Source organism: Amborella trichopoda, chromosome 3 (genome assembly GCF_054954075.1).
Source record: "Amborella trichopoda isolate Santa Cruz 75 chromosome 3, AtrichopodaSantaCruz75HAP2 v2.0, whole genome shotgun sequence".
Lineage (NCBI taxonomy): Eukaryota > Viridiplantae > Streptophyta > Magnoliopsida > Amborellales > Amborellaceae > Amborella > Amborella trichopoda.
In genome coordinates this window covers 1,415,591-1,487,679 of record NC_142338.1, presented here as the reverse complement: position 1 = coordinate 1,487,679, position 72,089 = coordinate 1,415,591, and the positions used below count along the sequence as shown (strand labels likewise).

Genomic DNA, 72,089 nt, shown 5'->3' with positions numbered 1-72,089 from the left:
CTTTACTTTTTACTTTTTAGAATAAAACCAATTTCTTTCTGATATTTTGGTTCACTGATATATTATTATTCCCCAACTTGCTAGTTATGATTGTTATTAGATGGTGGTGAAATTATGAATTATGAGTGCAGCAAAAATGGACGGTGTTGTAGTATGTAGTAGTGTACACCATTCAGCCTACTACTAATGTTGTTTAATTCGCTTCGGAGTCTTCTTTGGTTAGGTGAGAAAAATGAAGCAATTCGGTGTTTCGGTCGATTTGAGGAAAGTTTTCGGATTTTTTTTAATTTAGTATATATATATATGTATATATAATGAGTAATGATCCAATGAGACCCTCCCACACCCATGTGTGTAGGACCGCAAAGGATCCCAAAGTCAAATCTCACACCCATGTGATAACTTTTTTAGAGATTTGTGCCAAAATTAATGGTAATCTTTTGAGATCATACACATGGGTGTAGGAGGATCTCATAGGATCATTACTCATATATAATATATACAAATAATGGAAATTGGGGAAAGTTTTGGGATTTTTTTAAATTTAGTATAAATAAATTAGATATTTTTATATATATATAATAAGTAATGATCCTATGAGACCCTCTTACACCCATGTGTGTAGGACGTCAAAGTCAAGTCCCACACCCATGTGATAACTTTTATAGAGATCTATATCAAATTTAATGGTGTCAGAGGGTCTCATAAGATAATTACTCATATATAATATATACAAATAATGGAAAAATAATAATTTAAAATTTAAAATGGAAAAAATTTAAAAAATTTAAAAATGTATAATATATACAAATAATGAAAAAAAAATTTAAAAATTTGAAATGGAAAAAATTTAAAGTTAATTTTTTTTTTGCTTAAAAATGGAAAAAAATTTAAAATGTATAAAATATACAAATAATGGAAAAAATGTTTAAAAAGAAAAATAGAAAAAAACTTAAAGTTCATTTTTTTTTGCTGGCTGACGTAAAGTAAACCCGAAGCGGTTTGAATATGACTTTCGGCTTCTCTTCGGTTTTTACCGAATCAAAGTTAGGTGAAGTCGATAACATTGCTACAAGTAAACCCGAAGCGGTTTGAATATATGACTTTCGCTTCTCTTCGGTTTCCCGAATCAAAGTTAGGTGAAATTGATAACATTGCTACCACCCCCACCCACTTTCACAGCCCTCATCACACTTACCTTATCAAGGTTACATTTTTACACCTTTATTCACGCTTACATCATGAATAACATCTTTAACTCGTGCCATAGAGTTAATAAGTCACACCTTTAACTCTATGTTGCTTTTATGTTTCTCTCTCTTGCTTATACAAGGGCAAGTTCGTCTACAAAAATGGAATAGTCTATAATGTAATTTTTTTCGATTAATAAATTTTTATAATTTACAAAAATAAAAGTACATATAATTGAGTTTTAATTACATATAATTACAAAAATAAATTCCATATAACAAGTTGTTTAGACAATTATGAAGCATACATGGAACAATTCAATGACTTGTCGAGACAATTCAATGATCGGCACCAACACGATGAAGAGGATGAACAGCTGTGTTTTATTTCGATATTAGGTTGTATTTTATTTTGTGTATGTGTCATTTTAGACCATATATTTATATTCATGTTGATTATTATATTATTTTTTTTCGATCTATAGTGAATAGTTAATAGACATCCAGATAAAAACATGTCTTAGTATTCACATATTTTTACAAAATAATGAAAGTACATAATGCACAGCTCCCAATTTTTTTTAGAAACTCAAAAAACACTAGTTTTAGAGAATTTTAGTGATATTTTGACCCAATCCACCCGATTCTCCAATCCAAATTGTTGATACACCAATCCGACACTTTGGGGAGGCCGTTCCGGGTTTTTAAACCTTGGATAAAAGATTTTAATGGTATAGTTTGGAAGGAAGGCTGTGAGATGAGCTTTTATTGCATGAAATAGGGAACACAAATTTGGGATTGATAACAAATTATGATTTTTTTTCACTAAAAAAACAAAGAACTGTTTTTTTTCCAAAGAAAGTTAGGAACTTTGCTAACTATTCAGAAGCATACAATGGATTATCGTAAAAATAATAGTTTACAAGCGAAAAAATTAAAGGAGATTATTGTTTATCATAACATATAGATTTGGTGTAAAAAATAATAGTTTATAAGGTTGCAACCTTAAACAATCCAATTAAGGTGCACCTCCAAAGTTTATCATAATATATAGTTTTGGTGTAATTTTTTTTTAGGATTATCGGAAAATCTATTTGTACATCTAATTATAAAACTTTAAACTCCAAAAACGGTTAACATCAAGTAGATCTACAAACATATGAAAATCTTGAATATGTATGGTCTAGCTAATGCGTAGCAAGATGCGCTATTTATGGGACTCAAAATATTTTTACTTTCATATTCATATATTTCGATATCGAGATGATCAATTAGAGGGTTTGCAACATTAAAACAACCTTTTCCTATGGATTTTTTACGTGCATCTTTAATTCTACATTTTAAGGTTGCAACCTTATATAAACTATTTCCTATAACTAAATATATGGTTATATTTATTTAATATTATTAAAATATTATATATTCAATATTATTTAAATAATAACAATGTTCGGGTCGGGTCCATATGGACCGAATCCAAACCCGAATGGTGTACAGGTCCAATATTTGGACTGGGACCCAAACCAGTGAGTCAAATTTTTGGACCAATACCCAAATCTGGATCGAGTTCAAGTCCATTACCACCCCTACAACAAGACTTGGATTTCCCTGTAAGCTACCATCAAAAGTCAACTCAAAAAAAAAAAAAAAAAACAAAAGAAAAGAAAGAAGCTATGAGGGTGGTGGTTTTCAAACAAACTACTCCTAGTCTTCTTTTAGGGAGACCCAATTTTGGATTCATGCACATAAGTTATAGAGCAAAAATAAGACTCATGTACATTAGTGATACCCATTTTTAGATTCATGCACATATGTTTATTCTTAGAGAACAAAAATAAGATTCATGCGCATTAGTTTTAAGATGAGGAAATAAGTAATGGGAAAGCAAAAATAGTAAAAAGGAGCAATAATGCAATGCAAAACAATGGCACACAAAAAAAAAAAATGAAGAAATAGAGAGAAGGAAGCCCTAAGAGAGAGAGAGAGTTTTTTTTCTTTAATTAGAAGAGAGAGTGAGAGTTTTATTTAAATAGAAATCCACTTGGCCTTTGCGTGTAAAAACAACTATTTCCCAAATTACAATTCATAGTGTTCACACAACCTGTCATCACTGCTTTTTTTTCCTTAATTTTAAATCCAAACACTCCCACTGCTCCCTCTCTCTCTCTAGAAACTCAACCCACTTGCTCCATTTCTCTCTCTACAAATTCATTCCACTTGCTCCCTCTCTCTCTCTCTCTACATCTTGCATTTCATTTCCTGCCACAACTAGAGATCTACCATCTCTCTCCATTATCTCTCTTCTCTCTCCAGATTTTCTCTCTCTAGCTTGTTGATAAAGCTAGTGGTGTTCCATGCAGCCCTATGAGTGCTACACAAGCTAGTGTAAAAAAATAAAAAATAAAAAAATACAAATTTATTGGTAAATAATTAATCAATTGAGATTATTTTTTTGAAGTCCATTTTATTTTTGGGCGGTCTTCTTTGACTAATACGTCTATAGTTCATTGAATTCAATAAAAATAAATTTAACCATGTAATGAATCCATTGAAAACACAAAAATAAATTATTCGTACATGGCCCATTACCAACATAGCGTGTCGGCTCTCATGGTAATTTAATTATTTTTTACTTCTACCAAATTTGGTGATAATTTGTGGGAATGTTAATTATAAGAACTTTAATTTTTATTTTTTATTAGTAAAAAAAGTCACAATTATTTGGATTGAAAGATGTTAAATCATCAGTTGGTTTGGGGTAGTTATTATTATTTTGTATAAAAATTGCAAAAAAAACTTTGAACATAATTAAAGATATATTGCACAACTCTAGCCACCCAATTTTACATTTGATCGTTAACGGTGATTTTAACCTTTTTGTATTTGCTATTGTATAACATTTTTTCCAAATTTACATTATTTTTGTTTTGGTTGTATTTTTAAATTGCAATTTCCATTGTTTTTTTCCTTTTGAAATTAGAAGATTAGGCGATAATAATATTTACTTTTAACACAAAAAGTTCACCGTCACATTTACTGTACTGTTAAATAGGGAATCGAACAATTCATATATTTTATTGACAGACTTAAAATTAAGAAGGTCGGCACTCTATGTGCCAACCCAACCTAAGCTTCAGGCCGTGTCGATCTAGGGATATTTTGAGAAAAACAAAAAAAAGTGAAAAAATTGACATGCATGTAAATTTTGAAAAGTAGGGGACATATTTAAGGAACTCCAAATAAATGTTTTAAAAGGTTTTCCAAAAAATATAAATTAAATAAAAAGTTCAAGATTTTAAGCAAGTTTTAAGAACTCCAAATGTCAAATTAATAAAACTATTCTTTGATGTGTTTATACACCAGTAAGTCGGACTCTAGAGGGACTCAAACCGGGTGGGTTCAAGTTCGTCTCATTTTCCAAGTCCAGCACCCTGTTTCTTGACCATTCGCCTGTGCTATATATATTGCTATGGGAGTATATAATTTTCTAAGTCTATAATTTCACTTAAGGATCACTACATGATTATTTTTTAAATAATAAATTAAAATTTAATTTTTTTTGTACTTATATCTTGGCTTTTAAAAATGGAAAATTGTTTCATGCAAAGTGGACCGCATGATTACATATGCGGTCCAAAAAGTGTAAAGCATCCACCTTAAAGATATGCGAATAGGTGTTTCGTCTAAAAACAATGGAAATTAACTGTCCAAATATTTTCTTACTAGAATTATTATTTTTAATTTTTAAATTTATTTATTTATTCATATTCATGATCCCCATGGTAGAGATTACATGACCTTAAAAATTAAATCTCAAAATCCATCTCAAAAATAAATTTATTAATAGACCCACATTTCTACATGTCCGAGGCTTGGCTGCATAGAAACCGGGTCTATTAAAATTAGACGGGTCAATATTCAATCTTCAGATATATTTTTTACAAAATAGAAATTTTTTTAATTATTTTCTAATTATATTAGTATATAGATTGAAATGGTTACCTTCTAAAATTTGAGGTCCCAAAATTACTCTTATGTTGAAATTTATCAAAGAGAGTAAATTAACAGTATACTCCTGCTAAAGAACAAAATCTTTTGCTTTCAACAGAGTAAGCGGCGCTAAAAAAAAGTATGGGTATTTATGTAATTTATCTCGAGTTGTTGTACAGCTGGCTCGCAGTTTGGGGAAAAACCGCGGTGCTTTTCGCGTGATCGTGAAGGCGACAAAAAGCAATGAAAGGATCGGACGGGTTAAATAGCGTCACGTTTGAATCTGACGACATCTAGAGCTTGTGAGCCCCACGATTGCACGTGAATAATCGATGACGAGTACGGGACCCATAGAATTAAGAAGGATAACGAGGGTCTTTGCCGACACAGTTTGTTGAGATTTTGAAAGAGATATGAACACCTATCTTTTTGTTATTCCCACCCAAAACATGGGTACAGCTTGTGTTTCAAAAACCAGATTGGCTTCCGGATTAATCATCGGGGACACAGGCCTCCAGATCACTGATCTAGACCTGATCGGCCTGATTTCCAATATCAAATCATTTGAAATGTTTTAATTTTTCGGAACGCAATATATCATCGGGCCAGATCACTTATCTTGACCCGATCAGGCTGATTTCCAATATGCAATCATTCGAAAGACATTTTAATTTTCCCCCAACACAATATAAGATTGAGATGCGGTAAAAGCTTTTTGTTGACTGCCAACGTCACACAACTCTCATTTTTCATTCGGGCTTGGAGTTTGAAACAAATAAATAAACATACATTAATAAATGAATATTATATATATATATATATATACTCGCCAGTTCGATGGTAGCAAGTCAACTCACTCTGCCCAATTCTTAGGGGGTTAACCTGAACCAGAACAACTCTTTGTTCCAAATAAGAACTAGCCTGATACCCACCCGTTCTTGTTCCATATCAATGCTTTTTATTGGGTGAAGTTCGTGCCCACCTTATACCTAATAAGTAAAGTGCACCTCTAAATTTTGGTGGATGATTTAAACTTTATAATGGCTAAAAAATATATATTTAATCTTAATTATGAAATTTAAAATTTCAAAAATACTGTAGATCTAGCACATTTATAAATACGTGAAAATATGTAGTCTACAAAGATGTATTAATTTTAAGACTTGATATTCTTTATTTTTTTCTTATACACATCTTGATAGAGTTTATCATTTGGAAGATTTTCTAACTTCAAAACACCCTTTCCACTAGATTTTTAAGGTACATGTTACTTCTACAATATAAAGTTCAACTTTATATAAACTTTTTTCACTTTTAAACCACCGCATTGAAGATTAAAACCCCGTCAATATTCAATATCCACACTTTGTATGGGTGTAAGCAGCAAAATCATGGGCAATAAATGTGAAGATGTTTAGATTTTTTACCGAACCAAGAGGGTCAGCATTCTATCTTGTATTTGTTCCTCTTTTTTTTTTTTTTTTTTTAAGTGAATCAGTGGGGAGAGGGCCCTTACCCTGTGTAAGAATTCCTCCTAGGACGTATTTTTTCTTTCTTCTTTTTTTTCTATTTTTTGGGTGAATCAATGGGGTGAGGGCCCCTACCCTTTGTAAGAATTGATCTTAGGACGTAGCGTTGCAAATTGTCAAGTGCTAACTAATCAACAGAGATATCTTTTCCTATCTTGTATTTGTTCGAACACAAACTGCAAATTAGGTGGAGTGATAATTGTTCATTAAATTCATCCAATTGTATTTGTTTGTTGTTCAACTTAGCCATTTAATAAATAATTATACATGGTTTTGAAATTCGGTTTTCAATGTTGTATAAGATATAAACCAATTTTCAACGGCTATCATTTCGTGTGCTTTTTTTGGTATTGTATATAACTCTGCCTATTAGAGAGGGAGAGAGAGTTAATCTCTAGACTTAAGCCTAATCTAATCCGGATTCGACAAACTTATTAAGGTATTGGATGGGCCATACCCAAGGCACACACACATGGGGTCCATGGTTCTAGAACCTATTCCACCAAGTCTAATATTTGGGTCTAGATTTAGACTCATGAGGGGTTGACTAAAACATATTACACTTGTAAGAGATAAAGTTAATATGCGCCTAAATAGAGCCATCAATTTTGGAGATACCAATAAAAAAATATATCTGCCAATCACGGTAGGGAGAGAGAAACGATCCACGGCATAAATAAATAAACAAAGGCACCACTATTCAACAAATAGAGAGATATAAGTGTCGGTTTATCCGGGAGTGGTGTCCAACTGAGTTTAGGGCAAAATTTTGGTAAAGTTAAAAGGGTTGCTTTAACCACCCAAACCATCTCCTTCTCCATTTGGGGTCTCTCCCACATTTGTTCGATGCATCCACACCAAAATTGGAATCCAATGCTTCTTAAGTATTTTTTTAAAACATTATATTTTTCTTAAAAACTTATTTATTTTCTATTGATTTCCTTGCATGTACAAGCAATTCACTTCTCTCCTAATATGGCTTCATGCTACTTTCCTTTTTTAACAATTTTTTTTCATTTTTGATTTATTATTTTATAATTATTCAAGGTGAGGTTTGTATAAAGTTGTAACCTTAAAAAACCAAAGCAAAGTGCACCTCTAAACTTCATCATAAGATACAATTTTGGGGTCACAAAATTTTTAGAATAGCCAGAAAATATATTTTCATCTCTAATTATAAAAATTTTAAACTCAAAAAAATGATTAAAATTAAACAGATTTATAAACATGTGAAAATTTTGATAATGGACGGTCCAGATAATATGTTGCAATATGTACTATTTTTTTACTTGAAATACATTTTTTTTCTCATATCCATACATCTTAAAGTCGCGATTATCAATTACATTCTTTTCCAATGTTAACATAGGCTTTTCCGATGGAGTTTTAAGTTCCTTAATTATATAATTTAAGGCAAATTGTTATAACTTTTTTAAAATTAGTTAGACTAAGATAGAATATATAGAATGCAAATTTTGTAATAATAGGAATAGGGACGATGAAGTAGTTAAGATTGACGGCCATAAAGTACCAAAAAGAGCACACTTTCGATTTCTTTAGTCGATAATCGAAGAAAATTGAGAGATTGGAGAAGATGTCGTACATAGAGTTAGAGATGGATGAGCGAAGTGAAGATATGCAACTGAAATTTTATGTGATCGTCACATACCAATGAAGTTGAATGGCAAGATCTATATGACATATGTAATACTAGATTTGCTTTATGGGGAAAGATGTAAGGCAATCAAAAAATATTATACGCATAAAATGAATATAGCGGATATGATGATGTCGAGATGTATGAGTGGCAAGACAATAAGAGATAGAATTCAAAATGAGTACATTTGAAAAAAATTAGGTGTGGTATCAATAGGCGATAAGATAAGAGAGAGTAGACTTAAGTGGGATAGCCATGTATGGTGCAGATCCAGTATAACACCTGTTAGTAGATGTGGATTTGTTCAAGTGGAAGGCTAAAAAAGGACAAGGAATAGGCCCAAAAAGGATATGGTCGGAAGTCGTGAGAAATGATATGGAGACTTATTGCTTTGTTAAGAGTATGACCCTTAATAGAGCAAAATGGTGGACGAGGATTTGTATAGCAAATCCAATTCGTTAAAAAAAGGCTTCGACGTTAATGAACTTTTTTTTATAAACTTTGTCCTTTTATAATTGAGGTATTTGAGTTTTCTTTGTTTTGCATATGTACCTCTTTTCTTGTTGCATTTGTTATGTTTTTGTGAATTTATTAAAGGCTCTATTTTGCCAATTTTGATCTTTCCTTTCTACTGTACTTTGTATTTGTGACAAATTTTAATAAAAGTCTATTCATACAACTTGCTTAACTTCCTTGTCGAATAAAAATGCCTTTGCTTTTTTAGGTTTAGCTTTAACATACACATTGAATAAAGGTCGAGTTCACATACATTTTTTATTCAATTTTGGGAGTAGTTAATTCAAGGGTGCTTTTACCACGCTAATATTTTTTACTCTATAGGTCAAATAACCCACTCCAGATTTTTGTTGGTATAAAATTTTGGGATGCATTTTAGAATTATATAATGATAAGATTTTGAGTATCGAAATGCATGTAACTGACGATGATGGCCTGGTCAGTCAATATTTTGAGAAGAACAGGTTGAGTATTTGGTTGGCTTTCAAATCAGCGAGGGGTCTGATCAGCCAAAATTAATTTGACTATTGATCGCTAGTTGAATTGGTTAACAGATTTCAATAACATAAATAAAAGTAAATCTAGTGTCACATTTTTATGCAGTAAAACCAATGAAAGGAAATCACACTCATAACAATTATATATGAAATCAAGCTACTGAGAGTCTACCTTTAATGTGTTGTTTTTGTACCAAAAGTAGCATAAATATAAAACAATGACGTGGTATATAAGTTAAAAGGAAGTGACACTATATATATATATATATATATATATATATATATATATATATATATATATATATATATATATATATATATATATATATATATATATATATATATATATATGGGAAAATATAATATTAGTCCATTAGCTCATATGAACATATGAGTCCAACGTCCCATATTAAATATGGGCCAATCTGACGATCATGAATGTCCGGTTGTGTTTGAATTTTAGTTTTTTTTCTACAAATCCAAGTCACTTAAAATTTTAGGCGCGTGTTCACAATAAATAGATGAATCTTTAAAAAATATTAAAAAAAAATACATTTAATAAATTGATCAAAATACCCCCAAAAAGTATCAGAGGTATTTTGGTCATTTTATTTTTTACGAATAATAGTTTTTATATTTTTATTAGGTGCACCTTGATGAGAAAAACATATACCTAAAATTTTAAGCGATTTGGGTATGTAAAAATAAATAAATAAATAAATAATTCAAACACTACTGGACATCCGTGATCATTAGATCGGCCTATATTCAATCTGGGCCGTTGGACTCATATGTTCATATGAGCTAGTTGGCTAATCTCATCTTTTCCCTATATATATATATATATATATATATATATATATATATATATATCTATAAGTTTTATTTCTCAAAAAGAGGTTACATAATAGGCACTATACGTATTTAAAAAAGGGTGCGGTTTCTTTTATTTTCAAAAAGAGCTTACATAATAGGCACTGTATGTATTTAAAATCAAAGAGATCTATAAACATATGAAAATCTTGAAAATTGATGGTATAGATAATGTGTTGCAAGATGCACTAGTTATGAGATTCAAACTTTTTTATTTTTATATTCATACAACTCGATGACATGACGAAATTATCAATTAATGGGTTTTTCAATATTAAACCAATATTTTTGATCGATTTTTGAGATGCATATGTAATTCTACATTTTAAAGTTGCAACCTTATATAAAGTTTTTCCTTTTAAAAAATTAACGGGCCTAAGATTGAAATGAAAACCGTGCAACTTTTGATTCATCACATACGAAGTTGATAATACTCATTGGTCATCGTAAAGTAATCGCAAGTAAATCTTTGTGAAACATATTTGTTGAGTAAGTTATATCTTCTCAAAAGTTGACCTGGCAATTGTTTTTCCGAAATTTGAAAAGTGTATTCGATAGTTTTTCAATAAAAATATTATAATCACTTTTATTTGTCAAATGAAATCAAGTGCTGAAAATGTCTTATTCATTATTACTAAAAACTCTTAAAAGTTTTTGTGAGACTTGTGGGAAATAAGTGATACACTCGGAACAACTAAATTTTACTTATGACAACTAAAAATAATTGTGACCATAAATAATATCATGACATGCAGTCCCTTACTCAATAACAAGAGCGCTCTCTTTATGGTCATAAAATTCATGGACCAACCATTCTATGCTACAGTTGGGGCTGGCCGTGGGCCGGACACCTGGCCTTGTCCAATGGTCCCGACCCTAAAAAAGCAAGGCCTGGGCTACAAACTATGGCACATGGGCTTGGGTTGGGCAAGTGCCGGCTCAACGCTCTCTTCTTTCTCATTTTTTCTTTTATTTTTTTTCATTAAACAGGGTTAGGGCTTGCCCTATGGGGGTAGTGGCCAGGTTAGGGGCAAGGCTGGGCCGGGCTAGCCTTAGCTACAGTAGAGTCCGGATGACTATGATTGGACGATCATGATGACTCATGTTGCGAGGTATTTATGCTATATTTTTGGTGTATGATTTTTTATGTATGCCTAGATTCAACTATATTACCTCAAAAAAAATTAATTATAAAATGTTTATAAAAATAAAAAATAGTGTTCATTCACAGAGCATCTGAAGTGCCTACATTGAATCTGAGCCATATGGTGTAGTTATAGCTTAGACAATTGCTCATTTATTTTCTTTTTTTTATATTACAAATTAAATTAAAAAATTTCTAGAAAGGCAATGAATATACACATTGCAAATTAAATAAATAAAAATCTAGAAAGTGGAGGATATCATTGAAAATTAAACTTAAGAAAAAATATCTAGACTAGGGGTAGAAATAAAGAGATAACTATGGGTTAGAAATAAAGAGATAACTATGGGTTAAAATTTAAACTTAAAAGAGATAAATGGAGAGCAACTTTTAGATAAGGTGTTAAAGAGTGACGAGATGTAGTTTGAATACCGGAAATATATGTAAAAATCTTAAAATATATTTTTATATTTAATTATAAAATTTAAATCTTAAAAAATAGTGTAGATCAAGTAGATCTATGAAAATTTGAAAATCGACGGTAAAAAAATACCTTACAAGATACACTATTCCCTATAATTGAAATCCATTTATTTATGATGTCAATGCATCTTTATGCGGAGATGATGAATTTGAGGATATTTGAGGATCAAAACAACCTTTTCTAATGAAATTTTTGAGATGGGCTCTAATTTGATTGTTTACTCCGTATAATTTGATACTATTAAAAGAGACAGTTATCTTAAGGAGAGATTAGAGGAAAGATAAATTTTCCTAATATGAAAGGATAAACTAAGTTTTGGGATTAAAAGAGACGCAGATTTATCAGGACAGATTAAGCGGAGAGGGAGAAAAATCGTGGAGTAGAGAGAGATTTAATCTTAGAACGAGGAGAGAGAAACTGTGTAGATTTTCTCGTGGATCGTATCTTTTTTAGAGAGACGTTTTAAAACAGAAACAAAGTTTTGAGAGAGAAGTTTCCTTCTTCTAAACCGTGTCTACAGAAGTTTTCTTCTATTTTTGTTTGTTTAGAGAGAGAAAGTAAAGAAAAGAATTCGGGAAAGGGTTAAAGTTTTCCATAATTAGTAGCCGCGGGAGGGTTTAAAAGTGATCGAGAGGAATTCAAAGAGAGGAGAGAGAGAGAGAGAGAGAGAGAGAGAGGGACTTCTAGAGAGCGAGGGGGACATATCTCCTGTGAAGATCTGATTTATCCATATCTTAAGTAATTGGGAGTCCTCTCTCTCACCATAAATCGTTTTTAGGGTTTTTTCGCGCTTTCTCGGAGTTCAATGCCCTGTGTTTTCTTCAGCTTTCAGGGATCTCTGGTTTACGGTGAGTGTTCTGCCTTTCCCGTTGATCTGCTTCTCGATCCAGCATTATAATGTTCTCTGGTTTTGAGAATTGAGTTTTTTCTTTCTCTAAGCTTATGGGTTGATTCTTATGACGAAGATCTGGTTCTGTGCTGGCATTGTGTATTCTCGCGAGCTTGGATGTTTATGGTTTATTCTCTCTCTCTAAGGATGTTTATGGTTTATTTTTTCTCTCTATGGTTGTGTAGTGATTGCTTGATGGTTTTCGAGGTCTGGTTTTTGTGTGATCTGTTATTGAATTGGTTGTTACATGGTGGTTGCCATTGTTATGTACTGATCTCTTGAATTATTTATGTGATAAGAAGAAAGAACAATGTCTATTGAATTGTTTCCATTTTAGACTCTCTCTCTAGCTGGCTTTACTTTTTGCTCTGTTTTTTGCTTTAATTGAATTGTTTAATCATGCAATTGTCTGGAAAATAGCCCCCCGTTCCCCGCTTTTCTCTCTTTCTGTATCGGTCTCTTTCTCTTTCCTCTGGATTTGGTCTTATATTCCTGTTTTTTTTTTCCTCTGAGTTTTTGTGATGATCTAGTCGTCCTCTCTCTCTCTTCTCTGGTTCCTTTGTTTTTCTTCTTCTTCTTTGGGTTTCATTGAATTGTGTAATCATGTGGCTATTGTTTGGGAAATAGGTATCTCTCTGTGGTACTCTACTGCTGCTCTCTGGTTGTTTTCATCTGCTCCAAGTTTCTGTGCTGATCTAGGCATCCTTTCTCTCCGACTTTGTTTTTTGTTTTTGTTCTTCTTCATATTTTTTGTTTGGTTTTCTGAAACTGTTTAATTGTGTGGCATCTTCTGGAAATAGTTCTCTCATTCTCTCTCTCTCCCCTCTCCTCTCCACTAGGCTCTTTAAATATGTATATTATCTATACCCTAGTTTCTTTGGTTTTTAATTGATGTTCATTAGTTTTTGGTTGTTTTCATCTTCTCTGCTGAACAGTTGACGCAGATCTGTTGTAATGACTGCTATGATGAATGGTTGCAATGAGTGTTTAGAAGGGAGTAAGGTACAACTGGATGGTAAAGGAGACTTGAATTCCTTGCATGAAGTACCCATAGAGGCGAAAGATGATCCCAATGCTTCTTTGGTTCATGTTCATGAAGTAAATAACACTAAGGAGAAAGAGGATCACGAAAGTTCTTATGTTCATGTTAATGGAGTAAGCAATGGTGCAATAGATGCTTATGCTTGTGTAATTACGGAGGAGAGAGACAAGGATTACCTTGTTCCAGATTGTGAGGTTGTAAAGAGTAAGAATGATTTGATTGAGAATGATGGGCACGAGGAAGTCGTGGAGAGAGGTAGTAATGTGATCAAGAGTGTGGATGTGAAATTTGTAGACAGAAAGAGTGACTTGATTGAGAACAGTGTGAAGGTGGAAGTAGGGGAGAGAGAGAGTATCCTGACTGAGAATTCAGTAAATGAGGAAGCCTTAGAGAGGGAGAGCAATGGTCCCATAGTCGTGGAGAGAGGTAGTAATGAGATCAAGAGTGTGGATGTGGAAGTTGTAGACAGAAAGAGTGACTTGATTGAGAACAGTGTGAAGGTGGAAGTGGGGGAGAGAGAGAGTATCCTGACTGAGAATTCAGTAAATGAGGAAGCCTTAGAGAGGGAGAGCGATGGTCCCATGAATGAGAAGATGGAGAGAGCATCAGAGGCTTTGGATATTCATGGTCCCGTGCAAGAGAGTGCTGAATTGTATCCAAACTTTGGTAGCTGCACTAATGGCTCATGTTCTGATGCCAGAGCCATTGATGTGGAATCAGTGCCAAATCCTAAAACCAGCACTTGCCGTTTGTGTATTGGGACTGAATATGTTAATTTGGAGTCAGATCCAAACCCTGAATTATCCATGAATGGCTCGGGCATCAAGATTGGAACTGGTAATTTAGACTTGGGCTTAAACCCTGAAGACGTTACTTTGGAATCAGATCCAAACTTTAAAATCATTCAGTCTGATGTTGTTATTTTGGAATCAGACCCAAGCTCTGGAATCTGCAACAACGGTTCTTGTGTTGAGCCTGAAACTGCTATAGTGGGATCAGACCCAAACCTCGAAATGTGCACTGATGAATTGTGTCTCAAGACTGACGATGACTTGGAATTGGAACCAACCCTTGAAATCATCGAGGATGGTTTGCGTGCTGAGGCTGCAACTGTGTATTTGGAATCAGACCCAAACTCTGGTATCTGCTCTAATGGCTCATGTTCTGATACTGGAGCCATTAATATGGAATCAGTGCCAAACCCTAAAACCACTAGCAGTTCCTGTATTGGAACTCAACATTTGGAGTCAGATCCAAATCCTGAATTGTCTATGAATGGCTCAGGCATCAAGATTGAAACTGTTAATTTAGACTTGGGTGCAGACCCTGAAGACGTTAATTTGCAGTCTGATCCAAACTGTAAAATCATTGAGTCTGAAGTTGTTATTTTGAAACCAGACCCAAGCTCTGGAATCTACAGCAATGGTCCTTGTGTTGAACCTGAAACTGCTATAGTGGGATCGGACTCAAATCTGGAAATCTGCACTGATGATTTATGTTTCAAGACTGAAACTGATAAATTGGAATCAGAACCAACCCTTGAAATAAGCGAGGATGGTTCGTGTGCTGAGACTGGAACTGCTAATTCAGAAGCTGACCCAAAACCCAAAGTCTGCAATAATGGTTTGTGTGTCGAGACTGACAATGTTAAGTTGGAATTGGAACCAAAGCCAGAAATCTCCAGAAGTTTTTTATGTGTTGAGTCTGAAACTCCTCCTCTGGGATCAGAACCTTCCCCTGTAACCTGCACAGAAGTCTTGTGTGTTGAGATCCAAACTGTAAAGTTGGAATTGGATTCAAGTCCTAGTGGTTCCTTTGTTAAGTCTGAAGCTGTTAATTTGGAACCAATGTCAAACGCAGAAATCTGCGAGAAGGAAGCTGTTGATTTGGGATTAAACCAAGAAGGACCTGGCACGGATTCTAAGGAGGTGGGAGTGCAAGGCATGGAGAATGCTGATGAAGAGTTATTGGTGGCACTGCCTGTTTCAGAGGAAAAAGATCAGTCATTACATTTGCCTGTCGATTCAACGAAAGCTGACTCGGGTTCTCCCAAAGATCACGAGGGGAATTCGATTGAATCCGTGGAACTTCCCGATTCACGTTATGATGAAGAATTTCCAGTGCTGGCTAGAATTGCTACAAAACGCAAAATGCAATTCAAAAGGTCTACTTGGACTCCAAAGCATTCAGCTAGTCTTGGCAGTAACATTGATGGTTTGAACTTGGACACCCCTCCCCTTGAATCACGTCTGATTAAGAATTGTGAGCCTGTTTTGAAATCAGAAGCTAAAGTTGTTTCTGATGGGGATCACACTGTGGAATCAGGATTTGCCAATTGTGGTCTGAAGAGTTCATCTCCTGACCTACCGGAAGAACCAGGAAATAGCCCATCTTCTGTCTCTTCCCATTGTAAACAGTTGACTAGCAGAGATCCTGTTGACAATGGAGACGCTCTTCCATTAGGAGGAGCGTCATCTGAGAAGCCTGATGCTTCTGCTGCTTCGCAAGAATCATCAGAATCTAGAGTCGTTCCTGACAGTGATACAGGCTCGTTCTCCTCTGTTACGCCTGAAAGTTCAGATGGGGTTCCTGTTGCTCTTTCTGGGGATGGACATATGGGGGTCGATACAGTAGCAGGGCCTAGAAGGATGCCATTTTTCATGGTAAAGGTCCCCAAACATTTCGACAGTGAAATCATGGCAAAGATAACCCTCGCCAAGTCTCAGCTTGAGGAGAGAACTCAAAGTAGGGATTGCATAGGAGCAGCAAAGAAATCAAGGAAGGTGAGGGTCACTAGAAATTGGTGTGCAATTGATTTTTGGTGATCCTTTTTCTTTTCCTTTCCACCTCTTTCCTCCTTTTGTTTTGGATTTCTTATATCACTTGGTTTCGTGTGAATGCAGGATAGTCGTGGTGAATCTTTTGAAAAATTGAATGCTGCAAGGGCAGGAAAAAGAGAGGCACATGATGCGTTGGCTGCCAAAAACAAAGAGCTGACACATGTTCAGTCGCTAATCAGACAGATAGAATATACAACTGCTTTTGGGAGATATGGTGAAGAGGTGGGTTCACATTTTGGTAGTAAAACAGAAAAGCATTTTGGTGCTAACTTTCCACCACTGTTGCATGATTAAACATTTAAACTTGTAGTTGTTTTCTTGTCAAACTACTTCCTAAATTACTAATGGAATGACTGGGTGCAGATTTCTTCAATGGAACACAGGATTGAGCATGAAACCATGCCATTGACAGAAGAGAAGCAGCTTCTAAAAGATATCAAGAAATTGAAGGCTAGCCGGGAAAGTGCCCGTGCAAAGGCAGAGCCTGGCTTAACAGTTCAGGATGCCTTGAAACAAAGGAAGCAACTTGAAGAACAGATCGAGGTATTCAATTTTGAAAACAACTGGGGTTGCTTGAGTCTTTTCTAGGGAAAGTATACTGAACTTCATTCAACCGAGGGAAAACTCTTGTGATACAGTTAACAAAGAAAAATAGAAAATTTTGTTATACACGATCATTGACATGATGGATGGTGATGAAAAAAGAGTGGGCCAACCTCAAGGGTACCCCATTCTGTGGGGTCCACCTTTATCCATCATCATCTATGACCTCTATGGACAATGGTATTCGATTTTGTCATTGGATTATGGTGTGCATTTACTTTCCTTTAGCGATTCACAGAACGACACATTATGCTTTATTTATGTAGCTTCTGAAGGAGGAGATTGATGAGCTCAGAGGATTGGTTCGACAAGCTGAAAATAATGTCAAGGCTGTTGAGAAACTGCATCATGACATGTCTGAAGATATGGGACAGATACATAAGCAGTATGCTGCTGCAGATGAAGCTCGCCAACAAGCTTATATTAATCTAACAAATTTGAGAAATCAAGAGCGCAGTATGGTATGCTCTTTTAATTTATGCTCCACAGTTGTTTGTTCATGTTTTGGACTTATGAAGTTTATACTTACAAGTTCGAAAGATCTTTAAGTTTGTTTCTCATTGGTTTTTGCGACTCATAGAAGATTATGCCTGGAAAACATTATTTCATTAACCATGAAAGTTAGAAATGCTTATTTTGAAATTCCTGTTCGCTATATTGCCTAATTTTCATAGTAATAATTTGTCATTATTGTTGCTCTCTAAGGATTTTTATTAACACGCTAAAAAGTCTCCCCCTTGTTTTGTCTTCATGAAATTTAAAATTGTTTTTTACTGTTCATTTCATGATAGTTTCTTTCTTGTCCATTTTAGATTAATCATCATAAGCACTCCTTTAATTTTCCTGTGATTTTCTTACTCACTTGGCCTTCCTATTTCCTTGGCCTGCTTCAATGCAGTTACTCTTTTGGCCAAAACAAAATGAAAAGCAGTAGGCTATTGGTTACAAAAGTAGTATTCTTTTGGCTAGACTGCTAGTCTGCGAGTCAAATAAGTACTTTAGTTGCATAGGGGAGTGGAGCTAGGGGTAACTGCATTGTCTCCTTTTAAATACGGAACTAACCAATGACTGCTTCCAAGATAGAACTCTCATGCCAATTTTGGTTCTCAGTGGGTACTAGATATCCTTGTTTGCACATTAGTTTTTTATCTAAGTCATATGATTCTCTTAGCATACCCTTTCAAACTCAAGTTTTTATCTTACTTGGTCTGGTGAGTTTAGTAAGTTTTTATCTAATTTGGTCTGGTGAGTTTAGTTTTTTTTTTTTCCTTTCTCCATTCCACTTCCTTTTTTATTTTATTGAACTTATGGTTCACTCGAGTTGTATTATTGTCAAGTTTTTGGCTTATGAACTATTTCATTCCAAGAAAAAAATTGCAACATACTTAAAATTGAAATTTGCTAAAAAGGTACACCCATTTTGGTCACATTTCTCTGCGCTGTGTGAGACCTAGATTCCTTAGTTCCGTACACAAATGATCCTTTAGTTTTAGTCTCAGCTGCACATGAATAACGAAATTAATATCATCCGAGCTCTATTGCAACTATTTGGCGTCAGCTACACGAGTCATATTATGATATTCCACTTTATCAGGTGCCATAACCTGAATTCGTAAGTCAACATTTCTTTTCTCACTTCTTCCATTTACGTCTTCCCTTTGCCCTTTTAGAACCTTCCACTTGAATTAAAATCACCTCTCCTAACTGGTGTTGTTCTAGGTTGACGCTGCACATGACCAGACTACTTAAGTCTACTTTGCCTCATTTTATTGTCTATTGGAGCTATCCCTAAGTTCCCTAGACTGTATTCATTCTGAAATTTATCTTTCGTTGTCTTGCTGCTTATCCATATCAACATCCTCATCTCAGCTAAACTTGTTCTATGGATATGTTGTTTCTTGACTACCCAACTTTCCATCCAATAAAACATGAGTGTTCTTACCGCCGTCCTATAGAGCACATCTCCACTTCGTCCATTCAACTCTAAATCTATGAGCAACATCTACCTCAAGCTCTCTTCTCATTGATTATCAACTCTAAGATATCGAAAAGAATCTCTTTTAGATACTTCTTGACCATCAATCTTAACTAATACCTTGTTTATGCTTTTATTATTACTAAACTTGCATTACATATACTCTGTTTTAGTCTGGTAGTTTTAAAATCTTAGATTCTAAAGCATCAAAAAATTAATATATTTCAACAAATAATCTATATATAAATCAATTATTTATTGAAAAACAAAGTTAATCTTATGACATCTCCCTTGGATATCTTCTCTTTCTTCTTATCATATTTCTATGCTGATCTTTTGTTATCATCTTTCTATGCTCGCATATGAATCTAATTTTATCTCAATATTAACACCCAAATAATTTAGGTCAAACCCCATTTATCTTTACACCTCTTTGGAAATTAACAACACCCCAAAAATGTATTTTTGTAATATGTGCCCTGTACATTGTTTTTTTTTTTTTTTGTAATTGTTATGTGCCTTGTACATTGTTAGTTACTTGCGAACATTACGAGTGAGTTTTCAGTGACAATAGGTTTACAATAAGAGTCAGCATTGAGTGCATACCTTTTTTTCTTAGTTATGGACGACTTAATTAGGCACCTACAAGATGAATATTGTTCGCAAATGACAGTTTTGATCGGTGAGACCCAAAACGACATCAACACAAAGTTAGAACTTTGGAGGGATACTCTAGAATCCAAAAGTTTTAAAATTAGCCGGAGTACTAAGACAAAGTATATGGAATGCAAATTTAGTAATAATAGGGGTAGAAACGAGGAAGTAGTTAATATTGACGGCCATGAAGTACAAAAAAAACCGCACTTTCGATATCTTGGGTCGATAATCCAGGGAAATGGAGAGATTGAGGAAGATATCGCACACACAATTAAAGCTGGGCGGGCGAAGTGAAGATGTGCAACTTAAATTTTATGTGATCGCCGCATATCAATGAAGCTGAAGAGCAAGTTCTATAGGACAATGGTGAGACCAGCTTTGCTATATGGGGCGGAATATTGGATGGACAAAAAATATACCCATAGAATGAGTGTAGCAGAGATGAGGATGTTGAGATGGATGAGTGACAAGACAAGAAGAGATAGAATTCAAAATGAATCCATTCGGGAGAATTTAGGTGTGGCATCAATAGACGATAAGATGAGAGAGAGAAGAATTAGGTGGGCTGGCCATATGTGGTGCTGACCAAGTACAACATCTGTTCGGAGGTGCGAGTTAGTTAAAGTGGAAGGACTGAAAATGGCAAAAGGTAGGCCCAAAGACGTGGTTGGAAGTAGTCCGAAAAGATATGGGGATTTATAGCCTCATTGAGGGTATGGCCTTTAATAGAGCAGAATGACAGACCAGGATTCGTGTGGCCACTGATCCCAATTAATTGGAAAAAGGCTATGATGATGATGACGATGACGATTCTTCAACTCCATCAGTTCCTTATTCATTATGGGGATAGGTCATCTGAAACTGCTATGCTTACGACTTTCACCAATGGTGTCACACGGAGTTCCAAATGCACTTGCTTAATAAAAAAAAAGTAAAAACAAAACTGTACTCCCATATTTGACAAATAAGTGCATTACTAGTGAAGTTCCGTACCAACCTGAGGTTACCAAGTAACAAGAAACAGGGAGGTATATCACAATCATATGGAGTAAATGATATATGGTACAAACAATGTAGATTAGTTGCAGTAGGGTCAATAAGAACCCATCAGATACTGTTATCTTCCTCATCTGTTGTCGGAAACAGATGATGTGTGTGCCTCTGCAGTACCTGATGCCATATGCTGTTGGATTATGGTGTGCCGTTGGACTAGCCATAGCCTATAGTCCAAACCCTTAAAAACATTTCTTCACAAGCCTAACTGCAATAAACCACCAGTTAAAGCTAATTTGATTACCATTTTTTGTTTCTGTTCTCGTAGAGTCCTTTGTAGTAGGCCTACTGGGATATTTACCCAGGTACAGTTAATCTCCACTGTCCGTCAAAGAAAATGGTCGGTAGATGCCCATTGGGAGTAACACATACTGCACTGGCTTTTGGATTATGTTATACTTCTCCAAATGAAAATACTTCTTTGAGAGACGACCATACCCATGTCTATAATTGAAATTAATTGAAGCCCAATGTGATCATACTTTTCCCACTTTCTGTTACCTTAAATATGCAGCTGGTAGTATTATGGTATTGATGGGCCCATTGTCGTGATTGCCTTTGCAGAATAAGGAATTCTTCAAGTACAAAGAAGATTTTCATATTGCACAGAAGTATGACTTGGCAAAAGATAGAGAAGCGCTGCAAAAATTTTGCTACAATCAGGTAGTGGACTTTTTCTCAATGGCAAAGCCTTCTTCATTTTTCTTGTTTATCAAGTGATTTTCTTTTGTACCTTTGATAGCATTTTTTACATTTTATCAAGTGAAATTAGTATTCTGCACTTTATTTCTTTTTCTGGTACGAGAGACATTTGGAAAAGTATTCTACCATATATAACCCAACAGTTTATGGAGTACCATGGCCACTTGGGGTTATTCCTGTCCAATGAAATGATCAGCAATGATGGAGGGAGTGTGTGACCCATTGGAGCAGTGCCTGACTTGGTGGATCCAACTCTCTTTCTACCACTGCCCATCGTATTATTGGAAATTGCAGTGACCCCATTGATAATGACCCCAATGGACTGTAATATTGCACTTCCTCCTAAATTTTATTATATTTTCTTCTAATATAATTAATACACATTATTCGTGTAGGTTGAGCGTCTTATGCATCTTTGGAATAAGGATGACGAGTTCCGAAAACGTTACATTAAAGCCAATGAAAGGAGCACGGCGAGGCGGTTTAAGACCCTTGATGGAAGATCACTTGGTCCTGATGAGAAGGCTGTTGTGCTCCCAAAGCCCATTGATAATGCAAATCCTAGAGTTTCATCTTTGGCTCCAAATGCTGCTCTTCCTCTTCAAAAAGACGAACCATGCCTAACTTCTCAAAATATGAATGATATGACTTCTATTGAAGTTATAAATGAAAAGAAGGTTTTGGGGAAGGCAAAGGGAAAGAAAGCCAAGGATGGCGATTCTTTCGAAGCCGTAGCCACAGACATTGTCCCCGAAAGGAGCGAAAGAGAAGAGGAGGCTAGTGAGAGAGAGAAGAGAAGGTTGAAGGAGGAAGAAGAAGATGCAAGGATAGCTGAGGAGTTGAGGAAGGAGGAAGAGGCGGCTAAGCTCAGAGAGCAGCGCCGACTAGAGGAGATTGCAAAGGCCAAGGAGGCAGAGGAAAGGAAGAAGCGCAAGGCTGGGAAGGACAAGGCGAGAGCTGAAGCAAAAGCTCAGAAGGAGGCCGAGGAGAAAGCCAAGGTAAACTTTAAAGTATCTTCTTCTCGCACAAATAGCTGTAGAATGTTGAGTCATAGACGAGATTGACACATGCATGTGTGCTGTGGAACATGTGACATTCATATAGATGATGTATATGATACATAATTACATAAAACACAAGCATGCCCATACAAGTGCAGGCATACATACATGCAATCATATATGGATGTATGTATTCATTGCTGATTTCTTATGTGTGTGGGTGTGTGCATACTTGTGTATGTATACAATCCCCCCAAAGCCAACGTGTTACAGTTGGAAGGGGTTGTTACCTGTCCATTTATGCTAAATAATCGTGCTTCTAGGAAGATTTTTATTTCTGTTGGTAGTCGTTTTGGTCATTATGGTGGAATTGGACTCCATTTCTTGCCAAATAAGAATTGGGCATGGTTGGCTTGTCAAGTGTGAACTTTCCTAAATAAATATTGTGATCCCATTACCATCACCCCATTGTCCGATACTGCAAATTTTTATCTTGCACTTCAGAAAGCAGGAATGCCTTCCTAGTACCGATAGTCTGAATTATGACGCTTTTAGATGATCAAATTTACTCTGGTAAGGAAAATTGACAGTTTCAACACCACCCTAACTCTTTCTTCGATGGTTAAGATTAGACCATTTATCAGTAGTACTCACATTTTAAAGCCTTTATATTCCACTTTGTTTATCTTGTGTACGTGTCATTTGATCACTCTATTTTACTCGTGCATTGAAAGGTAAGATTGTACACTATTATCACCAGTATTCACATATTGAAGCCTTTATATTCCATTTCATTATCTTTTGTGCATGTCATTTGATTACTGTATCACTTAGTGTATTGGAGTGTAAAATTATACTATTATCAGTAGGATTCGCATTTACTTGTGCATTGAAAGGTAAGATTATATACTATTATCACTAGTATTCACATTTTGAAGCCTTTATATTCCATTTCATTATCTTTTGTGCATGTCATTTGATTACTGTGTCGCTTGTGTATTGGAGTGTAAAATTATATGATTATCAGTAGGATTCGCATTTTGAAGTCTTTGTTTTTCATTTAGTTATCTTGTGTGGATGTCATTTGATCAATCAATGTTGTGTAGAAAAAGGAGAAGAGAAGGAAAAAGTCTTCGGCTCACGAACGTGCAATGGCCTCAAAAGACAACAACAATGAAGAGGAGAGCTCCCCCTCATCTTCCTCCAGTGTGGTTCTCGAAACCAGCCCATGTCCAGACCCTGAAAGGAATGAAGATCAGGCCACCACAAAACCAAAGAGGCAGCCTGTAAAACCAGTTGCAAAAGAGGTGAAATCGAAGCCTCTGGTTTACCCTCCATTTAGGAAGAGTAAGAGGAGAATGCCAAAGTGGCTTTGGTCTATTCTCGCCCTTGTGTTGTCACTCATCATTGGGGCGCTTGCTTTTGACGTGCCCCTATCCATCCTTCCATTTTAAGCTTGTTGGGTGCTTTATGTTGCTGAGAAAATAGATCTCCTATAGTGGGTTTGCTCTCTCTCATGATGATTGTTATGGGGTTGATCCTCTCTCTCTCTCTCTCTCTATAATATCGTTATAGGTTGTTCTCTGTGATACTTTAGGCATACGATTGAAATTTATTTTGTAGGAACTGTTGTGGCATTCATTACTTCAACTTATTATCAAAATTAAATAAATGTTAAATTTTCTATCCACCATTCTATGGCTCGTGTTATCTGGACCTGTATGCCTTTTGTTAAAAGCCTGAAATTTCCTTTTTGGTTTAGTTTTTTATTTTGACCTTTTGTGTGTGTGTGAGAGAGAGGGGGCTTAGGTGAGAGATTTTTTTTTTTTTGGGTTGGGGGGCGGGGGGTGCTTTTCTGAATGAGATATGATGTTGAGAGAGAGAGAGAGAGAGAGAGAGAGAGAGAGAGAGCTTTGTCTAATGAGATATTATGTTCAAGTATGCATCATGATTAAGGGCTTAAGCATCTTTTGGCCAAATGATTTGTCATCGTGGGGATAGATGATTTTGTCCATAGTCATTATGTGCTTGTTGAATTCTTTTTTCAAATATTTGTTTTTATACACATTGCAAAGATTCAAAGAAATTTATCGTGATAAATGTTTTCTTATAATCATGTCAAAGATAGATAAATACATTATCCTCGAGGTTATGAAGTTGAGCAATTAATTATGTGCAATTTGTGCAACTCATGAAAAGCAATAGAAAAATATTGTTTTGAGAAGTTAAAACCCGTCACAAAATCATTGGAAGTGTAAAAAGGATCCAATGAACACTAGCATGTTTATGGGTCCGGAAGCTTGAGGTCATGAGAAGTCATACCCTCGAGGTTATGAAGTATTTTTTCAAAAACTATATCCAATAAAGCCAAATTGCCTTTGTTTACGGGTCAGGTAGCTTTAGCAAGTGGGGCTGTTTTAGTAATTTTTTAGTCTGTCTTTAACAAAAATATCTTTAATGGTTCCCAAATTGCTGTTCAAAGGTCGGGAGCCAATTTGATCTGCCATAATTAGTCGGTTGGGCCTCTTAGGTGGGTTACATTATTAAAATGCGTGTTTTTGTTGAGTTCAAACCTCTGAAAAACAACAATTTGGGTATATTTCCTTTTAAAAATATTTATTGAAGTACTTATGAAATGAAAAATATATAATTTTTTAAATCTTAAAAAAACTCATAATATGCCTAGTTGTTTTTTTTCCTTTTTTGTTTTTTTGAGTAATTAAGTGGGGGAAGAAATGCCCCTACCCGTTTTTTTTTAGTAGATTAGGAGTTAGATTATTTTCCCCCACCCGTTTTTTTTAGTAGATTAGGAGTTAGATTATTGAAGGTATTAATGGGGGTGGTGTTATTGATAGGAGTGAAAACCACAACGTGGTAACTAGGTGTGGGGATGCTACCACCACGATCCCAACCCCTTTTTTAAAAAATCAGAATCAGGATGTGATCTTTTGAAAAATTTATTGCCGCCCGAGAATGGATCTCGAATTCTCTTGTAAAGATTTGCATACATCATATATTCTTTAAATTATATTTCAGTTCTCAGCATATATTCTTTACGCTATATTTCAGTTATCAGGTTTATTTGTGTTTGAGAGAGATTCGGTTTTGCAAAGTCTCCATCTCACATCTTATGGAATCAGTTTTGAGATTCCTTACTCATTATCGCATTTATTTCATTTTTTCCCTTTCCTTTTTCATCGAGAAGAGCCCCTTACCACTGTTAGGGGCGGCAATGGGTCCGGTATGGGTCAAGTCCGGTTGGACTAGACCATACCCCAATGTATTCGGGTCCAGGTTTTGGACCCAGACCTAACCTATCGGGTCCAAAAGTTGGACCTATACCCATACCTATCGGGTCCATTGCCACCCTCACTATGAGCTTCTTTTTTTGTAGCCTATAATAGTAAAAAACAGATAGTTGATTTTTGAGGGGTGGGAGATAAGAGAGAGAGAGATTCGAAATCCAGAGAGAGAGCTATGTCTTCAAGAAACAGAGAGAGGGAGAATTGCATAGAGGGAGGATGGCGATGGGGTTTGGCCATTTTAGATATCAAGGGAAGACGAAAAGTATTGAAACGGTTTTAGGATTGGGGTTGTGACCTTTAGGTAAGTTAAAAATTTGAGTCCTGGTACCCGCCAGGTCGGGTATAGCAGGACCCGTACCCGGACCCCAGACCATCTGGGTATTCTTTATTGGACCCAGACCCTACCCGATGGTCCAAAACTTGAACCCATACCCGGACACATGTCGGGTATACCGGCGGGTATGGGTTGGGTCCAGGTCCAATGATACCCCTAACCACTAGCTCGCTACTTGATTCAAGCATTTTATGAACAAAGTTATCAAGCCTAGATCAAATCACCTGGTCCGATCAGTTGGATGGCTTACTTGTGTTTTAGCTGGTCTAATTTGAAGTAAAAAAATTTACCTACCAAACCAATTAGTTTTAACTAATTTGATCGGCTAAATAAAATTGAGAAATTTTTTAATATTTTTCATGCTTTAATTTTTTATTTTTTAAAATTTATAGTTTTACTTGCAATTGAACCAATTTTTATTAGATCAAACCTTTGAACCAATTTTTATTAGACCAAACCTTTAATCAATTCATTGACGGGTCTGATCAAATATGGTCTCTCTCCGGGGTAGTTATGGGCGGGTCTCAAGCCTAGCCATAACCTATGCCCAACTTGCTCCACTAGGGTCAAGACCTTAACTAGGTATGGGCCCTTCCTTTGGGAAGGTCGTTTGGGGTTGGTTATGGGCCAGTCTCAAGCCTAGCGCACTGGAGCCTAGGCCCTCTCAAGGTATGGGCACTTCGTTTAGATTTAGAAACAGCTAACTAAATCTTGATCAGCTCTGGCATGGGCCTGGGCTACCACGCTAGTAGGTTGAGCCCAAAGCTGATTTGGGTCCCACACAAATTTAACCCTGCATGCCATATATGCTCTAGTGCCAGCCCGATTAGGGTCTCACCAATTCAACTCTCATGTACAATATTGATATCTTGCTGCAATTTTTCTTAGGAGCAACACCTATTCCCTCAGGTAGAAGACCTATTTGTGAGATTTTTTCAGCCTAAGGCACCATTTAAGAATCACCAGATGATTAACTTTCAAAACAGAAAATTTAAATTTTGAGGTTTGGAACACTTAGATTTCACTCTTCAAAAATTAAACGGCCTCTACTTAATCTTAAGACATTATTTTTCTAAAGTGTATAGAGAGTGCAATTTGGAAATTTTTTATTGAGGTTAGTCCGTGGGTCGAAGAGTTTATATCCTCAAAATTTAAGGTCTTAAAATTACTCCTAGATTGGGTTTTTACCTGAGGGAGTAAATAGAAAATATACACCTATGAGAGCACAATATCTTTCGGCTCTCACTATGTTGATTGCATACAAAAAAAATAGGGGTGGCAATGGACCCGACTAGACTCGACCTTGGGTTTGGGTATGGGTCTGAACTTTGAACCCGAAAGGTTTGGTCCGAGTCCAAAACCTGGACCTATATACTATTCGGGTCTAGGTCTAGCCGGACTTGACCTGAAAAGTATGGCTATTTATTGTGGGTATTCGTAAATGTTGCCAATACATTTGTTTCTTAGGAATTTCCACTTATTAAATAAAAGGTGCGGTTTGTATAGCGCTTAGGCTCTAAACAATCAAATTAGAACCTACCTTCAAATAAAGTCGAGAAATGCGGTTTCAATATTGGAAATCTTTGCAATAGCTTTAAAATATATTTTCATCTTTATTTATAAAGTTTAAAGCTTCAAAAATAGTATATATCGACATATATATATATAAAAACTTGAAAATCTTGAACATTGACGGTTCAAAAACGCGTTACAAAATACATTGTTTTCAAACCTTGAAATCCAATTTTTTCTCATGTCCATGCATCTTGATGTCGAGATGATCAATTTGAGGATATTTGGGCATCAAAACAACATATTCTAATGAAAGTTTTGGGGTAAGCTCAAATTTGATTGTTTAGAGCCTCAAATCTATATAAACTTTTCCCCCATGTAAAAGGGTAAGGAATATGGGTATTCATAAATGTGGTGCGATACTGTAAAATACTTTAAATGTTGCTAATAATATGGGCCTATGATGGTAAAAAAAGAGCAAACTAAAAAAAAGAAAAGAAGCTCTAATCATAGGGTGGCAATGGATCTGACCTGACTCGAGACCCAAATGGTCGGGTTCGGATCCAAAACCTGGACCCGGGTCCAACCCGACCGGTGCCACCCCAACAAAAAAGCTCCCTTTCTCCCTCATATTCTCTCTCTAAAACACACTCTCTCTGAGTTGTAAAATCGAATTCTTACTATTTTGCAACAGGGCTACAAAGACCGAAAAAACGGACTCATCTCACCCTACTGTGCTCCATGATGTCGTGCTCAAGCCTGAACCCATGATATCTTGGTTGAAAACACAACAATCTCCAATCATTTTCCTTTGTCGAATGCCCAAACAAAGCAGCAAAAGCAATGAAATCTCCCACCAAAGAAAACGGTTTTCAAACCCAATCCCTTTTCAGCCACCACCGACCGGTCATAAACCTTACTCTTTACTAAGCCATTTTCCGTCACTAGGGTCCACCAAACATGGAGGCCCATTTCTCATATCTTTACCCCCATTATGGGCTTTGATTCATCGCTTTCAGCTCATTTTCTGGGCCCTCAATACAAGTCAAAATCCTTGAATTTTAGCTTTGGAAAAGTTTTTTTTTTGTGAGTCGGCCGATTCACACTATTCTTGTGCGGTCTCCCTAAAAGATATACCTCTAATAGATCCTAATTTTTAGAATTCAATAATCTCACAAGGATCTAAATTTGGATTTTTTTTTTCAAAAAATATAAATGTTATTTTTTGAATTCTTTTTTTCACCGTCCATTTTAACTTTTCGTGGATGTAACATTTGTTCACATTCATCTTAAATATGGACGTTAGATAGACAAGGGACCGCACGGTGATAAAGTGAGTTGGCTAACGCACCAAAACCATGTCCTTTTAGCTTATTATTTGTTTTCTCAAGGTGGGAAGATAAGGTAGAATAAAAAAAAAAATTTAATAAAGGTGCGTTTAGGGTAAGATTAGATTTTATTGTAGGGTGAGGTTTGTATAAGGCGTCGACCTTATACCATTGAAGTAAGGTGCACCTCAAAACTATGTTGAAATGCACTTTCCATTCCACAAAGCTTTGAGATGGTATGAAAATCTATTGTTGCCCCCAATTATGAAATTTAAAGTTCTAGAAATGGTGAAAATCAAGTCGATCTATAAACGCTTGAAAATTTAAAAAATGGATGGTCCACATAATGTGTTAGAAGATAGACTAATTTTAGGATTAGAAATCCCATTTTTTCATGTCTAAGAATCTCGAGGTCGAGATAATCGATTTATGGGTTTTCCATGATAAGAACAACATTCTCTAGTTCGTTTTTTAGGTCCACCTTACTCATACAGTATAAGGTTGACACCTTATATAAGCCTTTTATTTTATTATAAGGAATTGTTTAGAAACAGACTATTTATCTTTTGTACAAAGAAGTCACAACCATTCTCATATATTAGATACCAAATTGAATGGCTTGGGGTGAGTCACAAAGCCCAAGAATTTATTTTTTTTTGAAATTTTGTGTCTAATCAATGACACTCAACAACTATCCATTTTGAAATTTAAAGGATAAAAATGATTGTGATCTCTTTGTACCAAAAACAAATTGTTACTTTATAAAAAGTAAAATTGCCCTTTAGAAATCCCTCCAAATCATATTTTAGTGCCAGAAACCCATCTCAGTTGAAAGATATGTTTCAAACTTTATTTATGAAATTTGAAGCTTAAAAATAGTGCAATATTGTGTTACAAAATACATTATTTTCAAAGCTTGAAATTCATTGTTTTTTCAGTGCCATAATTGTTATAGTCAAGATCATCAATTTTAGAGTTCTACTATGCTTGAGCAGCCTTTTCCTACAAAATTTTACTCATGGATTTAAAACGACCCTGTGTTAACCTCTTTTCCTAATCAAATCAGATGCACTCCAATTGCCTATGGATTTCATTATTATATATTTGAATCTACACCGTTGATTTGGTTTTACGAACTCTTTCTATGAAAGATAAAATTGAGATGGTATACAATGAGGTCATTTACCGTTGATACAAAGTGGTCATAATTACTTATAACCATCAAATGTGAAATTTGATAGCTTGGAGGTTTCACAAAGTTCGAGTAATGGCCTGGTCAATAGAATAACTGCAACCAACGAATTACACATCCAATGGTCAAGATTAATATGACCACCTCATACCACATGTGAATGGTCTCGTTTTATACTTTCTTTTGAAAAATGTGTTGCAACACGGACCCTTTTTTAGCTTAAAGTACATTATAAATCCATGACGGTCAAGGTGGTAACCGTCGTAATCATGACAATTACGAGGGTCGCATTTTCTAATAAGATTTGACGCTCGACATTATAAAATCAATTCAATTGTTTACAACCAATTCAACTATACATTCTATCAAGATATTTTTGTTTTTGTAGTAGATGCTTTGGGTTCAATTGTGCTGAACATGTTCTCTAGTGGATGCTTTGGGACCTCTCCCTGTAGTAGTATATGTTTTAGGACTTCTCCCTGTGGGGTAGTAGATGTTTAAGAGCTTTTCATTGTAGTCATATGGAGGGTAAGAATTTGGCAAGAGGGGTGGTTATTGTTGTTTTCAAAGACATGGAATGGGGCATTTAGCCTTTGCTTAAAGGGAATCCACAATGTACATTATTTAAGGGTAATTCAGGGAAAGGGCACTCCACCTATAGGAGGAAAGGAGCGAAAAAACGGCATTTTGGTGCTCCGTCATCTTGACCACCTAGCCTTGAGCCCATTTTGTATATTTTTTATGGAGACGTAAAGTCTTTGAAATTTAATCAAATGATTGAGAGTATTTTGAAAATAATTTTAAAAGAGACTTTGTGACCATTAATCGATATAAATATACAAGTTTGTCTTAAATAGACAAATACATATGACAATAATAGAAATAAATCACAGACGCCTACATCATACCTAAATTTACTATAAAATATAAGATATTATACCTGTCTTTCTCATATATACTGATTGTAATATACACTTTCTATATTAACATGCCAGACAATATATCATTTCCTTTCATACGTCCCCTCAAACTCAAGATGCTATGAGAAAGAGCAGCTGGAGTTTGAATACTAAGTTGTGGAAACGAGCAGTTGAATCTTCAGGTGCATAGCATGACCAGTAGATACAGTGACTGCCATGCTCAGATTGCTTGATCAACAAGCACAAAAGAGCAAGCTCACGTAACGACAGATCAACAAACATAAAAAATAAAAGGTTCGAATAAAGGAGGATTGAACAACAGAAAAAAACTTCAAATCTTCTTCAGAGATAGAAAACAATCAAGTTAGCCGAGAAAATAGAATGACACTTGGATGAGTCAACAAAATCAGTGAATTCCCGTGATCGATTCAGCAGCTTGCAAGCATATACACATGATCGAGTAACAAAACAATAGACTCGATTATATAGAATAGAACATGATTGAGTAACAAAGTATATCTTACACGAATAGACATAGTGAAGATGAAACTGGCTTTGATACCATGTGATGAGTCTCAGGTTTCTCTGAAGAGACTCTGTGTCCATTGATCAATATAAATATACAATTTTGTTTTAAAAAGACAAATACATATGACAATAATATAAATAAATCACAAACACCTATACTATATCTAGACTTACCATAAAATATAAGATATTGTACACATCCTTCTCATATATACTGATTACAATATACACCTTCTATATTAACCTGCTAGACTATATATATATATATATATATTTCTTTCTTTCTTTCACAATTAATAAGTAACATTATTATTAACTCACTCTCAACTATCTGATCATGATCTAACTGCTGAACATTTCTATACGTATATATTTCGGATGCATGTAAAAACACATCATTTTCAAACAAAAAGCTTATAGAAGCACACAAATGAGGTTATAACTTCAACAACTCTTTTCTAAGGAGGGATAATGTGAGTGACATGCAAGACGCCAAAAAATTAGTTGCAAATCAACATCCAACGTGTTGAATTGCATAATATATCATTTCTTACATCTATCTTCGAAAAAGTAAACATATATAAGATACAGTGTCATGTGTCAATCAAAAAGCACTAAGATGATTAGGGCTCCCAACGGGCTGGGTTCGGTCTCGCCCAGGCCAGATACTGGTCGAAAAATTTTAGCCCGGCTCAGAATTATGGTTGTTCGGCCCGAAATGAGCCTGAAGTTTTGAACCAGCCCAAAAGCCCGCGGCCCGGCCCAATCCATTGGCGGCCCTAAAAATGACCAACAAAGGCTTCGATAATTATTACAACATGAGGAATGAAAATATCAAATCTTGAAGTGAAAAGAAGTGGCAATTGCCCTTGGTGTTTCTTCATGCTTCAAGTTAAAGGAAGCAATGAGGATAGTATCATTTGAGTTTGATGCTTAGACTCAATTGTTTTTTAATGCTTTCTCCCTCTCCTAAGCGAACCCTAAGGTAACAACATGAGTCGGATTTAAGGCAAATATATTGATTGAATGCTTTCACAGACATAAGGAAATCAATCGATCAATCTCTCTCTCTCTCTCTCTCTCTCTCTCTCTCTCCCTCCAACTACAAATTTCTACAAAGAAGCGTATTTCGTAATTTGAATAATCTCACTATTCAACCTTTGTGGCCACCTTGTAGGCAAATTTGAATTTTTGCCTTGTACACTATGATGAAAAGTTTAATTCATGGCAAATTTGTATTTTTGCCACGTAAACTTTACAACATAGTTTTAAAACCGAATCGACAGGGTGGATAATTCACCTCATATATATATATATATATGTCAAATTGCTAAATCACCAATCTAAAAAATAAAAAAATAAAATTTAAATAGGATATGTAAAGTGGGTGTTTAAGAGGTCTAAAAAATTATTAGATAAATTTAAATAAAAAAAAAAAAAAAAAAGATTAAAGTGAGGAACCAACTAAGACCAATACCTTCCTAGAACCAGTTTGGTCCCAATCGATTCCTAATACAAATCGACGATTCCCGATTCAAATTATCAGGTTTTAAAAACTTTCCAAATTCTATTTATTGATGTTAGGCAAATGTTTCTTTTAACCCCTAAATCCACCTAAATTTATTGAACTTTCTATTGAAATTGGAAACATAAAAGCACCTATCAAGAAAGAAATCTAAGAAGAAAGTTTATGGAACAAAAATAAGAAACTTAACAAAATTAAGCAAGGCCAAGGCCATGGGTATTTCCGTCATTTAATCCTTTCATCTAACTGACTATGGTCAACGAGTACTAAATTCACCGAAATCCAGCGAAACTTTTAATATTTCAATGAACTTCCTGTTGTCATGCGCCGAAAGCGTGTGAGGCCAAGTTATAACGGTTGAAAATACAATGTTTTTATACGTAGAAAGTACGGTTTAAAAATACATTGCTTTATAATTAAAAACTCATTAAAAAATACAGAAACCCATGAAGAAAATTACCAAAAAAAAAAAAAAAATCATTTTTTCTCGTGTATATAACCTTCTCTGAAACTCTATTCTTTATCGGATTTTGTGTTCCCCGAAGATGCCCCCATTAAACTTCAGAATTCCAGCTTTGGTCCTCTGTGTTTTTTTTTCACAGATATGCTCTGGTTTTTGTTCTCAGGTGTTAAATTTCAACATTTAATGGTGTCTTCTAATTATTTTTTCCTTTTTTTATTTTTGAAGAAGAATGATATGCTATGGTTTTTGGTTTCTGGTGTTAGTTTAACATTTAATGGAGCCTTTTAACTTCAATTTTTGTGGGTTTTTTCTGCTTATTTTATTGTTCTGGTTTCTTCAGGTGTATATTGTTTATCTGGGTGGTAAAACCAGTGATGACCCAGATGGGATTTTGGAGCAAAACCACCAAATGTTGGCTTCTGTTCATGAAGGAAGGTCTGAAAAGCTGCGTTTGAATGATTTTAGTGGTTTTCTTTTTGTGCTTCTATTTAATTGCATATGTAGAACGGTTTTCTATGGTGGTTTCTGGTTTTGAGTTTTTTGGAAATGGAACCTGGTTTTGTCATACTCTTCGTCCATTGGATGCTTTAGTGCCTTTCTTGGGAATGGTTCCTTGTTTCTAGTTTTTGGTTTATGCATTCATGGTTTCTGGTTTCTTCTTCTATCGATGAATTCAATCCTGGCATTGTTTGGTTTTCATGAAAAAGCTTAGAGAAGCTCAATTGGGTGGTTTCATGGTTTTTACTGTAATAGTTTATGGTTTTCCTGTTTTGAATGGTTGTGATTAGTGAGAGAGCTGTATTGAATTTTACTTTCTCTGGTTGCTTGTCTTTTGGTGTCCTTTTTCTTTCAAATGATAATGAATTAAGAGGCTCCCGTTAACTGGTTATAGTTGCTTTCCTGCAAAAATTCTTATTTCAAGTTTTTGAAGAAATTCAAACACCTCGTTTTTGCAGTTTGGAGAAGGCCAAAGCTTCAGTTGTTTATAGTTACCACCATGGGTTCAGAGGATTCTCAGCAAAGTTAACAGAAGCCCAAGCTTCCATCCTTGCTAGTGAGCTCTCTCTCTCTCTCTCTCTCTCTCTCTCTCTCTCTCTCTCTCTCTCTCTCTCTCTCTCTCTCTCTCTCTCTCTCTCTCTCTCTCTTCTTTGGTTATTTGGGGAGGATTTGTTTATGTATGATATGTGGTGTTGCAGAGATGGATGGAGTGGTTTCCGTGTTCCCCAACGTGAAAAGAAGGCTTCACACTACTCATTCATGGGATTTCATGGGTCTTATTAATGATGAATCAATGGAGATTCCTGGTTTCTCCACCAAAAACCAGGAAAACATCATAGTTGGTTTTATTGATACAGGTAGTCCTATCTTCTCAATGAGTAGAAAATTGCAGCTATGGTTTGAACAAGAATCACGAATTCTTTTTGTAATGGTTGCTCTGTTCCTGTAACTGAAAGATGGTTAATGGCCTCTGTTATATTAAGATAGAAAGTTATGGGGTTGTTTTGTTTGTTGCTTTAATTTTGATTTTAGCATTATGTGGATAGTTTACTTACCTCTCTTTAGAATGATTGATTTTACTCTGGTTTGATTTTATCATTGGCCCAAGATCGAAAGGATTTGCGGCCTAAGACGCCTGGAATGGAAATGGAACAACAGTTCTTTTTTTTCTTCTTCTTCTTTTGGTGATGTACTTTAAGTATCTTTCATGTATATAGCACCCATTTTTTAATGAAAATATATTTTAAGAAAATATTCTCTGCTCTAGGAAATCAAGTGGTATAAGCAAGGTCTGGTTTGATCCTGCTGTTTTATAAGTTGTGAAAAAAATTTCAGGTATATGGCCTGAAGCCCCTAGTTTCTCTGACCAAATGATGCCTCCTGTTCCTTCGAGATGGAAAGGCCGATGCCAAACCGGCGAGGCATTCAATTCTTCAACCTGCAACAGGTTTTAACTTTCTTTTCTCTTTCTCCTGGGAATTTCTTGCGTAAATATCACACCCATATTTTTCAATTCAAAATCCATTGCCTCCACTTTGAAAGAAATGTATTTTTTTGACATGAAAGTTATTGGAGAACATTATAGCTCAAATGGATATAAATCCCATCCTCGTATGTTTTTATTCAAATTCCATGGAACCCATGCAATATATATGTTGCTTTTTACAGGAAAGTTATAGGAGCAAGATATTACTTGAGTGGATATGAAGCTGAACAAGGAGGGGATAACAATCCCACTTTAAGTTTAGATAAGACAGTTAAATTCAAGTCACCAAGAGATAGCAATGGCCATGGAAGCCACACTGCTTCAATTGCCACTGGTCGCTATGTAGAGAACATGAACTTTAATGGATTAGCAAGTGGGGGGGCAAGAGGGGGAGCACCCATGTCTAGAATTGCGGCATATAAAGCTTGTTGGGACTCAGGATGTTTTGATTCAGATATAATGGCTGCCTTTGATGATGCTATCAAAGATAGGGTGGACATATTATCGGTTTCTTTGGGACCTGATTCTCCACAAGGAGACTATTTCAATGATGCAATCTCAATCGGGTCTTTCCATGCAGTTAGCCATGGAATTACAGTGGTTTCCTCTGCGGGGAATGAAGGGAATCGGGGCACTGCTACTAACTTGGCACCATGGATGATCACTGTTGCTGCTGGTTCGACTGATAGAGAATTCACATCTGATATCATTCTTGGAAACAATCAGACCTTCACGGTGCGCTAATGTCCCTTTACACAATCTCAGGCCAATTTCCTCTCTCTCTCTCTCTCTCTCACACACATACACACACACACACACGCATTATGGTGCGGCATTGATAGCGTTTGGCAGGTCCCTCCTTACATTCATTTGCATATAGCTGCCACTTAGTCCTGTATTTTGCAGCATATTTGTTTTGTTTTTAGAGATATTTCCCCTAGGATTCAGGGCCTAGGTTAAGTAGAAATCTCTCATCCTATTTGAGGGTCCTCTTATCACAGCACGAAGTTCTTGAATATGGGATCTTTTTTCTCTCTCTTGTTACATAATTCTTTAAGATATTTGCGTTCAGAGGTCTTAACATAGCACTAATGATTTACTTCAGTTCGGTATGTTATAGGATATATTGTCAAATTCCTTTGGAGACTTACATTATGTCAAAAGCTCAAGTTTGATTGGTTTTACAGTGACTTTCTGAATAACCATGACCAGGGTGACAGCCTTACTATCACAAAGATGAAAAAGTCAACAACCGTCATATCTGCATCAGATACAAATGCTGGGTACTTCACTCCTTATCAATCAAGGTTGGCATTGACATAAATGCCCAATATCCTTCCTTTTACTGTTTTCCTTCTTGGAGTAAGGAAAGAAATGACATTCTCATTGTGCTTCCGTGGATGCAGTTTCTGTTTGGAGAGCTCTTTGAATAGCACAAAGGTTAGAGGGAAGGTTCTTGTATGTCGCCATGCTGAGAGTTCCTCTGAATCGAAGCTTGCGAAGAGTTTAGTAGTGAAAGAAGCTGGTGGGGTAGGGATGATTCTCATCGATGAAGTCGATAAGGGTGTTGCCATTCCCTTTGCTATACCAGCTGCCATTGTTGGCGCAAAGAAAGGCACTAGTATTTTATCATACATCAACCATACAAGGTGCTTCATTTATATTTGTTGATCGTTAGTTTCTTTTCTTAGTGATTATATGTAGTGTCCTGTTTATGAGATTCTTTTATATTTATAGGAGATTAAGCTGATTCTATTAATGTGTCCTCTTTCACAAAATTTTCAGGAACCCCACATCTCGAATCGAGCCAGCGAAAACCATAATGGGTTCTCTACCGGCCCCTCGAGTGGCTGCCTTCTCTTCCAAGGGTCCTAATAGCTTAACGCCAAACATTCTCAAGGTATCCAAAGTCACCCAACAAATTCAATCTTTATGATTACTACTAGTTGTCTGTTAGTATTACTACTACTACCGTGTTGCTTTTACCAAAATGATCATAACCATCATCATCATAATAATAAATTTTGTTTTTCTTGTGTTGGTATTATTATTTTTGTTATCATTATGTTGGGAGCCAAGCCATTGCTAACCAATGAGTTCGGTGTTTTATGTGGAGCTAAAGCCTGATATCATGGCACCGGGCCTGAATATACTAGCTGCTTGGTCTCCAGCTAGTAAAAAGATGGAGTCCAATATACTTTCTGGTACATCTATGGCTTGCCCACATGTAACAGGAATTGTAGCCTTGATCAAAGCTGTGCATCCAACTTGGTCTCCCTCTGCAATCAAGTCCGCTCTCATGACCACAGGTATATAAACTCTCTTTTTGGTTGATGAGGTTTAAACTCTTGAGCAGATCTCACCAGGTTGCATCATGGTCGCTTTTGCTCTCTCTCTCTCTCTCTCTCTCTCTCTCTCTCTCTCTCTGCTCACACACACACACACGCAAAACAAAATTAAGTAGTTCTTAGATTCAACAGATGAATCAAACCATCTTCATACATAAATAGATCATTATTCAGTTGAATATTTAACTATTTGTTAAATATTAAACTTTTTCTTTAGAATCAAGCTTGATTTCAAAAAGTTTTTACATGCAGCTACTATATTCGATAAGAATGGCAGTGTTATAACTGTTAATCCTGAAGGCCGGCCTGCAAACCCGTTCGATTTTGGAGCCGGTTTCATGAGACCTGAAAGAGTCCTGAATCCTGGCCTAATCTATGACTCGAGACCAAATGATTTCAAGGACTTTCTCTGTTCTATTGGTTATGATAACAAGTCATTAAGGCTGATTACAGGAGATAATAGTATCTGCACAAAGAGTTCCACAGATTCTACCCTGAATTATCCTTCGATAACAGTTCCTGATCTTAGAGATAATTGTTCAATTACTCGAACGGTTACTAATGTGGGGAAACCCAAGAGTATTTACAGAGCGATGGTTTCGAAGCCAGCTGGAGTTGAAGTGACAGTGGTTCCAAAGCTTCTGACTTTTAAAAGTTTCGGAGAGGAGATTAATTTTACAGTGAATTTTAGAGTGGTTGCTCCCTATAAAGGGTACTCATTTGGCTCTTTGGCATGGAAGAGGGGGAAAGTGAGGGTGACCAGCGCTTTGGTTGTGAGAGTTGGACCTTCGGGTCATGAATCAACAAGCTGAATTTTTCACCATGGCCAGAGGAAGAAATAGGAAAGAGAGAAAAGAAAGTTGATGTTCATATACAGATATACGGTGGGGTACTGGATTTATTCTGTTTGACCTTCACAAACTCATAGTGGAAGGGAAATTGTTGGGGAACTCTGAGAATCCTCAAAGTTCTCATGTACAATAATTAATGTTTTAAAGGCATTGGCATATCTTATATTCCATTTATCATTGATTAACAATTCAAAGATCCCCCTCGCGGTCTGGACTGGTAGATTTCAAAAGAAAGCTGTCTTTGCAAGTTTAAGCTTAGGGCTCATTCTAAGAAGGTCGCGATTGGAAATGGAAGTTTCTTTTTAAGATTTTCTTCACTCTTCCTCTCCATTTCTATTTTCTGATAACATCTGAAAGGTTTGAAAAGAATGAACTGTCATAGGAGGTGGAAGAAGCGGCTCGCACAATAGGTCTATAGAAAACTTGTGGTTAAGACTAGAAGTTGATCACCTTTTTCATTAAGAACCTAAGCCCGTGCCAGTTTTCTTTCGGAAGATTGGACTGACGTGTTGCAGTATCTGCTGGTCCAACCCTCTGGCTTCACATGTGCATTAAAATAAGGGTACAGTTGGCATGCAGATGCATCCGTAAGTGTAGAGGTAAGGTGCACCTTCTAATTTTATCATGATATATAATTTTGATGTAAAATGTTCTTAAGATTATCTCAAAATCTATTTTTATATCTAATTATAAAATTTTAAAATTAAAAAATGGTTAAAATCAAGTAGAACATATGAAAATCTTGAAATTAAACAGTATAGATAATATGTTGTAAAATGCACAAATTTTTAGACATAAAATCTTTTTATTTTTTATGATTACATATCTCGAGATGATCAATCAACATTAAAACTACCTTTTTCGATAAATTTTTGAGGTGCATCCGTAGTACTGCATTATAAGGTTGCATCCTTATATAAACTTTTTCCTTAAAAGAATAAGGGGGAGAGAGAGAATCAAATATATAAGATCAACTATATCGAAGTAGCTTTTGCATCATTTCGTGAATTCAAATGTACTTTGATTGCCTTGAAAGGATCAGGCACCGTAGACACATTACAAGTAACTGATTTACAAAAGAAACTATATATATACAAAATCTTAAAACATACTCCCATCGCCTTCCCAGTTCTACAATACAAAATCTTAAACATACTCCCATCGCCTTCCCAGTTCTACAAACTCAGCCATCAGAAGCATAGGGCCCTGAAAGATTTCAGAGACAAAAAAACACTGCTAGGGAAAATCAGCCTCACAAACTTTACAACCATCAAGAGATGAGTAGAAATCCTTCATCTCTCAAAAAACTCTCGATGATTTGAGTTCGGAAGGATCGATGAGACCCTCCAAGACAACCAGCTGATCCAATAGTGCCAGCTTCTCATCCTCCAAATTCTTCACCTCTTCCTCAACCTCCCTCAATTCTTCACCCAGAGAACAGCTTTGTTCTTCTAATAACAAATATTTCCTCCTCAGAGCTCGATACTCACTTCCAGGTCCTGAAGAAGAATCGGGGAGTGAATCAGAGTTTGATCTATCAGTGGGCTGCTGCAACACTGGGGAGGCTTCCTTCACTTGGGTCTTTTTAGTAACCTTTTGTGATTTCAAAGGTGGAGGAAGCATCTCTGGCCCCATTTTTGTGTCATCTGAGAGCAGAAATGGAGAGGCAATTTGGGTTGTCAATTTCTTCTTTCGCTGCTTATGTCTCGAGGGGTCCATTACTGGAGAAATGCCTGTATCTTGCATTCTCGAGCTCCTACCAGGACTCTGCCTGCGAAAATGCAATCAGACTTTAATTTCTTGCTAATTTCAGGAGTATGTGGGAAACAATAAAAAAGAATGGCAAACCAAGTCTCAGTTTAGTATTAATAGTGGATGAAAATATGAAAACAGGCTCCAGGCAGATGTGATCTGGTTGGCAGGTGCCACAATGTGGCATCTAGAGTTCCATTCTCACCAGGTCCCAAGTTATCATCCAAAAAGGAGAGAAAAAAAAAATAGGAAGAAAATGCACGCACACACACACGCACACAACAGAGAGAGAATGGGTTGCCACTCGTCATTTTCCAGTAGAGTCATAACTATGGAATCTCAACTAGATGTATCACAAAAAACTACTACAAAAGTGGAACCAATATTGGAAAAAACGATGGGCATCATCTAGGCAGACAGGGGGCCATGAGGTCTCCACCTAGGCGCTTGGGTTTTGAGGTCTATAGGTGGTCGCGTAGGCACTAGGTGAACCTTTTTTCAGAATGCCAAGTGTAACTACCTGTTAAAAGCCTCACACATTGTTGTCCATGGAATCCATCAATGGTAGGTGATTTCAAGCAACAGACAATATATAAGATTTTCTGGTATAACTTGGATGCTCATATGATAACAGAGGACTCATTCACAAATAATAGCAAGACAAGCACAAGGCGGATCCTGAGGTACTAAATGCATTAGCACAAAATTTACCATTCACCATAAACATTTGGAGACAAGTTTTCTTATCTTTTTTTTTTTTCCTCCAATCCTTTTAAATGTTTGGAGACTAAACAATAAAATCAAGAACTGGAAAAGAAGCACAAACCTTCCATGGTGAAAATGGTTTTAAGTCATGGGCCTCAAAGATATACATAAGATCATACAGAAAATTTTAGCACAGTTCGAGAACTCACCCTGGCATTTATCCATATGAAGAGAGAGAGAGAGAGAGAGAGAGAGAGAGAGAGAGAGAGAGAGAGAGAGAGAGAGAGAGATCTGTGCAGTCAAATCCTGATATTTCAAGCTACAAAATAGCTTGAAATAACACTTTGATTAAGTTCGGCCCACCAAAAATTTTAAAAATCCAATGTAAAACAATACATTTTTAAAGATTAATCTCCAAAACTGCCTGTAGAAATTAACCAACATACCCACCAAACCAAGAGAACCCTCATAGATACTCAGTTTAGATTGTAAACATATTAGGGGCAATTACCCTGTTCCTGCAACATTAGTTTCACTACTTAATACAAGAACAAATGAGCTCTAAGCATTTTCTTCCTCTTTTTTTCTTATGTATTTGAAGTGCGGAGTGGGGTGCGGATTGTTATCTAACACCCATGTCAAAACAAATTTTCTTAGCATTCAGTTAGCAGCAAGATTCAAACCTGGGATGTGGTGTTGCAATTGTCAACAACATAACCATCCCAGCCCAGTATCCAACTCCTGGCATCCACCACCCGAAATTCTCTGTTTCTTTTTTTTTTTTAAAGGTTAAGCATGAGCATAATAATAATATGCATGGCTAACCCTCGCCGCCAACTGCAAAGCCTAACAGAGGAGCGGCCAAATGAAGCACCTAGAATTTGAATTTTCACCAATCACACAGCCTTTACGTGCTACGATTAGGATGCTCGCTGCTTATTCAAGGACAAAGTGCTCGACCTAGGGCGGTGTGTCATTGAAACTGACACAACGGAACAAGCACATTTTCTCTCAATCGAGCAAGGATCTCTTGCTCTCTCTCTCTCTCTCTCTCTCTCTCTCTCTCTCACACACACACACCCACATTGCTAGTATCTCTATCAAAATCCAAAACCTTTCGTCACCCATCTGAACAGACAGATATCCTAAACCAATGGTAGGACCTTGTTTTGGTAGCAAATATATCAAAAAACACCACCCAGTTCATGTATCCTATGGCAAACCCCGTCAAGTCAACATAGAGTTCCACTGCCTCAGACCATCTATCTCTTAGGCAATCTTTGAGATTGACCAGTTGCCTTTTAAAACTCATTCTAAAATTATTTTTCTCTCAAGAAATCCGTCATTTATTTATCATCTGTATATAAATAAAATTATCCTAATAAAAATAGGAAGGACAAGGACCTGTCAAAGTAATTTCCCTTAGAATATGCCATTCCTAACAGAACTACCAAAATATCAACAGCTGCTTATAGCCACTAAACTGAGGATATTACGCAAGCATAGAATCATAATAAATTAGCTGTGGGATTTGGAGGAAGGAGCCCCAGAGTCCCCTTTTGATCTTTATGGACACCCTATGCGGATAAAATATCATTGCTGATCATCTTTAGCCTTGGAGTATTGTATTAGGCACTATGCGTGTGACACGTAGGGAAAAGGATGGTTGAGTGGACAACTTGCTGGTTCACCGCAATTATAAAAGTAGAAACCATGTCGAGATACTCTAATACTGCTCCCCTTATACCTCATTCACTCTCTTGTTGGCTACAGGGGTGGATTGCAACCATGAAGGAAAATGCTAAGGTGGTCTAATTCGTAGAGTGACATTTGGAATTTTTTATTACTAACAAATAAACATTTGCCATTCGTGAAAGCAAAATAACCAAATCCATTTATAGGGCAGACCTTTGAAAAAAGACACACTGAATGAGGTCATTTAAAAATATACAACATCATGGGTTTAGCATGAGATCTGAAATCATACTTGAAATTGGAGCTTTAGATATCAGCTTCTTGGACTCAGAGCCATCCTCAAAATGTGTCCTGGACCACAAGCAAATGCAAAAGTGGATCCTTCTCATTAAGGATTCATTAAGCTTGAATTCAAAGGATCTCTTACGGGAATCATGGAAATTAGTGGAACAGGGGTTAAAGCAAATATGATATTGGTAGAACATGGATTTGAACAAGGAACTTGGAGGGCAATAGATCATTGACTTCCATTCAGTGGCTCAACAGGAAGCCCCCCTTATTCATTGTGACAAGTGGATATTTTGCAGCAATAGAGGATCTGTTAACAACTTTTTGAATTACTACTTAATTCGAATACGTAGGGAACAACTATAATCGGTTAATAGGTCAGAAAATATAGATGTAACAAGCAATAGCGATTCTCTACCTCCTTATTTTCACCCCCTTCGGACTTCCCGTGCAACAGTTCACTCAAATGAAAAATAAATAAAAAGGTTAAACCTGTAATGGATCAATAAACCCAAACAAATAACAAAGAAAAATCTCTGGAATCAAAATCCTTTAGGGGTCGTTTGGATCCCCGAAAAATTGTCTGAAAAAAATTTCTATTTCCTATGAAATAAATTCCTTGAAAAATGTATTTCCTCTAAAATAGATTATGCTTTTTAGATCACATATGGATACAGCCTGGAAGATACATTTCTACTATTTGGATCATTTGGAAGAGATATTTCTCATCCTAGCATTAGTTTTTTGAGAAAAAGGTTAACTTTATATTTATAAAATAGAGTATTACAACTAAGAACAAAAATTCGGTATCACAAGTTGGGTGCTAAGTGTACAAAAGTATTTTCATCTGAGAAAGAGGGAAAGAGAAGAAGAGAGACAATAGAAACTAAAGTAGAAAGGTAGGAGAGTGACTTCATTACAGAGCCTGATACACAAAATAAGTACAAAAATATACAAAGCTACAAGTGCTGTATGAGGAACTGTCTTCAGAGCAAGCTTCGATTATTCCATCCTTACTGGCCTTGCTGCAAAAGGGAAAGGGGGGGCGATGGCCATTGGTATGAAGAAAAGAAGGGGCAAGGGGGAGATGGGTGTTCGGGTATAGTTAGGGGGGTCTGAAGAAAGAGAGAATTACCAACAGTGGGGATAGGCTTAAGAAAGGAGAGAAGAGATGAAGGGTTAAGGGGGTGAGAGAGTTAGAAGATATGGGAGAGTAGCAGAGAGGAAGAATGAGAGGATAGATGAGATGGATGGTTAAGAGAGTGAGAGAAAGAGAGAGATAATAAAGAGCAGCAAAGAGAGAGGGTGAATAGCGAAAAGCCTGTTTACTACAAAATGAACCTTCAAGGATATAATTTTCTACCTTTTTTCTTGTTTTCTTCCTCCTATTTTTTTCTTTTTTTTTTTTTGGCCGGGGGGGGGGGGAGGGGGAATACGAGGCAGAGTGGGAAGGGGGTGAGAGAAGGGAGAAATACAACAGATAAGAGAGAAAGGGTGTCAAGGAATAGGGGTGCACCTGTGATCTTCAAATCTTCCGTCATCGCTAACCTTGCTGCAAGAGGGAGATGAGGGGCAAGGGCCAGTGGTGTGAAGGAAAGAAGGGGTAAGAGGGAGATGGGGTAGATTTAGAGGGGTTCGAAGAAAGAAAGGATCGACTACAGTGAGGAGGAGCTTTTGAAAGGAGAGTAGAGACGAAGAGATGAGAGGGTGAGAAACAGTTAGAGATTATGGGAGAGCAGAGAAAAAGAGAGGGGGAGACGCGATGGAGGGTTGAGAGAGAGAAAGAGGGTTCGAGATTGTGGGGAGTAGCAAACAAAGAGGGTGAATATCAACGCAACCTTCATTTTGCTCATTCATGGAGTTGTATTTAGTACCTCTAAGAAAGATGATTATCCACCGTTAGTAATGTGGGTTGGCTTGGATTACTTAGAGGAGACGAGACAAAGGGTTGAGAGAGGGACAGAGGGTTAGAGATAGTGGGGAGCAGCAAAGAAAGATGGTAAATATCACAGAGTCTGATTACTCCAAAATAAATTTTCTAGAATATACTTTCCTAATTTTTTTTCTTTTTTTTTTTCCGATATATTTTTTTGCTCTTTTTCCTTTGTTTTTTTTTCCCTTTTTTTTTGGAAAGAAATAGGACGAAAGAGGGGAGAGGGGTGCGAGTTGGGGGAAATAGAAAATATTAGATAGTAAGGAGTCTCAAGGAATAGGGGGTGAACCTGTGGTGTTATATGCTCCTTCCTTGGCTAATCTATCTGCCTTTGTGCTTGAAAGTGACTTGTGGAATGGTGCTGCATAGGAAGGCAATAGGCTCAAAAATAGGGAAATTCTCAATGGCGGTTGTTATTGGTGGCTTGCCAAAGGATAGTGTTGCTAGAATCTGATTCTACGATCAGACCTTGGTATTGCGACCAAGATTGAGGAATGAGCTTGAGACCTTCCAAGAGGGCCTTTGCTTCATCAAAAGTGGAGTCCGAGGTATCAATAAGGTCTGAAAAAGAGAGGAAAACACCAGGAATTTGCCAGGGTGCCTCCTATTCCAGAATGTCCCGGGATACCAAGAGAAGAGCCATCAGTGTTTAGCCTGAGGAACCCAGTAGTGGGGGAGACCTCACTACGCTAGTTCTAGAGGGTGGAATGGAGAGGTACAGAAGGGACTTCCAACTTGTGAGAAAATGGTTGATTGGGATTGAGGTGAAAATGGGGATGTGCTTGGCCCAGAGAGAGAGAGATCAAGGCTGTGATGGAGTTGATAATGGAGCTTTGACACTTTGATACTCCTCTTAAGGTTCTAGAGTTCCTCTCAAGCCAAATGCGCCAGAGAAGTGCAGCAACTAATAACTGCCAGAGCTTCCTCCCATCTTTAGAAAAACGCGGAGATAGGAGGGCAGAGAATAGACTTTCTAGAGAGGAGGGGGTCACCCAGTGCAAGCAGAATAGTTTAAGGATAGAAGACCAAGGGAGGGAGGATACCTCGCAGTGAATGAAAATATGGGAAATGGTCCCTTCTTGCTGGGGATAATTTTATAACCCATTTTGTATAGGGTCTGATGACTTATACTTTTTTACCAGGAGTTCCGTTTACTTAAGGTACTCTTGGATTTACTTTAACCTCATTGTATTTATCCTTTCGATCAATACAAAAGTTAAACAGTCATCAAAAAATAAATAAAACGATGGGAAATGGTCTCTTCTTGCTGAAGGCATAGGATGCAGCAGTTGGGTAAGGATAGCCCCCTACGTTGCAATTGATCTAAGGTTAGAGTTTTACCTTGAAGAAGCACCCCGACAAAAGCTTGAATTTTATGAGGGATAGCAAGGAACCAAATTTTGTTTACAGATTAGGGAGCAGAGAAGAATAGAAAGAAGAAACAGAGAAAGAGCCGGAAGGGTTTGGGTACCAAATGATAGAGTCTTGATGAAGAAGAGACTAAAAAGAGGGGTGAGGGTTTGAAGGAAGGATTGTAAAGGTTGATATTCCTGGTCTGTGAGATTCCTCCTAAAAATTGATGTCCAAACCAAAGAAGACCCCCTGCCGTCTACGTACTCAACAATCAAAGCTTCCTGGCTAAGAGCCAAGAGAAAGAGAGAGGGGAAGACTTGCCTGAGAGGAGATCACCAAACCATAAGCTGAGCCAAAATCTAATTCTTTGGCTTTACCCGATCTATACCTAACACAGTTGCAAAAAGTAGATTTACAGGAGGTTATGCACTTCCAGGCTGCTAATAACTATGGGAGGGAGATCTAGTCCACCAACCCTCATCTCCAAGTCCATATTTGGCATTGATGACTTGTTTCCACCACCGTTTGCCTAGCAATGCAAGGTTCATTGCTCTAAGCCTTTTAATACCTAACCCCCAAAACTTTGCGGAGTGCAAGATTTATCCCAGGCAATGAGATAAATTTTGTAGGCATCAAAGGACCCAAACCACAGGAAATCTCTCATAAGCTTCTCAAGACGATTGAGAACATAGATAGGAATTAGGAAGAGGGACATATAGAATATCGGAATACTGGCTAGAGTGACTTTGCTAAGGATGATTCGTCCCCCAAAGGAGAGGAAACTACCTTTCCAAGAGGTAAATTTCCAATTGAACTTCTCAATAAGATTATCCCAGAGGTATTTCCTGGGTTTGCCTAAGAAAAGGGGCAAACCAAGGTAGAAGGATGGGAGAGACTCCGTAGCACAGCGCCACAGCCCAAGTGTTGGGCGAGGGTATCTAGTTCAGGACTATCAACCAACACACCTGACATTTTAGTCTTGGACATGTTGATTTACATCCCAGATAAGAGTTCGAAGGTCCTAAGAAAGAGCTAGAGACTGTCTATTTGATTAGGATGGGCTTAGCAGAAAATGAGGGTGTCATCTGCATAGAGGAGATGGGAGATGACAGGGCCTTGGGATGAAGTCTTAGAGCCCGAAAGGTGGCTCCTACCATAGAGTCTAGATAAGGAAGTGCAGAAAATATCACCAATGAGAGTGAAGAGAAAGGTTGAGAGCGGATCTCCTTGCCTAAGCCCTCTAGCCGTAGGGAAGAAACCAACTGGACTGCCATTGAGGAGGATGGACAAAGAAGGGCCAGATATACAGGCTTTTATCCATTTTCTCCAAGTGGAGCCAAATCCCATTCGGGTTTGAACAAGGTCAAGAAGGTCCCAATCAACACGGTCATGGGCCTTCCCCCAATCCAGTATAATGATGAGGCCCTTCTGACCTGATAGGGATCTGGAATGGATAGCCTCATGAGCCGTGACAGCCCCATCAAGAATTTGTCTATTAGCGATGAAGGCATATTGGGTTGGGGAGACTGCATAGCTGAGGACTTCCTGAAGACAGGAAGCTACCTGCAATTATCCTCGTTATATGATAAACTTCATGATCTAAACATTGATTAATTGATTCAAATCTTTGATCAAACTGATTTCAGATCATAAGTGAATGATAACAAACTCAAAACAAGATTATGCCTTCGGAAATCATCAAACATTCGTCTCAATTTTCCAATCGACTTTCAGTACAAAAGCTTTCATTGTTTTCACGCTGCTACAAAAACAGTAGCATATGTGATCTTTGTTCAATCAATGTGTTCATCAGATTTTCTTCCTAATTGTTCAAAAACTTTATGAACAAACACACAAATGACTAAATAATCATCTCAAGTCAGACAATGATCAAACTCAGATGGACAAACAATCTGCAATGAATTTTCGCTGCTGATTTTTTGTGTTAGATGCTGATACAAAATCAGCAACATTACGTTCAATTTCTATCTCACAAATTTCAGAACCAAATAAATGCTCAAAGTTCAGGGACACGCTATAAATTCAAGGACCTTGTCATAAATCGAGCAAAAACGACATTAATAGAGGCTTCAAGTGTTCAGAGAACATGCCACCATCGTGAAAACCCCAAAGCAAGACACTCTCTCTAAAATAAAGCAGAACATTTCCACAATACATCAAACCAAGTATGAAGAAAACTAGGTCATACAATAATCACATTAAATATACCAAAAAAAAAGGGTGCCGTCTTTTAGATTCCAGAAACAAACAAAATGAAAATCAGTAAACAAATTCAGGGAAACAAATATGCTGCATTTTCCCTTCCAGTATAGAAGAAACTCTTACCTTGTTGGCTCTCTGCTACGATTTTACTGTCCTCTTTCGAATCGCTGTCTAGGATGTTGAAATGTAAGTATTGGAAACCCTAAATTTTGTTTTGAGAGAGAGATACATAGCAAGTAGTTTAGGGTGGATGGAGAGAGAGAGGAGCAGAGGAAGAAGAAGGGGGTTTTTGATCGATGAGAGATAGTAGTTTCTGGGTTAGGGCCACATGGGGCAACTGACGGGAGAGAGAGAGAGAGAGAGAATTAGGTCCGATTTATTTTTTATTTGTACTCCGAGGAAGTGCAGCGGGAAAGAATGAAGGCTGAATGCGATTTCTCTACTTTTAGCTTGATATTTACGAAATATTTGTTGGATGCGGTTTCCACACGGCTGCAGTCCTTTTTATTGAGGTTGGGCTGCAACTCTCTGCACCGTTCATCTAAACGGACGGTAAAGATCCTTCACCCTACCCATCAAAAAAACCTAAAGGACCGCGAGCGTCTTAGGGTTATTGGCTAGACACAAATGATCCAAAATTCTTGAATGGAGCTCAAGGATGCGGGGTTATTGCCTACTGTTCTGAGATCATGTTTTGCGATTCTTTCACTGAAAATCACATATTTTGTTTTTGTCTTGTAATATTGGCGAATACAATGTTTTGCTGAGCATTAAGTCATCCTACGGAAAAAAATTTAAAAATAAAATACTAGAAACATGATTAGAAAGAGAGAAAGGAAATGTGTTTTGTGGCTATAGCAGCAGTAAAAAAAATTATGGAGATGGAGAAGTATGCAGAGAGAGAAAATTAATAGTACCAATGAATGAGGTGAAAATTGAAATACATCATTTACTTTTGGAAGGATATCATAAAGGGATCGAATGGGGAAGGAGGCAAAGAGAGAACCAGATAGGAGATCAGAGTGAGAAGGAGAGCAATTCAGTGGGAGGCTATATGGTTTTAAACAGTATTTAAAAAAACGTCGAGTCGAATTCGGGACTCGCCCAGTTCGATTCGGGAATCGCCATGAACGGATCGAATTGGTGAAAAAAACGGGAATCGTCCGGTTCTAGAGAGAACCGAACGATTCTGCACAGTGACTCGCCGATTCACAGTGAATCGGCGAGTCCCGTACGGAAGAACATAATTTTTTTTTATTTTTTTTATTTTTTTTATTTTTTTTTTGTAATCCATGATAGATTTTTTTGTAATACTTGATCGATTTTTTTGTAATCCATGATCGAATTGTTTTTTTTTTTTTTTGTAATCCATGATCGAATTTTTTGTTTTTTTTGTTTTTTTTTGTAACCCATGATAGAATTTTTTGTAATCCATGATCGAATTTTTTGTTTTTTTTTTTTTTTTTGTAACCCATGATAGAATTTTTTGTAATCCATGATCGAATGTTTTGTAATCCATGATCAAAATGTTTGTTTTTTTTTTGTAACCCATGATCGAAATGTTTGTTTTTTTTTTGTAATCCATGATCGAATTTTTTGTTTTTTGTTTTTTTTGTAACCCATGATAGAGTTTTTTGTAATCCATGATTGAATTTTTTGTAATCCATGATCGAATTGTTTTTTTTTTTTACTAATCCACGATCGAATTTTTTGTTTTTTTTTGTTTGTTTTTTTTTGTAATCCATGATCGAATTTTATGTAATCCGTGATCGAATTTTATGTAATCCATGATCGAATTTTTTGTAATCCATGATAGAATTTTTTGTAATCCATGATCGAATTTTTTGTAATCCATGATCGAAATGTTTGTTTTTTTTTCTTATAATCCATGATCGAATTTTTTGTTTTTTTTTTTTTTTGTAACCAATGATAGAATTTTTTGTAATCCATGATCGAATTGTTTTTTTTCTTTTTTCGTAATCCACGATGGAATTTTATGTTTTTTTATGTTTTTTTTTTTTTTGTAATCCATGATCGAATTTTATGTAATCTTTGTAATCCATGATTGAATTTTTTGTAATCCATGATCGAATTTTTTGTAATCCATGATCGAATTTTTTGTAATCCATGGTTGAATTTTTTGAAAATTTGTGATTTTTTTTTTTTAATCCATGATCGGTTTTTTTTTTTGCAATCCATAATAGAATTTTTTGAAAATTTATGATTTTTTTTTTTAATCCATGATTGATTTTTTTGAAAATTTGTTAATTTTTTTTTTTAATCCATGTGATTCAAAGAAAAAATGAGAGAGATGATGATTCTGAGGCCACCATATCCCAGCTATATTATTCACATATCGAGTCCCAAAAGCAACAGTGTAGGGATGAGCACGACAGCGCAGGTGAGCATGAATAATGGACAAGCTTCGGGGATTTTGGATTGGGAACACAACAAAACACTAACACTCAGGGATTTTGGAATAGTTAGGCGCCTGCTAATATCGATGATTCATTTTTAGATCGAATCAATGAATTGTTAAACGAATTCAATCAATGGCACCAGCGTGACCAAGAAGAACAATAACATCGTCTATCATTTTATTTTTAGATCATATGTTACTAATTTTATACTTTATTGTAGTCCATGTATGTTGATATACTTATTCCATAATAATTCTATGTTTATCCTTTTGTGTGATGTAAATTAAATGCTGAATGGCGGTTCATGCAGGGAAAGAACGTATCAATATTCGCATATTTATTCAAAAACATGAGAATTCTTAATGGAGTACCCTCATTTCTTATTGAATTCCTAAAAAACAATATTTATAATGAATTTTAATAAATTTTTTGGATTTTTTTAAAACTTTATTATGACCGATTCACCCGATTCTCGATTCGGATCGCCGATTCGCCGATCCGGATCGATTTTTTCAGTGCCCGATCCGGGTCACCAATCCGTTTTTTAAACCATTGGTTTTAAGAAAAAAAAAAAAAAAGATAAAACTTAAAAAAAAATTGCAGTGATAATCGGGGCTTTCTATGCCTAGGTTTCTCTCATTCGTCGGTGTAAAGACATGGACCGTCCAAATTGATAGACGGCGTGGAGGCTGCTACCCTAGGTATTGTGCAGGCTGCAACCCTAGGTATTGTGGAAGCGCTGCAGCCCTATCAAACCATTATTTACTTTTGACATAGAATAAGACCATTTACTTTTGGTATAAAATGTTCATATTAATGTTGATCATTAGGTTTTATGTGAAATTGGGTGGCTCAAATTGTTCCATTGATCTCAAACTTTAAAAAAAAAAAAAAAATTGAATTTGTGACACATCCAAATCATCAAATTTAACGTCGGATGTCGTAAGTAATTGTGATCACCTTGTATCAAATATAATTGGTTTCATTTGTAAACAATATATTTTTTAATTTAATAGTTTATACCTATTGTACTATTCTAACTCATAAACGTATATTGATGGAAATGTTGACATTAAAATATATAATCAAAATATTAAATGAAAATTATAACATTATGAATATCTTAGATGCGTTTTGACAATTTTCTTTAAAATAATAAATTTATTTTTTAGTAGTAAAAATAGATTTGTTAATTTATTTAAGTATTGAAAATATTTTAATACAAACTTTTATTTTTCATATTTTATATTTTATACAGCCTCCTAAAATATAAAATATATTTTATATAAAATATGAAATATAAAAAAAAAACCTCACCTTTTTATACTACCTACCCCATTTTATACATACCTTAGGCAACCTTTTATGTTTTTATATTTTTATATTTAGGGGTATCTTGAAATTTTTATTTTTAATATTATTTTTACTAGTACGTGATAGTGAGAAATATAAACATGTCAAATTTGAGTATGGAACTTGCACGGGGAAATTTACAAAAAAAAAATCTCAGTTTATTTTCAATATTTAAAAATAGTTTCATATATTCCGTATTTTATACTAGAATCGTTAATATATCAAAATCTATTTTTAAAATTTTGATATATCCATACTTGTCAATATTGTAAACCTTTAAAAGATTAAAAGTAATTCAAATAAGCGATCGAAATACCCCTACAATATTTATGGGTATTTTAGTGAATTTATTAATTTTAAAATTTTTGGGATATTTTTATGAGTGCATGACGATGATAAGTATTGACATATTGAATTTGAGCTGTTTTGATATGCAAGTAAAAGACAAAATTGAAATACAGCATAGGGGTGTGTTTGTTTTGGTATAAGTTTTGAGTAGTGGTTGACCCAAGTTCCAGCAAACGGGCTCCCATGTTTGTTATACGCATTTGGAAGTTGCAAGATGGAACCCACGGCTTCCACAATGGTTTATAAACAACGGCTTTTGAGGGGCCTTTGATGTGTGGAGTTTTTTAGAGGGTGGAGGAGTCTCCCACAAAATATGAAAGACCGCCCTCCCAACAATCTCGACCGTCGACGCTAAACAGATGTCACATGGCTGCTCTGCCACTTGCTGCTTCCATGAGGTAATATCAAATTCGTAAGGTTGTTCATGGAAGGCATGGCTTATATACAAACAAACATCCCTCTTAAAAGTTGCGTCTCGATCGGAAGAATAGACATCTAAAATTTGATGTGATTTAGATTTGTAGAAAAAAATTAATATCAAAATACAAAATAAAGTCATGATTGTCATATTGAATTTAGGCTGTAAGGCTCATGTGTAGTTGTAAGCTAGTAGGTCTATGTCAGCATTTCCCATATAATGATCTGATCCAATGATCATGATTGCATTTCGTATTTTAATTTTAATTTTTTATTTAAATCTAAACTACTTGATATTTTTGACATGTGTTATTTAAAATAAGATAATGTAATAAAAATATTTGACAAAATATAAATTGACCAAAATACCATCGAAACATTTTAGAGGTATTTTGGTCAATTTATATTTTTTAAATATTTTTATTATGTGTGCATTGATAAGTATAATAGACTCTTAAATTTTCATGTAATTTGGAATTATAACCAAAAACTAAAATTAAAGTACGAAATGATGTCATGATTGTTAGAGCGACTCATATTCAATTTGAACCGTTGGGGTCATATGTAGTTGTAAGTTAATGGACCTATGCTAGCATTTCCCATATATAAAATTATTTATAATTTAAAAATAAAATATTATTGTATAAAGTTGATTGAAGTAATTTGCATCTCAAAACTATGAAAAGCTATGCTATTTCGATGTCGAAAAACCTTGTGATGGCATGAAAATCACTTGCCACCCGTAATTATAAATTTTGAAGTTCTTAAAATGGGAAATGATGAATTAAATCTATAAATAGTTGAAAATATTAAAAAATGACAGATAAATTATATTTTTAAGATTTTCAGCTATTTTAATAAATTTTTAAAAATTAGACAGATAAATTATTAAAATATAGGGTTTTCCAATTTTGAGTGAATTTATTAGGTGCACCTTATTGCCACCTTATATAGCTCGTTTAGATCAATAGAATTTTTTTTCCCAATAAAAATTTAGGTGTAGTTTGTACAAGGCTGGGGCCTAAACCATTAAAGTAAGACATATCATCAAATATTGTTGAAAGATGTTATTTCCATACAAGAAATCTTTTTGATGACTTGAAATTTTATTTTTATATTTAATTATAAAATGTAAACCTCCAAAAATAGTGTAGATCGAAGAGATATATAATTACTTAAAAATCTTAAAAATTGGTGGTCTAAAAATATATTATAAAATAATAAATTATTTTCAAAATTTAAAATCCATTTATTGTGCTTCAAATTTCATTATAGGTATTGAAAATTAATTCAAGAGCCACCATGAACATTTATGATGCCTAAGGTGAGTCTTTATTTTGTTTTCATTAAACCTAGGCCTATAGAAACTTGACCCTTATTTTTATCCCTCAATTTTCTTTTATCAGGGTTAAAGACGCAGAGGGCTGGAGAGAATAAAAATTCTCGCAGAGATAGAGCGAGAGAGACGCTTCAAAACTCTTAAATTTCTCCCATTTTCCCTCTCCTGGAGTCTTTTCTTCCTGCCTTTCTTCCATCAGGCCTGCTCTAACCTAAAGAGAGAGTTTTAGAGAGACAAGAGACAAACGTAGAGAGAGAGAGAGAGCGGTTTAGAGAGAGAATGCTTCAAATCCGGCTCAACAACAAGGGGCCGGCATCAGACGGGAGCCCAGCAGCAAAGGGTTCTGTGGCAGCGGAGAATGTGACAGTGGCATGCCCCGATCATCTGGTGCTCGCCGATCTGCCGGTCGCAAAGTGCCTTGGAAACCTTCCGAATGCAACGGCAGTTGCCAAGACGGTGGGCAGGCGCTCACGGCGCCTCCTCGGGGAGAGGATACACTTCTGCGTGCGCTGTGACTTCCCTATCGCTATTTATGGACGCTTGGTACACTCCCTCTTTAGCTCTCTCTTCTTTCTTGATCGATATTTTTCTCCATGCTGCTATTTGGACTCTCACTATGTCTCTAATTTGTTTCCATGTTTTCTCTCTGTTAAATACTACTATGGTCTTTTCAAGTTGTTATTAGGGTTCTTTCTGCATCTTTATAGGAATTTTCCCCCTGTTTTCTCTTTAGAACCGTGAATCAAGACTGCATGCCTTCCCTTTTTTCAACTTTTATCTCTGTGTTGCTTTCATTTTTCGACCTCTCTTCTCTTTCACTCAATTTAGGGTTGCGTGGTAAATCCATTTTCATATAAAAGACAATCTTTGAATCTTGAATATTACAGTGAATACCTGCGAGCAAGGCATGTTTTTCTTTATTTCTGTCTGACATGTGCGTGCATTTTTCTTTCTTTTCACTGTGATCAACACTTTCCAATATCATAGGAGGAGAAATTATGTTCACTTCTGTTTCTTGTAGATTTATATTAATGATAGTTAGGGTTTTGATGTATTCTAAGGCAAGAGGTTAAGAAATAGGGCACAATAAAATAGAATTTCACTATTAGGGCACCTTCAAGAATCTTTCTTCTAGATTTACGGATGCATCAGGTTTATTATAATTTAGCTCAGTCTCAGTGTAATTAGAGTAGAAGAATTGATAATGGTTTACCAGTGTTTTTGTGATAGGTGGTGGTGAGGTGCCCTTTCCTCTTCTGTTCTCTGATTCTTGGTAATAGCTAGTATTCTATGCGTCTGTGTAGATGTCTATTTAACAATCAGTTCTCATAGAAACTGTGGATGTATTTTTGCTACTAATCTGGAAATCATATTAACATAGTGCTTCAAGTTTACGGGTAAGGTATGGAGCCTGTATGTTGTCATAAAGTAGGATATGGTGAAAGTTTGAGTATATTTTGGTTCCAAGGTTGGTTGTCTAGAAGAGATTATAGTATTATGCGGGAGTTTGGGGGAAGTTAAGTTATCCATCATCCATGGTACTTCAGGCCTCAGGCAACTTAGAAGTGATGGAGGCCCAATCCAATATCCTTCATATTAACCAACTTGTCCAACCAAACCCCCCCCCCAAAAAAATTACCTAAAACCATTCAACCTCCCAGTATCATATGTTTGGAAAGAAATGAGAGGATCTTCGAGAGTCCAGAGTCTGTGAAAGAGAGGATTAAGGCCATGGTAAATATTCAGGCTACGAACCGAAAGGAATTCAGGGCCTTTTCTGGACTTTGCACTAAATTGGAAAGCCATGTCTCGAACCATCCCCATCCCTGATTCCCCTGAATCGCTGGTCTCGGAAGGGAGCACCATCAAACTCAACTTTTATGGGTGTTTCATGGGAAATCCTGGACCAGCTAGAATTGGGGTTTATTCAGAGATATCTCACCCACTTTTCTGCCAATGTTCCTGGGGCCTATAGGAGTCGCCTCATCTACTTCGGCTGATGTTAATGAATTACTACAAAGGCTCAAATTATTCAATAGAAGCTGGGGCTCCTCTCTGATTGTTGAAGGCAGTTTGATGGATGTAATTCACTGGGCTAGAGGACTATCCGAGTGTCCTTGGAAGCCAGATCAAGTATTTGATACTGTCATCAAATTGTGGAGCTATGCAGTCCCCTATAAATAACTTTTAAACACATCTGGCAGGAATCCAATGAGATAGCAGACTCACTAGCCATTGCGGGGGCCTCTGGTGCAACTCTTGTAAGTAACCACCACCATTCGTGAATTGGAGACTGCACGGTTTTAATTTCTTTTGGTATTCAAAGCAGTATTCATGCTCTGCCCAACAATTTTGAACTGACTGTGTATTGAGATATTTACACCTTATAATTAGTTCTAGAAAGTCAACTTTTTCAGAGAGGAATTTAATGGGATTTCTTGGGTTATATGTCGATCAGATTAGCTTCATGGGATGATTGAGTCAGTTGATTAGAAAATTTTGGGACCTGATGACTGCAAAAATTTAAGATGCATATTAGTCACATGGAAAAGACCATTGCTATCTCTGGAATAGTAGTTGTTCTCATCAAGGCCACTATTTGACTATATCCCTATCTGGGAAATGGTATTGGGGTTCAATGATTAGGTTGAGAGTATTGGAAGGCAAACATGGACTGGATGGAGATGAGTGGAGACTAAGAGCCCTGAGATTTCAACTTTTTAGGGAGCTATTCGCTAGTCAATGAGGTTTCGTTGAGCATTGGGGACGTATTTCAACTTCTTAGGGAGCTATTTGCTATTCAATGAGGTTTAGTTGAGCATTGGGGATGTTAGTATAGTTACTTGTGTGTGGTGTGGTACCATAGCGTTTCCTTCAAGATTTAGTCAATTGGTTACCCTGGCCATGAGCATTTGAGATGTTGATTGGGGGATATCTGTGGAGGAAAAGAGAGAGGATGGGCTTTTCAAAAATCTTAGGAGAATTTGAGGGATGTGGAATAGAAGAGAGCTAAAGGGTCTGATGAGTTTTTATGAAGAGTTCATCCTGATGAGTCATGATTGTTGAAGTGGCGCATAAGCGATTGTTCTGGGTCAAAATTCTAAGTTCACACAACATGCCTTTGTAGCCCCAGGAATTTGACTCCTAAGAGATGGCATGCTAAATGTGTAGAGATATCTGTAGAGATGGTTGACCATGACTAACATCTTTAATGAACATTAATGCAGTATCCTGACATCTCAATTACCAAGCTCACTTTGATTTGTATGCCTCTGGTCCTGAAATGAGATGGAACTTACCATCTTATGGTCGTCTCTATCACTCCTCCACAAGAAGTCCCTTCAATTCAAGCTTTATTGCTTACCCTGCTAGCAAATGGACGGTGCCATTATGTACATAGGTAGATTACTTATTGTAGCCTTAGTGAGTTAATGCCAACTCTTTGAGAGTAACGAGTTTGTTTATATCCTCTCTTCGACTGGGTTTCCTGGCTCTTACAAGGCCGTCTTACCAAATTGCGAGGGGTGGACCCAATCTCATGCCGTAAACTCTTTGCAAAAGTCTTTAAATGCTGTGTCTCCTGGCAAACAGCTCATTTGGTGTTTTCTTGTTGTTTAGATGCATACAATATTCATCGGGTTGATGGATCTTGGCCTCTATTTCCTATTGCCCAAGGTTTTATTGATTTTGTTCGACATCAGTTTCTTCTCGATGAGTTGCGATCAGTTTTTTTCCTTTCTCGAGACTGGATTATGGCCTAGATAATAAGTCTTTCCATGCAAAGAAGGAATTTCTAATTGGCACAAAACATTGATTACTTGCCCCATTCAGTGTTCAGTGACATGATTTATACCCGTTTGCATTGGAGTTGTTCCTTGCTTAGCAATGTCTGGAAAAAAAGTTCAGTGGTTTCATACGAAAGCTACTGTCATAAATGTATTTTTATGTGATAATGTTTTACCTTTTCAGAAACACCTCACTTTATCGTCAGACTGTGTAGATTCTATACAGTTTCGACATTTTATGCGTGTGTATATCATCTCTACATATGCAAATACATACCTACATGCATGCATGCATTTACACATAAGAGCACATATGCTAAATGCATCGTGTAGGGTAATTTACTATTGACCATGGGTCAACACTCGAAATTGCACACCACCAAACACCATGTTTGGGGTATTATTGGGACTGAAAATTTTCAATTATTTTTTGCTTCAGCTGATCATTGATTTATACTAGTGGTGATGGTAGTAGTAGTATCAATAATGATAATGATGTTGATGATGATGATGATGAGGATGATTATAATAATTGTGATGATGATGATGATGATTTCGAGCTCCTAAATTCTACATCTTGCCATCCAAAAAATGGACGGACCAGGCTCATTGTTAGAGCGGGAATTGATTTGGAGCATTCAATGTCATCTTAGATTGATATTAGGAATGAATATATTTATTTTGTACAGTATTAAAATCAGACAATGAAAAGTAGTGTGAACATGCTTGCATATGTGCATCAATGCGTGCATATATTGTTAGACTTTTATCTTTGGAAGGTCCATAATCATATTTAGGGAAATTTATCAAATTATCTACAAGACATGAGCAATTTAGCACTTCACCCATATGTTTTGATTTAGTTTCTAAGTAGACATAAAAGAAGACATGGTCTTAAGTTGGAATAGTTTCAATTGGGTCAAATGTTAAATAGTTCATCTGTTATGAGTATCTTGATAAATTTTCCTCATAATTATAAGAAATACAAGAGCTGGAAAGAGGCAAATCGAGTTGTGATAGGAACATAAAGATCCCACAGAGCCATAATTTGGACTTGAAGTCTTGAACCCAATAACCGTTTGAAAATAGTTTTCTGCTTCATTTTCCTCTTCTTATATCCAATGTTAGTGCATGGAAGTTGATCGTAGTCGTGCAAGACCATGATACACGGCTCATACCTCAGATATTTTTTGTTAGAATAGATTATCTTTGTTATAAATATTAATGTTATTCATGAATCTGGCCTTTGTTATTTATTTATAATATAGGTTTTTCGTAAAACATGTTCGATGGATTTGCACCATTTCATTCCCTGCCTGCCCATGTTCAACCTCTCTGAAGCTTCAACGGCCTGTGCAATTAATAGTGTAACTTATCAAGTTGTAAATATATTTAAAATTTCATTAAAATATTTTAAATTAACGAAAATCATAATTCAGATATGAAGAATAATATAGTACAAATATTCTTCAATTTCAATGGAAAACAAAAACTTAAGGGATTGGAGATATTGTTGAGAATTTATTAAACCTTCTTTATTATACTTCAACTGTTAAGGATGAACTATTGGAAAATTATCACATATTTCCCTCTTAAAATTCTCTGTGGTAGCAAAAATTGCCCATTTTGCTTCATTGCATGCCACCAACACGCAAGCCATCCCCCATCCCCCACCCCGCACACCCCCCCCCCCCCGCCCCCCTCTTATCCAGGGTGGTCTTTTTTTCTGAATTTGTATGGAAACCTAATTTATTACAACTCTGTAAAGAAAGATTCCTAGCCCAAACTTGAGCCCTCTTTCCTAGGGTTCTCAAGTAACTCTAACTCTATTTGTATTTGCTTGAAAAAAACTTAGATGTTTGTTCCATGTTTCTAGGAATGGACATGGTGTTTTCTTGTTTTATATCTTTTATGCTTTCTTCAGCACGCAAACAGTTATTTTATATCTTAATGACAGGTCCTTTTTGCAGTTTGCCTCCATTGTTATTTAAGGGAAAGTTCACTGACTAATGAAATGGATGATGATGGAGAGAGAGAGAGTGAGACCCACCAGAACATGACATGATCCCTATGGTGGGTCCCGTGTCCCACTTTCCCTCTATCCTTGTTCACCATTTCATTGGACTGTGATGACGTTTGGTTCTCCTTAGTCTATTAGATCGCGGTATGCTTATTTAATCTCTTACCTGTTGGCGGCTTTATTGACATGTTGGAAAAAGATACCTCTACTAGAGAAGCATGAATGATATCCGTTGAATAGAAAATTTGAAATATATTGATGCATCATTTTTCTTGGATTTGTGATGAATGTAATTTGAGTTGACAATCTTAAGTCATTTTGCAGAGCCCATGCGAGCATGCTTTCTGTTTGGCCTGTGCAAGAAGTGATTCTAGCTGCTACCTGTAAGCCTTTCCTTTTAACATAATTCCCCAGATTTAAACATGCTGGGTTTCTCTCTATATGAAATGCTATGTCATTTTGACTGCATTCACTATTACTTTTTTTACATAGTTATTATAGAGCCTGAGTTGGGAAAGGATGTTATGTTTACGGTCCATGCAGTTTAATATATATTATCTTGATATTTTGGAAAGGGTAGTTGTTGGTTGGAGCCTTTCCCTCTTTATATTTTGGATGTCATATATATATATATATATATATATATATATATATATATATATATATATATATATATATATATATATATATTCGCCTATAGGTGAAAATGAACAATGATTTCGCCTACCTTCATTACTGCTTAAAGTTCATCGCATGGTCACGATTGTCTGGTAGTGTTTCATTTCTCAATTTTTTTTTACAAACTAGAATGATCTGAAATTTGGAGAGTGTGTACATCTTAGTGAGGCGCACCTAATAAAAATATAAAAAAAATAATTCTCAAAAACATTTGACCAAAATACCCCCAAAACATTTTGGGGGTATTTTGGTCAATTTGTTTTCATGTAAAATATGTTTTTGATATTTTTTATAGATTCGCCTATTTTTTATGAACACACGTTCCAAATTTTAGGTCATTCCGATTTGTAGAAAAAAAATGAAAAATAAAATACTACCGGACAATCGTGATCGTACGATGAACTTTGGACGGTGATGAAGGTAGGTGAAATCACTGTTCATTTTCGCCTATAGGCATTTTGCAGTATCTTCCATATATATATATATATATGGTATAATCTAAACTTCACAACCCCTCAAATTACAAAAGTTAAAGAGAGAGAGAATTGTGAAGGGTGGATTTACTTATTTTAGTGTATTCTTTTTAAAAAGTTAAATTTTTTTTCATATCTTCATCATTAAGTAAGGGTAATTTTGTAAATATTACTACAAGACAAGGGGTATTTTTATCATCTCCATAAAGGGTAAAGTTTAAATTTTTACTAAAAGACAATGACACTACAAATAAAATTCCAAGACACTAATTTTCGAAATGCCATTGTACTTTTGTAAGAATTCCTAATTTACCATTGATTAATGGTTAAGTTACCTATTAAAATAATTTTTTAAACAAAAAATAATCATCTTTTTGATAAATACACCCATCACAACCTCATCTAACTTTAACCTTTGTATTTTGAGGGATTGTTAACTTTAAACAAACCCTATATATATATATATATATATATATGTGGAAAAGATGGGATTAGCCCACTAGCTCATATGAACATATAAGCCTAACGTCCCAGATTGATTCTCGGCCGATCTGACGATCACGGATGTCTGGTAGTGTTTGAATTTTAGTTTTTTTCTACAAATCCAAATCACTTGAAATTTTAGGTGTGCGTTTCAAAAATAAGTGAATCTTTGAAAAATATCAAAAACGTATTTTACATGAAATAAATTGACCAAAATACCTCGAAAAAGTTTCAGGGGGTATTTTGATCATTTTGTTTTTCGCGAATAATGTTTCTATATTGTTATTAGGTACTCCTTGATGAGAAGATCACACACCTAAAATTTCAAGTGATTTGAATCTATAGAAAAATAAAAAATAAAAAAATTTCAAGCACTACTGGACATCCGTGATCGTCCGATCGACCCAGATTCAATCTTGGTTGTTGGGCTTATATGTTCTATGAGCTCGTGGGCTAAACCCATCTTTTCCCATATATATATATATATATATATATATGAAAAAACTAATGAGACTAATGAGTGATAATGATTAATCCATAAGAATTTTGATAATCCATAAGACCATAATCCATATTTTCATACAATGCTAAAACAGTAAAACCATACAAGCATACACTGATAGTTTGATACATTGTAGACTGTACATACAAAAGTTAGATAGTAAAACTAGAAAGTAGAACTAAAAACTAAAAATAAGAAAATAAAATATACAGTCTAAGACACAATAGTCAACACTCAATGACGAGAATCTTCGCTCTTCAGTCATCATCATTGGAAGGAATAGGGTAAGCTTCATCATATACATCAGAATTGAGGCCATCATCATCAGAGTCATCTCCCTCTTCAATATAATGCTCGTCCTCCTCTTTTTTTTCTGAATTTGTCTCTTCTTCCTCTTCTTCTACCTCCCTCTTACTAGTATGTGCAAATGAGGCCCTAGGAGTCTTGGCTACTCTACACTTTTCTATCTTTTTGTGTTTCCTTGAACTCAAATATTATATAATTTCCTCTCTGGTAGTCTCAGGAACATTTTTACACAGGGCAACATCCCCTTTAATACCGGTAAGGTATTTTTTAAAACGATAAATGCCTCCATTAGTCTCCTTTCCACAATAATTACATTTAATACGATTTTTTGTCATTCGGATTCGGGTTATAGCCATAATTCCAACCCGGATCACCACTTCTAGAAGAACTTGGAGAAGATATTTCCACAGAACAAGGCTCATTTTCATTGTTTTATAGTTCTTTTAAATTCATAAGTTGTCTAATCTCATCCCGAATAGCTTCAGGAACTTTTTTACGAGAAGCAACATTCCCTTTAATATCGGCAAGATATTTCTTGAATCGGTTAATATCCCATTGGGTATCTTTTTCACAAAAATTGCACCTTATAAAATTTTTATCGTTTGGTTTTGAGTTATAATCATACTTCCAATCCGGATCACTTCTTCTAGAAGTAGCAGAAATAGACCTATTCAAATGACAAAGATCTTGTTCTTGTTTTTGTTTTACAAAACTTTTATATTGCTTAATTTCCTCTTTGATAGCTTCAGGAACATTTTTACAAGGGGCATCATCTCCCGTTAAGATGTTTCTTAAACCGGTTTATGCCCATTTTCGTATCTTTTTCACAAAAATTACATCTAATGCAATTTTTGTCATTTGGATTCGGGTTATATCCATATTTCCAACTCGGATCTTCACTTCAACTAGATCCTAAAGAAGACATCTCAAAATAAAACAAGCAATCTAAAAAATAAATTTTTGCACTTTCTTGAACTCCAAACTCCCACCTCTGAGATGTTTTCTGGTACTAAAATAATAAAGAACAACCTCTAATAGAATTATAAAACTCCAAAACTAAATCAAGCTACCTGGTTGATGTTTGGATATGTTTTTAGTAACTTTGAAAAACACTTCGATCCAATGAAAGTCACAAAATTTAGTTTTATTGAGGTTTTTTTTATCTCTTATGGGTTTAGGTTTGAAATGAACCTAAAACTCATCCTTCAAACCCTTTATATTTAAAAAAAAAATCAGTACAACGAAAAAAAATAAATTCCCCCCCTTAGGCTGGGCGCAGGCCTGCCCTAGGCGGGTTCCGTACCGCCTAGGCGCTGGGTAGTCCACTTTTTTGAACACTGCCCTTGATAGACAGAAATGGAAGAACATGATTCATGTAGTAGACCCTAAATAAGGCTTGGATGATGATGATGATGATATATTTCATTGATAAAAATTACATTCATTTCAAAGTGAAAGTTATAATGATGATGATAAAATGAAGAACAAATTGCTACTAGTGCTTTCTTAAGATGGAATAAAATCCCACAAACCCAGTCCTTCCTTATGTATCCCTAGCTTTACAAAACTATCCACAATGGAATCAGCTTCCAAGAAATGAAATCCATAAATCTCCTGGGCTATACCCCAATATCTAAAATTGTCTTTTTAGGCCTCCATGGAGAAGACTTCTCCAGTGTTTAAAAATAATCTAAATGAGGTCTCCACCAGAAGGCTCTACTTTCTATTGAGTCTTTCTTATTGATTACTGGCCTAGAGTACCCCATACTGATGCAAGGGAAAAGATCATCATCTGTTGGGGTGATCACTCTGTCGAATGAAAGGCTGAAGGATGGAAGGTAAATGTAGAAAGAGTGGGACCAATTATTTTAATCATCTCATGTTCTTGGGAGTGCCATTCTCTTTTGATTTCTATCCATTACATTGTACAATGATAATCCCAATGGAGTATAGTTTCCCGTCTTCCATTGAATCAATTTTCTCTACATCCAGTCAAGTCTAATACTGCAAGGGCAGTAGAACATTTTATTGAGGGAAATATGTTGCGAGACTGTTACCGTTGCTACAAATAAGGTAACAAATATCCTAGGCCATCAGATGTGAAATCTGATATTGGGGTCTGTCATTGACTGTGCTCAAATTCTAAGAATAAAAAATTCTTGGGTTTTGTGCAGATCCAGCCTGTCAGATTTCACATCTGATAGCTTAGAATTTTTTTATCATTTTTGTAGGCATCAGTTTCATTGTAGTAATTCCATATCTTGAACGACAATTCTAAACTAATAGTATCATGGTTTACGTTAGTGCTTCCATCAATATGAAGCCCAACGGACTGCAAACCGTTTGGAGGCCATTCCACCTTGGGCCCAAGTTTGGGCTGGATATCAACGTCATTGTGGTTCCTTCAAATCCTCAAGTCTTGATCTTTCCATCCCCCCTTTTTTTTTGGGGATCATTTTCCATCCCTTGTTTTTAGCAAATTGCTCTTGAAAGATATGTGTCTCATCAAACCTTTCAGAAAAAAGAGATGTCCCCCATAAAAGATCTGCATTTCCTCTTCTTATTAGGATTCATGAGGAAAAATAGTGTCAGTTCAAACATATGAAGAAACATCGAGTAGGCTAGGGCAAGTCATACTGACAATTATACCTTGCAAATTTAACTTTTCTGAGTTGTATGTGTATTGGCATTTGATGTTCTTTGAAATTAGCCCTTATAGTTATCTTATACAAATCTGATCTCTTTCTTCTGAATATAAAAATTAACTTGCCCCATGCATGCATTTTGGGTTTGTATTCGCTTCTGGGTGTGTGCATGGGTGCTCAAACAGAAACACTGCATATGGTTTTATTTGCAAGAGGTTTGTGTGTGTCTGTGCACACTTAATAGAGACGTTAAATATTCCTTGGTATTGTAGGGCTGTTTTATTGTTGTTTCTTGTAAATGTTTTCCCCCCTTCAATAGACTATCGATAAATGTAGTTAGTTGTTTGGTTAATTTATAAAGAAGTGAGATCTTTTGGTTTGAAATATTTCTCAACAACTCTTTAACGCACTATGAAGTATAGTTTGGAATTAATTTTTGTATTTAGTTAACTAAATATATGTAATTATCAAAAAAGCTAATTAGGTATAAGCCATCATAATCAGAGCCTTGATCCAACTATTTGGGGGCGGCTACACGAATCTTGGTCCGCCATTGTGCTCTATCAAGGGTCATACCCTCAATGAGTCCGTAAGTCCCTATTTCTTTTCTCACTACTTCCAACCATGTCCTTTGGGGCCAACCCCTTACCGTTTTGTGAGCCTTCTACTTGAACCAAATCACACCGTCCTAATTATATATACAGTACAAGATAAAAATGATGTGTTATTAATTTCATTTTCTGTGAGTATGATATTCCTATAAGATAAAAATGAAGTATGTGTTATTAATTTCATTTCATGTGAGTATTATATTTGCTAATTTGGAATTTATTTCAACTTCCAGCCATTTAGCTCAAGTGAACTTGAGGAATGAGTCGTCTTTCTGAATCATCAGATAATACCTCCTTCAAGACTCTTGGTAATTTTGTATTATACGATGAGTTTAAGAAAAAGGGGAAAAAATTCAAGCGGCACCTTCAGAATTTGTTAACCATTCGAAAAATATTGGATTAGGTTGTGGGGACTAAGCAGAAAATGTGCTCATTCACAAGGTTTTAGTTATCCCTAGTTTCAAGCCAAAACCACCACAAATGCGAAAGGGGACTACCGTTTTGGACTTCTTTGTTAAAATATTCAAGTCATATCATGTATAAAAAGAAAAAATTGTCTCCCCAGGATTTCACTATTGTTTTTGACCTTTGGATTTTGAACCTTCATAGCTCTTTATCTTTTTCCCTTCATTTATGCAAAATTTTGCTCCCAAAGGCATGTTTTTGGATAATGGGCAAAGAAGGGCCATCTAGTCACTTACCACAACCACGGTGGGGCGGGGGGGGGGGGGGGCGCAGAGAGAGAGAGTTGCTTGCACCAAAAGTGTAATACTACTCAGTTAACCTTTTAAGGTTGCTGAGAATGATCATCACTCACCTTAGGAAATTGGATGGTCAATTTGACAAGTATCATTGTAGTGTTAATTGTCCGAAGCTGTCTGCATTCCATTGCTAGATAAAGATAACGAGAAGAGTACTGATGTAGTTTTCATTATCTGAATTCTGAGTTCTTCTGCCATGCAGTTCACTGGTTCTAAATTTTAGTTTTACAAATGAAGTTAAAAGAGGAGCAAATTTTTCGCCCCTTCACAAAGCATAAGATGTGCTAGGCAATTTTCTCACTCTTGGGTGATGATTGGCAGCTGTGATGAGAGGATCCAGAAGATTCAGACCATCAAAATGCTTGAAGGCATCTTCATATGTGCGGCCCCTCACTGCCTCAAATCCTTTTTAAAGAAACATGAGTTTGAAACTCACATCACTGAGACACACACCGACCTCCTCCACACTAACCAAGATCGCGAAGAAAACCCTAGCGAAAACGACTCTTTTGCCCCCACCCGACCTCCCTCGGCTGATACCTCCTCAAAGCCGCCACCGACTCCATCAGAGAAAGAGTCATTCTCTGGGGGCAAAAGGGTCATTACTCCTCCCCATAATACCCTGCTGCCTAATGACCGTGAAGACAAAAATTATCACCGATACCCCTCAAAGGACCCCCCTCCCCTTAAGCCCCAGCCCCCTCAAAAGTCCCCATTCTCTTACCCTCGGAACGAGCCTGACCGGGCCTATAACAGGGCCCAATTTGACAGGCCCCCAATTTTTCGCCGAGATTCGGACCAGTTTCCGGTCTCTGTCCAACCAGAACCCTCATTTACCGATTTGCCCCCAGCACAAAGCTATCCCCCACCCTTGAATGTGAGCCAAGGCCCACCGTTGAACTACCCCTATCCATATCCACCCATTTTACCTGATGGGCCCCACCAACCCTATTTTAACCCTAATTTTGATGCTTCTCGACATGAATTTACATCAGAGGGGGGCTCAGAACAGGGCTCGTTGCTAGGGTTTCCGCCAGGTCAAGGCCCAATGGGCTTCCAAGAGGGGTATTCTCGTCCTTGGAATATGGGGTTCCCAGGAATGCCCTTTGAGGGAGGCATTACCATGGGGCAACAAGGGGTGCTTAATGATGGGTATTTTAGCCCAGTGGATTCTCAGGCAAGAGGAGTGTTGCAACCTCCACCTCCATTGCCGCCTCATGGTCCAGTAAAGAGGGGGAAGTTTTCAGGGAATGAAGGTGGTGGCGGTCGAGAGGGGCAGGGTTATGGATGGCAGGGTGAAAAGCGGGGGCATAGCAGGGGTCAAGACTAGAGATAGAGAGGGTGAAGTTTTCAGGGAATGACCGGTAAAGAGGGGGAAGTTTTCAGGGAATGAAGGTTGTGGCGGTCAAGAGGGGCAGGGTTATGGATGCAGGCTGAAAAGCGGGGGCATAGCAGGGGTCAAGTCTAGGGATAGAGAGAGATTCTGTCTGTCACCATTTCTTGAGCAGATCAAAATTTATCTGCTGACCTTTTCTGTGAATATAAAACTATTTATTTGCAGATATATTTGTATGACTCTCTCTCTCTCCTGCCCCCGCCCCCCCCCCTTGTAGTTGGAAAACAAAAGGTTTATACTCTCTCTACCTCTCGCTCTCTGTCTCTCTGTGTAGTAGGAATACGATTTTACAGTGTTGAATTTTATTTCCAGTGATTCTTCAAAACAGATTTTGGAAAGTGTCTTTTTGTTTTTTTGTTTGTCAAAATACCCAGGGATGTGAAATATAGTATCACAGACACAGCGGTATAAAATTTGGAGATAGCCTAATTGGGTACTTACCTACTTCTACGTTCGAGTTTTTTTGGTGAAAAACATGGTTTTAGCACAATTAAAAACATCCAAAATTAGTGCTTCTATTTCTGCTTTAGGTCCATGAATTTGGAGCACCAAAGTAGTGTAAAAAAGGCATAGTCGATAAAAAGGATACAAGATCGACTTATTTAAAAGCTAAAAATGGAAATACCAGAGGAAAAAGGAAAGAGAACTTTATTAAATATCTGTTGAATTATCTCTTGTTAAATATATGTGGATGTATTCCCTAAACATTATGCTTGGCTTTCTACTGTGATCTGCTGTGGTGGAGCATGGCTGGTGTCTACACTATTGAACCAGCATATTATACTTTTTGGCTTATGCTACAGTTTAGTTTCCTGTTTAATTTTGTAAAAATATTAATATTTTGTTGTCCATTAAACACGTGTTAAACCGATTCATTAGACCTGGGCATTCTATTGTTTAGTATGCAAATAGGTCTCCATCTATGGAACCGGTCAGAAGAGAATAATCAAATATGGGCTCATAGATGATCATTTTTTATTTTTTCATTTTAGATAGATGATCTTTTTATAATTTTGAGAAATTCTGTTCAATATGGTTGTTTGAGATATTTTCAAGCTTTTAACTCGCCTTGTGGCATTCTCATATTGCATTCAAGAATAAAGAAGGATTGTATGTTGTAGGACTATTTTTCTTTGGTATTAGGGGATTACAATCATTTTGAATTGTTAGATATCAAATACTAAACCTTAGTATGTGTGGCGAAGATTGAGAAATTTCATTTTAAGGATGTGTTGCAAAGATTGAGAATCTTTCATTCTAAACTTCGAACTAGGTTAATAGCAAATCTTTAACCACGCAATTTTAAATCAAGCAATTGTGACTCCTTGTATTAAAGATAAACAAACTTATTATTTATTTTTCCATAAAAGAATAGTATAATCTAGAAGAATAAAACTTCAAAATTAGAGGAAAGGAAGATGAAACAACTACCTTTTCTTTTTCTTATTTATAAGCCAATTGTGGGACACAATAAGACTTTTTATCTTTGGCACAAAAAGTTACAATTACCCGTAGCTATGTGTAATCCAGTAACCAAGGATGCTCCATTGATTGTCCTTGAGTAGGGGCGGCAGCGGGTTGGGTCGGGACCCGGACTTAAAAACTGATATGGGACATGGACCTGACTGGAAATCACCAGGCCCATATTCGGACCCGAAAATATAGTGTGGGACCTGAACTCATATGCATTTAACTAACTTTAAATATATTTCATATAGTGGGACCCAAAAAAAATTATCGGACCCGAATAGTGTTCGGGTCCAAGATTTGGACCAGGACCCGACCTAGCAGTTCCAATTTTTGGACCCATGCCCGGATCCCGGTCAGGTCTACCCCTTGGATCCTGGATCCATTGCCACCCCTATCCTCGAAGTCTGAAAAAAATTTCGTCCTAAAGGAGCTCGCTAAAGAGCTCCCAGGGCTTCCTCCTTCTCTCGCTCTCTCTCCCTAACTTTATTTCCATTGTTGGCCTTTTGGCTTTATAGTTCCGCAGTTTCTTTCGTGGTTGTTTAGTTGAATCATTAGTCGATGGATGCATTTCTCTTGCATCAGGCATTATATATTCATTAGTACTCGTTCAGCCTTCAAAGCTCCATATTTCAGTGACCTCGTTTACTCTCAATTTGGGTTTTGCCTGAGGGAGTAAATAGACAGTATGCTCCCTTGGGAGTATGAAATCTTTTGGCCATAATAAGTGCGTATAATATGCTCCCGAGGGAGCACAATGTACAATTCAAGAAATGTGTTCCTTAGTAATGGTTGGCATATGCTAGGAGATTTAAATTCAAGGGAGAAAGAAACCCCAAAAATCCAACATTACAGTAAGAACGTTAGGGAGAGATATGGTATTAAGAAAAGCTGTACTTTGGAGTTTTGGACATTATTGTTTCCATTTGAAGCCTAGAGTATGCACACAAACTCACAAAAATATGGGCTTCATAAAAGAAAATATATCAATTAGAATTATGCAACAAAAGAGAGAAACAGAAAAGGATCACCAGAAAAGAGTTTTAAGAAAATCATGTAAGATGACGGTTGCGAGGTGAAAGATGGATGTCACAATACCATAACAATATGTTTTTGAATTACTGTAATAATGTCACCACCGAACAGATGGAAGAAAAACAATCAAATAGATGAAGACAAGGAGGAAGAAAAGGAACATCTCATTCAATAAAGAAAAACCGAGTACACAAAAGCATTATAAACTTAATACTGAAAAACCCACTTTTCATACCACTTCGTTTTAAATAGAAGTTCTTACAACCAATTTACTACAATTACTACCCACTTACAACAATAATCACCTATTTACCGCAAGAACTACTAACCACCTATTAGTTTTATAACTTCCTTTTGCACAATTATAAGTATAACCTTACTAGATCACAAAAAAAAAAAATCTAATACGATTTCTAAAAAATACCTTTTAATAATTTTAATAACGTGACACATAATTAGTAAAACCGAGTGGTTTGAGTGGCCAATATGGTCAAACAAATGATCCAGTTGGCTCTTGACCCAAACCAGTTTTGAGACTATGCCAGAACAACAAAGGGCCTAATCAGCTATTTGATTGGTCTGACCATCAGGTTTGGCCCGGTCTTGATAACTCTGGTCTGAAGGGCATTTTTTTGTACACAGGAAGACATATTTGAGATCTTTCCTAGCATGTATGCTATTTTATTCAAAGGTGATGGGAGCATTCTTATCTATTGTAAAAGAATATATATAGTCAATTAAGATAAGCATCTTGGTTCAATCATACAAAAGTATATGCCATTTTATTTATTGCTTGAAAAATCTGACATTGAAAAAGATAGAAAATGTTAAGAGGTTCTACTGAAGTCTCCATGTCTCTCTCACTGAATTCTTAGTCAATTCTTGAAATAAATTGGAGATGAATATTTGGGGAAATCTCAAGAGCTTGGGTTATTCTTTGAAGTTACTTGGAGAGGAAAAGTCTCTACACAATTGGACATTTCCTCTCACTCTTTTTCATCTTTTATTCATTCTATATATTATCCTTGTTCAATTTGGCAATTGGCCTTTAATTTGTATCTTTCTATTTGTTTCAATTTCCTTGTAACCTTTAGTCTTCGATAGATACGAGTGGTTGTTTGTATCTTTCATTCCATTTGTTTTTCCTCATTTGTTAGGTGAAGTCTCTC

General features: G+C 36.1%; 3 protein-coding genes and 1 non-coding gene across 7 annotated transcripts; 3 read left to right on the top strand and 1 right to left on the bottom strand.

The window, feature by feature from the left end:
• Positions 1-12,295: 12,295 nt before the first annotated feature.
• On the top strand, positions 12,296-24,335 carry LOC18439698 (uncharacterized). Its single transcript, XM_006849856.4, has 8 exons — positions 12,296-12,728; positions 13,705-16,594; positions 16,715-16,873; positions 17,015-17,194; positions 17,521-17,715; positions 21,504-21,602; positions 22,037-22,639; positions 23,749-24,335. Exons 2-8 carry the CDS (start codon positions 13,724-13,726, stop codon positions 24,094-24,096), a joined length of 4,455 nt encoding a protein of 1,484 aa, XP_006849919.1. The 5' UTR covers positions 12,296-12,728; positions 13,705-13,723; the 3' UTR covers positions 24,097-24,335.
• A 9,355-nt stretch (positions 24,336-33,690) lies between these two features.
• LOC18439697 (subtilisin-like serine-protease S) lies at positions 33,691-39,106 on the top strand. 2 transcript variants are annotated; one of them, XR_016052676.1, is made up of 11 exons: positions 33,691-33,912; positions 34,090-34,184; positions 34,706-34,803; positions 34,946-35,104; positions 35,583-35,694; positions 35,916-36,468; positions 36,921-37,040; positions 37,140-37,382; positions 37,519-37,633; positions 37,856-38,042; positions 38,334-39,106. XR_016052676.1 is itself a non-coding variant. In XM_020670866.2 (11 exons), exons 1-11 carry the CDS (start codon positions 33,832-33,834, stop codon positions 38,891-38,893), a joined length of 2,298 nt encoding a protein of 765 aa, XP_020526525.1. In that variant the 5' UTR covers positions 33,691-33,831; the 3' UTR covers positions 38,894-39,106. The 2 variants fall into 2 exon arrangements, 1 of the variants encoding a protein (XP_020526525.1); XM_020670866.2 differs by having other exon boundaries at positions 36,946-37,040.
• Positions 39,107-39,909: 803 nt separating this feature from the next.
• LOC18439696 (uncharacterized) lies at positions 39,910-49,707 on the bottom strand. Its single transcript, XR_016052677.1, has 2 exons — positions 49,005-49,707; positions 39,910-40,703 (listed from the first exon to the last, which is right to left on the bottom strand). It is a non-coding gene; the product is annotated as an uncharacterized LOC18439696 (transcript).
• Positions 49,708-54,829: 5,122 nt separating this feature from the next.
• Positions 54,830-68,597, top strand: LOC18439695 (RING/U-box superfamily protein). Of its 3 annotated transcripts, none has more exons than XM_088862723.1 (3): positions 54,830-55,301; positions 60,888-60,946; positions 67,225-68,597. In XM_088862723.1, the coding sequence occupies exon 3, from the start codon at positions 67,333-67,335 to the stop codon at positions 68,350-68,352; it is 1,020 nt and encodes a 339-aa protein (XP_088718849.1). In that variant the 5' UTR covers positions 54,830-55,301; positions 60,888-60,946; positions 67,225-67,332; the 3' UTR covers positions 68,353-68,597. The 3 variants fall into 2 exon arrangements, with proteins under 3 accessions (XP_006849916.2, XP_088718849.1, XP_088718850.1); XM_006849853.4 differs by having other exon boundaries at positions 67,344-68,597.
• The last annotated feature ends 3,492 nt before the right edge of the window (positions 68,598-72,089 follow it).

What these genes read in the sequence shown, in the direction of transcription:
- LOC18439698 (XM_006849856.4), top strand. Translation starts at nt 13,724, where the DNA reads ATGACTGCTATGATGAATGGTTGCAATGAGTGTTTAGAAGGGAGTAAG. An exon ending in AACTTGAAGAACAGATCGAG is followed by an intron (nt 17,195 to 17,520) that starts GTATTCAATTTT and finishes TTATTTATGTAG; the next exon opens with CTTCTGAAGGAGGAGATTGA. An exon ending in AGGCCGAGGAGAAAGCCAAG is followed by an intron (nt 22,640 to 23,748) that starts GTAAACTTTAAA and finishes AATGTTGTGTAG; the next exon opens with AAAAAGGAGAAGAGAAGGAA.
- LOC18439697 (XM_020670866.2), top strand. Translation starts at nt 33,832, where the DNA reads ATGCCCCCATTAAACTTCAGAATTCCAGCTTTGGTCCTCTGTGTTTTT. An exon ending in GCTCTGGTTTTTGTTCTCAG is followed by an intron (nt 33,913 to 34,089) that starts GTGTTAAATTTC and finishes TGGTTTCTTCAG; the next exon opens with GTGTATATTGTTTATCTGGG. An exon ending in GTCCGCTCTCATGACCACAG is followed by an intron (nt 38,043 to 38,333) that starts GTATATAAACTC and finishes TTTTACATGCAG; the next exon opens with CTACTATATTCGATAAGAAT.
- LOC18439695 (XM_006849853.4), top strand. Translation starts at nt 55,038, where the DNA reads ATGCTTCAAATCCGGCTCAACAACAAGGGGCCGGCATCAGACGGGAGC. An exon ending in TCGCTATTTATGGACGCTTG is followed by an intron (nt 55,302 to 60,887) that starts GTACACTCCCTC and finishes GTCATTTTGCAG; the next exon opens with AGCCCATGCGAGCATGCTTT. An exon ending in AGTGATTCTAGCTGCTACCT is followed by an intron (nt 60,947 to 67,343) that starts GTAAGCCTTTCC and finishes GATGATTGGCAG; the next exon opens with CTGTGATGAGAGGATCCAGA.